The sequence below is a fragment of the Lacerta agilis genome, chromosome 7 (genome assembly GCF_009819535.1).
Source record: "Lacerta agilis isolate rLacAgi1 chromosome 7, rLacAgi1.pri, whole genome shotgun sequence".
NCBI lineage: Eukaryota > Metazoa > Chordata > Lepidosauria > Squamata > Lacertidae > Lacerta > Lacerta agilis.
Window position 1 is genome coordinate 18,652,288 of NC_046318.1, and position 72,089 is coordinate 18,724,376.

A 72,089-nucleotide genomic window follows, 5' to 3' on the forward strand; every position below is an offset into this window, starting at 1 on the left:
CGCTGGGCGAGAGCAGCAGCGTGCCCTTCCTCCTCGGCCTCCCCTCTCTTCTGGAGCACGGCGTTCGGATTCAACTGCCCCGCTTGAACTGCCAACGCTGCTCGCGCCCGGTCTCTCTCCATCCAATCCCTGTGTCCCTGGGGCACATGCGCAGTAGCGCAAACCCAGAGACACACGGACTGGACGCAGAGACACTTGCATTTTATATATATAGATACACACACACACACACACACCATTTACCATTATTTACTTTGCTTCAATTCTTACTACATGACAGCTTTCCAGCCAAGGAATTGCAAATTATAAGAGTTGTGTCTCCTCTAAACTAAACTAGCATGAGGTGATGGCTCAGCTGCAATTCGCCGTGTGTCACCTATCATAGAAGTGTTGAATATTTCAGGTCTTCAGGGGGAACGTCTGCATTATGCTTGGCAAATTGCAAGGTGTCAAGCAAGATAACGTGTAACAGCATAGATTACCATTTGGACAAAGTCAAGACACAAAAGATCCCGGAGCGTTGTTTCGACATAGTTAAAGTAATGGCGAAAAAAGAAAAGAAAGCAAGAATACGTCTGAGAAGTCCTCGTTCCAATTAAGTCAACAAAAATCCCACTGAAATCAAATCAAATGTATGTCAGCATAGGAAGGTAGAGGCAGGCAAATAACACGGGGGGGGGGGGGACAGGGATAATCCCATATGGCACAATGTAATATTTATTGGGAAATGTTGTGATGCGTTTTAAGTAAACAGTCATCTTCAGGGGAATAAGTGTCCAAATAGCAAATTTTATTACTCTCTAGAAAGAGAAATCCATCACAGGAATATAGGAAGCTCCTTTATATGGAGTCAAAGCACTGACCTATCTATTTCAATATTGTTACACTGACTGGCAGCAGCTCACCAGGGTTTTAGATCCAAGACAGATCTAGTCCTAAAAGGGGATGTCAGGGACTGACCCTTGGACCTTTTCCATGCATAGCTGTCAACTTTTCCCTTTTCTTGAGAGGAATCCTATTCGGAATAAGGGAATTTCCCTTAAAAAGGGGGGGGGGAGTTGACAGCTATGTTTGCATGCCAGGCAGGTGCTCTACCACTTTCCTATGGTCCTTACCTTCCAATTATCATTTTGGGGATAGCACTTCATTTGTATTTTGTTGGGGTGACTGTCCTACATTTCGGGGTGCTTGAGGAACTCAGAAACTGGCCTGATTCAGAATGGCAAAACAAGTTGCAAGAGCTTGCCGAAACGGCCCAGTTAACTAATAATTTGAGGGGGGGGATCAAAACAAAAATTTCAAGAAAATTGGGTCAGATATATATTATATGTTCAGAAATATAGCAAGGGTCGGATAGTCATGCCAGCATTTCAGTAGCCCAGGAAATAGAAGGAAGGAGATAGGTGAAAATAGGGTAATGGTTGAAAAGGTAGTGCAATAAAGATTTAATTGAGGATACGTGGATAGGTTGAAATACACTCATAAGTAAGAGTGATATATACGGTTAAGTTTGATAGGAAGTCGGGAAAGATTGGAAAATTTGTTGATACTGGTTTTCAATTTTGGGATGTGTTGGGGGGGGTTGATTCATTTTTCTTTTCATTTTTGTCTTTTCCTTTTTTATCCTTCTTTTCTATGATTAATGATAAGTTATTCCTGACCTATATTGTGTAAATTACTTTGGATTAATCTGTAGCAGTTTATAAATATACAGAAATGAACACTGTTTAGGGGTAACAACCAAAGAAGCAAATACAGCAGAAATTGTTTATGTTCATTTTTGTTTTTATTTGCATATGTAACAGTTATTGTACTATTTTGTACAATATTGCATATATGATAAATAAACAATTAAAAGTTAGAAAGAAAGAAAGAAAGAAAGAAAGAAAGAAAGAAAGAAAGAAAGAAAGAAAGAAACTGGCCTGATTCAACTTCCATGAAAGAAAATGGTGGGTTGATTGTCTCTCTGTCAACTCTCTGCTGGCAGAAGTTAATTATGCAGTGATTGCTGGTAATCAGGCTAAACATCTGGTTATCAATTTATTCTGGGATAAAGAGTGATCCAGGCAGTAACTTCAAATGCTCTGATCAAGGCTGTTCTGTTCTCTCTGCACCAGGGGGCTTAGACAGGGACTAAAATGAGCTTGTGAGCCCAAAGGACTGACAGCGTGTCCAAATACCACATAAGAAACTAGCCTGATTCGCGCCTTTTCAATTAATGTGTGGTTGGGCTATAACTATCAATCAGATTTTGCACTTCTCTCTCTCTCTCTCTCTCTCTCTCTCTCTCTCTCTCTTTAATTTCCTTTTTTTTAAAAAAAAATATTTATTTACACTTATACATCATACAAACAAGCATTGAATAAAACGAACCAATAATACAAAAACAAAAGAAAACACAAAAGCAAAATTGCAAGGATATAAACATAATAACACTTCTTCAAACACAGCTGTGACGTTCTCATTTTTGAAAATGTGAATTTTGACAGAAAATGCATTTAGATATGTTATAAGGAAGCACATTTATAGAAGCTTAAGATAATAGATAATCTCCATTCAAAAGTCTATATTTAAAATGCATTTACATAGATAGATGATAGATGGTAGGTAGGTAGGTAGGTAGGTAGGTAGGTAGATAGATAGATAGATAGATAGATAGATAGATAGATAGATAGATGCTGGGAAGAGCACAGAGAGAAGAAATGTCATGGTGCACATGCAGCAGCAAAGCCAGGTTCCTTCATCTGCCCCACCTGCAACAAAACATGTTTCTCCCTTATCAGTCTCTACAGCCATAGCAGGCACTGTAACTCTGCAATGGCTTTGACTTTTTCCTCATAGGCACATTCTTCCAATGTCTCATTAGAAAGCCAACAACAGCTTCATGGAGAAACAGGAAAGAACAGACTTAAAAGATAAAAGGCAACAGTCCATGCACAAGTGAGCATAGAGTTGTTGCTTTAAGAAGCTTTAAAAAACTACAACACACATGGTTAGTTAAACTATGAAATTCACTGCCACAGGAGGCAGTGATGATGACCAGCTTGCATGGCTTTTAAAAAGGATTAGACAAATTCGTGAAGGCAAAGGATGTCAGCGACTACTGTCTCTGAACTCTGAGTCTTTATGCTTTTGAATTCTTGACACTGGAAATCACAGGAGAGGAGAGAGCTTTTGTGGTTAGGTCCTACCTGTAGGCTTCCCATAGACATCTGGTTGACCACAGTGAGAAAAGGCTTCCTGACTTGAAGGGCCATTGGTCTAATCTAGCAGGACAATCCTTACATTGGAAGCAACCCCCAAACAATCTTTTTGGTGTAAAAATTCAGTACATTTCCCCCCATTTGCAATGAACAGTACATAAACATAGTTAATCATTCTTGACAACCATGCAAAATATTCTGGGGGGAAATGGATACTGAGTGTTAGTAAACACAATGTTGAAAAAGTTATCCCTAAGAAATACAAATCTAGGTGAAAATGGAAAGGGCATATTCTTGAAACAACATGTTAGTTAATTCTGTTACTTGCTCAAAAGAGAGACGATTACTAATTACTGTTTATTGCCAAGGTGGCTCCTAAGTGGTGTACAAAACATGAAAACCAAGGGTTGTCTCCAACTAAGTTTTACTCAGAGTATGCACATTGGAATTAATGGTCCTCAGTTAGTTACGTTCAATGATTTCAATAGGACTGTTCTGATAATCATAGCATTGGCTACCATCCCAACTGCACAACTTTGTTAAAAGGCAGAATAAGTAAAATTTGGCCATAATCAAAATACACAACGAAACAATCCCATTAAGACATTAAGATTTAAAAGCACATGATCCAAAGATGCAGTAAGACAATGACATTAAAAAACTGTGCAGTAATCAAAACTGGAGACTTGCTTAAAAAGATCAAGACAGTGCCTCTGTCAACAGAAGCATCTTCAAAAGCAGCCAAAATATCAATACTCTTGAGGCGAGGCATTGCTTATTTCAGCTGGGAGGATATTGCACTGTTGGCGCCAGTGCAAAAATTCGCATATGCATGCATCAAATGTAATAGGTTCCAAAATAATGAGTGGAGGGTGCACATCGACTTCACTGTTGTATCTCTAAGATGGCCGTTACATACAGAGGTTCCCTCTTCTACTCACCTGCATGTGACCAACCTCTTTGGGTGATGTTGCACACATTGTGCAGTGTGCATTTATGTATGTGCCACTGACGCTGTGAGTGTTTCACATCTGAATGGGCACACATGGTGTGGACCCACATAGGAAGTTGTGTTATGCAAAGCCATCTACGTAACTCATTCTTGATCCTGGCTCTCTATGGTTTCAGACATAGGTGGTTCCCAGCACTAGCCAGAGATGCCACAGATTAAATTTGGGATCTTCCAAATGCAATGCATCTCATCTTCCCAAGAACTATGGTTCTTCCGCGACACAACTGCATGCCAATAATTATTGAATATGTCTGCAGTATTTTCCCACCTATGCCGCTGCTGTGTGAGATACCACCACATATCTTCTGCAAAGCTCAAAATGTGTTTGAATCTGCATGCCTGATATGGTGGGATTTAGCAACCAACCTCTCCCCTCTTCTTCAAATCAGAGAAACAGGATGGCCACACTGACACAATTCTATTGCTTCTGCAGCTTTCACAGTATAAACCATGTGGCAGAGATTATAGCCAAACAATATTTCCTTTTGGGTAGTCAAATTCCTTCTCCTTCATAATTATTGGGTTTTCAGTTCTGTGTCAGGCTTAATCCATATCCTTTTTTTTTCATATTGTTTGAGCAAAAGGCTTGGTTTTCTTCACAGTTTTGAAAGAGAAGTATGGGCTTATTCCACTTCACGGTGCTTTTTTTTTTTTTTTCATGGGACTGACAGTAATGCTTCATGACCTGTCTAAGCCCCAATGTGTTCCTCTCCTCTTCTTGTTAAAGTACTGTACCTCTGGGTAGCCACAGACCCAAATTCCCTCTGGCTAAACACAGTGGGCTAAAATAGAAAGCAGCGGGGAATTGTAAATACACATCCATGCTTCAAACACGTCAGGAAAAAGACAACTTTTCTTCAGTATAAAATTTCAACCTCCTTGACCCAGTTCCTACATTTATTTATTTATAAACTATTGCTTCTACATCTCCATTTGGTTTTCTCGTGAGGGTTCTGGCCCCGCAGAAATGGTGAGCATGACCTCATGCTACAGAAGTGCAACAATGACTGCAGAACCAAGCAATTGAACTCATCACAAATCAGAGACAAAACCTTTGGAGCCTTCGCTCTCTGCCTCCTTCTTTCCGCAGATATATGAAAACTCAAGTACCAAAGTCTTGTACTAAGTCTTCACAACCAATTGCAGTCCAGCACTACAAAATGTTAAACAAACTCCAGTGCTGCATTTGGGGGGGAAAATAAGTCCCTGATTCAAATACATCTGAAAAATTAGGTGTGAATTTTCTGTCTCTCTGCCCGTCCCCTATGCCTCATATAATCTGCTCTGGAGGGTCAGGAGAAGAGCATAGGAGGAGAAAAGGGGTATCATTCCATCAAGCAGGCAGAAATTCTGGTGCCAATGGAACAATCAGAATAATGTGGCATTGAATTATTTCATATTACTTTACTATTTCCCTTTCTACTTTTAGACTCATCTTGGACATACCTGTTTCAGGTTGCTGCAGATGAATGTGGCTTGCTTTCCAGCCCCTTGGAATAGCCAGATTCCCATTAGTGTCCATTACCAATGTCAATGGATGCATCCATATCCTCTATTGTCCATAACACAAGAGCAACAGTTATCATCACAACAGGGTGTTGTTACACCAAGCATGCTAAAGGTTGTAAAACACATGGCACAGTGTGAAAAAGTCCTATGCTTCACAAAAAGGATGCTTTGAAAAATTCAGACTATCCTCTTTATATATTTGCCGTGATCAGGGTTGGCCCTGTCATTAGGAAGATGACAATGACTGCCTCAGGCGGCAGATGCTTGGTGGGGAGCAGTGACAACAGTCCCCTGGCTTTTCCTCCTGAGCCTTCCAGCTGTAGTTTCAGAAGAAAGTCAGTAATACATCACAAGATGTCAGTGAATTTATTTATTTATTTATTTATTTATTTATTTATTTATTTATTTATTTATTCAAAGAAACAAAACAGCTTAGGTCTAGTGAGCACAGCAACTCCTCCCAGTAGGTCTTGCCCCAATGAGGCAGTTGCAAGGACTGTGGACTTCCCAAAGAGCTGGATAAGTCTCCTCTGGGTCCTTCCCAAGCAACCGGAGACTTATCTACCTTGTCTGTCTTTGTTCCATCCTTTTCATACCTCTTTGGGTTCTGGAAACCAGTAGGGAGGGGAGCAGGTCACAGCAGGAGGGGGACTCCCTGGATTCTTCAGCATCCTGTCTGATTTCTGCCTCTGGGCCCCATTCCTCTCTAGCCTCTGATTCGGACTGCTCTCTGCCACAGCCTCTTCCTGCTCACTAAATCCTGTTAGCTCTTCAGCTTCCAACACCTCCTCCCCATAGTCAGCTCCCTCTTCTCCCTCTGACCACTCTACATCATCCCACCACCAATCCCTTGGCTCTGAGCCTTCTTTCCTTGGAGATTCCCAGCTGGTGCCTCCCACCATTCTTCTGCATCCAGCCAGTCCATAACATGTACCAATCTGTTGGAGGGCAGATCAGAGTGTGGCACGTGGCCTGCACTCTCAGTTGTAGTGGATGGATGAAGGAGATTTGAAAATAAGTAAATAGATGTGTTGATATGTGCTTCCAACCTCTCTCATCAACCATACATTCCCTTACTATTAGCAGCTTTCCTTGATTTTCTGTGATTACTCAGGATCTGCAAAACTCATCTTAGCTTTTTCTCTAATCCCCTTGGAACCATTTTGGTTTCCCTTGAAATCCCTCAGATATCTCACTCGAGCAGGAAACTTCAAATTTGCTTTCAGCTGAGCTTTAGGCAAAATATATGTGTCAAACCTAATAAGTGCAACAAGAGGGGATCAGCAGAGATGCCATAATTAAGCCTCCACCAATAACCTTTCTGCTGATGAAGAACGGCAGCCCCTTCAACCTCTGAAAGGTTCTCTAAGAGGAGAATTTGACTGTGATGCAGTGGAGGCATGTGGGATTGGGTGGAGGTCTCCTGACATTGCCATCACCACTGCTTACTTGCACCAAGCTAGGGTGGAGGTAAGATCGGCAGTGCCAGATTTATGTATAAGCTAAACAAGCAATAGCTTAGGGCCCCACTCTCTTCCCCAAAAAATTAAAGGGGAAAAAACTGGATGTACATTTCCAAAATATAAGATTAAAAAAAAAACCTACATACAGCAACAGTTTTGTGTTGTGTGGGCTCCTGTGATGTGCCTGCTAGCCTGCTCCCTGAAATATCACTGGTAAAATACAAATTTTGTTATGTGCAAATGGTTTTAGATACCTATTAGGTCCATCAATTGCCATATAGCATATGTTCAACACACACAGACACACACACACACCAAAAAAACAACACCCAGTGACAATGTGTTGTTGACAAAGGACAACTGGACATATAAAGGGCCCAATTACCTTCAGAAGCTTAAGGCCTCATCAAACCTAAATTGGGCACTGAAGATCAGGCTTATGCAAGTGCACCAATGGCTCCTAACTGTTGGGTTTACAGCCCCAATTTTTACAGCTTCACCAAGCTGCATGCTGAAAGCGAACATTTTCAGGCAGGATGAGTGCACAGTCCTCCTGCCTAGCAGTTTATTGTGTTCCCTCAGTTGAACATAGCTGTCAACTTTTCCCTTTTCTTGCGAGGAATCCTATTTGGAATAAGGGAATTTTCCTTTTTTTAAAAAAGGGAAAAGTTGACAGCTATGGAGTTGAACACAAACAGTGTTTAAATTCCTGCTCAGCTAGTGCAACTTCCTCAATGTCTGTGGGCCCAGGGCTAACACCTGCACACTAACCAAAATATTCCCTGGCATAATGAGTGGGCATGTGGACAAAAGGTAAAAAGGTAAGGGGCCCCTGGATGGTTAAGTCCAGTCAAAGGGGACTATGGGGTTGCCGCGCTAATCTCACTTTTCAGGCCAAGGGAACCGGCGTTTGTCCACAGAAAGCTTTCTGGGACATGTGGCCAGCATGACTAAACAGCTTCTGGTCCAACAGAACAACATGACAGAAGCCAGAGCACACGGAAACAATGTTTAACTTCCCACCACAGTGGTACCTATTTATCTACTTGCACTGGTGTGCTTTTGAACTGCTAGGTTGGCAGGAGCTGGGACAGAGCAATGGGAGCTCACCCTGTCATGGGGATTCGAACTGCTAACCTTCTGATTGGCAAGCCCAAGTGGTTTAGACCACAGTGCCACTCGCATGTGGATATGCACAGCCTGCAGCCCAAGGTAGTTTGAGAGGGAGAACATAATCTGCCCTGCCCCTGGAATGTCCTCTTGAAGACATCCCACTTTGTCAATCAATATAGAAAGTGATGTGTCTGAATCACAGATGAGGCACTGTTCAGTGTTAATCCTCCTTTGTAAAATATTTGAGCTTAATAAAAGGGGGGAGTGGATAGTCAGTGGTGTAGCTTAAAGCAACATTAGGAAAAGACGGACATGCCTGTTTAACCTCATTCAGAAGCCTACCTGTGTGCAGCCACACTTGACAATTTGAGCACTAACGCCAGTAACCTGACTTCACAGAGCAATATTTTTAGCTCCGATGTTTCCTCCCCATGCTTCAAAAGGCAAGGTCAATTGTATGATCCCCCTCATCTAGCTATTAAATTGGGTTACAAGCTGTGACCTTCGCAGCTGCTTTCATCCAAGATTGTGCACCCAACAAGTTTCCCTCTGTCTCGAGCTAACAGACCATAGCTTTTAAACTTCGCATTGTGGTTTTTCTTTTGCAGCCTTAAATCTTTGTTTCTGACCCTACCAATCTCTTTTTTCTTCCTTCCCTACACACAGGGGTAGTTTCAGAAACTTGAAAGGTGAGAGACATTGTTGCTCTGCTAAGAAGGTAGAATTTGGCTCGTATCCAGTGAGTTTTCCCAATCTTCCTCCTCTCTACAGATCAGTTACTTTCTGTTCTGTTCAACCCTGCTGACCTTTTCCTCTGTCATTACCACTTCCACAAGGTTTTCCCCCCTTTTCTTTTTTTTCCCTTTCTTTTTTACTTAATAATAATAAAAAAGTGCAAAAGTTTGTGCTAACAGCTAAGAACGACATCTTGGATAGGGATGGGGAAAATTCATTCTGTCCACATTTTCATGTGAATTGACTGCATTTGCACACTGTGAATCAATAGATTAACCACAGTGCAACCAGCCTTCAAAATTCACATTTCTCCGAGTTTTGTAATGCTTTTCTACATGAATCACATGCAAAAATGTGGGCATGGATGAGAAGAGTGTACAAGCAGCCGTTGTACTATGCGAAATTGCTTGCAAAAAAAATCCATATATTAGGCAAAAGTTATGTACAGAAATGTGTGCGATAGGGAAAATGTGTATGAAAAAGAATATGAATTTCTACAAGGACTTATTTTTTTAATAGATGGAGTGTATGTGATTGACATCATGAATATTCCTCAGCTGTAGAGGTTTTGTGAATTGGAGGAAACCGTTTATAAATGCACCACTAACTTTGGAATGGAATAGGTTTTGCATACAGTATGTTCCCTGACCAGTCTGTTTTGGGACAGGATTTGACAGAGGGATTGAAACCCATGGCTGTTTATTTATAGAAGTATTTAAATAAAATAAAACATTGATGCACTGCACACAATGTTTGCAAATACAAGAAAACACAAAATAATGTAAAACAATACAAAATGATCACAAAAATGACCAGTGCACCTGGTCATTAAAAAGCCTTCAAGAGATGTGAGAATATGTGTCGAATCTCAACTGGAAAAGGATTCCACCAGTGACACTAAATACATGATTTCTACTTGAGTCCACTTGAGCTTTTGAGACATGGGGGACAGCCAACAGTGTTACTCTGGATGGCCTTTGTGGTCAAGATATGTGGAATATAAGGGTTCGGGCAGTCCTTACAGTATTTTGAACCCAAGTTGTTCATGACTTTGATCCTGGCCTGGTAGCATACTGGCAGTGCAGGTAGAACATAGATAGTTCTTGGGTTCCATAGACAGACTGTAGATATTGGAAACTCTTATTGCTTTCATCCTCAGAATCAGTACAGTGGTACCTCAGGTTACATACACTTCAGGTTACAGACTCCGCTAACCCAGAAATAACATTTCAGGTTAAGAACTTTGCTTCAGGCTAAGAACAGAAATCATGCTCTGGTGGCACAGCATCAGCAGGAGGTCCCATTAGCCAAAGTGGTGCTTCAGGTTAACAACAGTTTCAGGTTAAGAACGGACCTCCAGAACAAATGAAGTTCTTAACCCGAGGTACCACTGCACTACTGAAATCATCACAGGGCTTTAAAAATGTGCCCTACAAAGTGTTAATGGTTAATTGGGTCTCTGGTCTTTATTTGAGCATCCAAGCAATTGATTGGTTGGTGTTGCAGAAGTCTTTGTTAACCTATTTCTTATTTGAATAATCATTCCATCCCAAAACAATTCTGAAATGACTTGTTAGGTTCCCAGAGATGACTGTTGGCTTGGAATGCCATGGCTTAAGGGAGTCCAATTGCTTCTTAATGCAATTTCTCTCCTAAGAGAACCGTAACATCTACATTCATATAGCACCTTCCCTCCCAGAGAAACCCAAAGCACTCTGCAGACATCAATAAATTATACATTCACAGGAATTACACTGACCACTTGTGAAAAGCAAGCCTGAAGCCTCTTAATGTCAAAGGGATATGGCATGTTTCATTTTCTTGTTCCATTCTCTCAGAGAGAAGGGGAAGTAGGGAGCGAGATGGAACAGATTCTTACCTCCAACTCTTCTCTCTCTCTCTCTCTCTCTCACTCAAAACACTCACATTGATATTTTCTTTTCCTTTCCGGAAGCATGCACATCCAGATTATTGTTTTTTTTCTACTGCCAGGAGTGTGAAAAGTTCTGTATAAGGGTGGGATAATCTGCCAGGCAAATAACAGGTTGCTAACACCCGAGAATAGGTGTGATTGTTAAGGGCACAGCACCAAGCGAAAGGATTTAAAACAAATCATTGTGGTAGAAGAAGTGCAACAGCTCTGAAACACTTGCAGAGATTGTCAGCTGATGAGTGAATTGGTGGGTGAGCCAAGTCAATAGCTGTGAGCTTGCATGAGACAGGGTGGAAGGCATGGAAATACATGTAATAGTAATTATTATTATTATTATTAATCTCCAGGCATTCTCTTCAATGCAAGAAGGATTAAACCGTGGACCCCCAAGGGCATACATGAGCCCCTAGTATCCCCAGATGTGTGGGTTACTCTTCAGACCTCTGTACAATTGGCAGAAAAGTCTGTGGAGGAGTTTTTTATTGTATTCAGTTGAACATGCTTATAAAAGTTCAGTACAGTTGGGAACCCTGATGAACTAGGCTTCCTGTTTGTGCGGAGTTTTCTGGGCACATTCAGCTGAATATGTTTGGAAACCATCTTCAGATTCCTGCACTAATCACAAAAAGATGTCAAGGGGCAGTTGGAGGTTGGGCTTGGTGGCTTGTGCATGATCCCTTGCACTCAATCTCTCCAGAGTTGAGACCTTGGAGTGTCCAGGTAAATTCTTGACTGGGGCTGGAGTTGGGGCTGCTGAAAATAAAAGGAATTTCATTGCAAGTCCTTCCTCTCCCTGGCAACGTCCATTAAAGTGGTACCTTGGTTCTCGAATGGCTTGGCTCCTACAAAAATTGGCTCCTGAATGCTGCAAACCCAGAAGTAAGTGTTCTGGTTTGCAAACATTTTTTGGAAGATGAACGTCCGGCGCTGCTTTCGCAGCTTCCGATTGACTTCAGTAAGCTCCTGCAGCCAATCAAAAGCTGACCCTTTGTTTTCGAACCATTTTGGGAGTCGATGGGACTCCCGGAATGGATTAAGTTTGAGAACCAAGGTACAATAAATTCCTACCAGCATCAGCACAAACAAGATCATTATAAATAGAGTGACAGGCAGGGTAGCAAACCCCTTAGAACAGTTGCTCCCTGCATCCTCAGGAGTGGTCAGGGTCAAGCATGCAAGCCCCAACCTCAACTTGCCATTTGGACCCTTTCTACTGTTAGGAGTGGTTTTGTGAAGAGGGGTTTTAAGTGTGTCCAACTGAATGAGACAGGAAACTCCCCCCATGCTGGAGGGTCTTCAAAAGGGGGCTGTTATCTTTGCACACCATATGGATCAATCCATTTTGTTTTGGAACTATTCAAAACAACTCCAGGAGAATGGAAACTCATTTTTCATTTGTCTATAACACTTATACCCTGCCTTTCTCAAAGTGGTTATGTAGGGGCCCTGGGTGGTCTCCTATCAGAGCATGGATCAGATCAGCTTCTGTGGGTTTTCTGTTGTTGTGGTTAATTTATTTATACCCCACATTTTTATCTGACATGGGTTCTGGGTGATTAGAAACATATAGATCTATTGAAAACATACAGATAATTTTTTAAAAAAATCACAATAAAGGCAGGACTGCACTAGCCATTTCATTAAAATCAGTCAGTTCCCCCAAAGCCTCTTGGAATAAGAAAGTGGAAACATAAGAAATGAAGCTGGTCTAACTTCTCCCTCACATGTCTTAGGTATATATTTTAAACTTGCATTGGTTTCCATGTGTTCCTAGTCAGCTGGATTCATATCTAATTTCTGGTGTTTATTTTGTTATAATCAATCCACACATTGAATAGGGGAAGTTGTGGAAGGCAAAATCAAAACTCATGTACACCATTATCCAGGAGCATAGACCTGTGTGGCTTCCACCCTCCTCCTTAGATTTCTTCTCTTATTTTGCAGAACATGATTGAATGTAATGTGCCAGATCTTCGGTGCCGTTTCCCTAGTAAGCATCCTTATTTTAATTTTAAATGGGCAAGCCGTAGAGATGGTTTGATTGCTTTAAACACGGAATGCCCTTCACATTTCTAATTTGAACCAGAGTGATTAGCAGTCTTTCAGAGCTGGGAAAAAAAATGAACTGTCAGTGGGAGCACTGAGGGCTTAACCCTATCCAGACCAGCCATTTCAAAGGAGAACCTCTGACCATAAGCTCTGGATGTTGGAGAGCCAGCGGTTTCACAACCATGCCCTAAACATTGCTGTAGATTAAATACAATTCTTTTATCCATTTCTTTCTTGTTATTTGCAAATCACATTATTCACCAGTGTTCCCCTATTTTATCTAATTTAAACTATCAAGAATGAATCTTATTTCTTTCTCTTATTCCCATTCCAATAATTTGAAGTCCAACAAACCAAAGAGCGTCAAAGCTGGAGGTTGCATTGAGTTTATGACTTCACCTCCCTCAATGCTACACCCTCAAGCACTAAGATGGATTAAATGATTCCTCATAAATTCCAAGGCTAGTAATGAAGTTGCCGAAAGTTGCAGAGGAGAGGACAGTTCAAGATCTTCGCTGAAAACAAGTACAGAAATTCTGCGGTGGGAAAGGTATTTCCTGGACGTGACCTTTAAAGCAACAGCTTGGGGGGGGGGGAGGAGGAGGAAAAAGTCCTAGCATGATACCATCCTGTGGATCAGCAGGCCAGTTGCGTTCATTTATCTCTCAGCTGGAAGTGTGTGTAGGAAAATGGCACTCCAGGTAGTGAGGAAGTTTATGAAGAGTGATCTGGGACCACACAGAAGATTGCTAGGGGAGGGGGAGCTGATGAACCAAAAGTCAGCTGACATTTTTTTATAAAAAAATGAAGCAAATCCTTATGAATTTGCACATTTTGGAGCCTCTGACTTACTGCAGCATGAGTAACTAAAGAAGATAAACAAGAGCAAAAAGATTGCAGCATGGAGTACTGCCTCCACTTACAGTTCAAACTTAAGACTGCTCAGTTTTCAGTAGGCTCTATTTGTGGGGGTACAGTCTGCTTCTTTGCTGGAGAGATTTTGTATTTTGCAAATGTTGGGGTTCCCCTGACTGGGCAAATACTTGCGTGTTAAGATCCCCAAGACCTTTCCCCAATAAATAAAGACACAATTGATGCAGAATTTAGGTTTAGGTTATTGGCATAATTTTGGCCACAACTTTATTGATTACAGATTGTGAGTGGTTTTCATAGGCATTGGTTCCGACTAACTGCACCTGCACCCTGGCAGGCCAGCACTGACCACTGGACTCTGGCAGAGGTCAGCAAGTGTAAACATCCTGGGGGAGCGTTGGTCTGGGAACATGACTCAAGCTCACCCCAAATGCTCCCAGGGTCTCTTGCGTGGCTCTAACCCCTGAAAGGGGATCAGACAAAAGCATGGCGAGCCCCTGGATTCCTTTAACGGAATATCCTAGCATTAGAGGGGTGGGCACATCCTATCCACATCCCACCTACAACCATTGAACCAACGCCTAACTACCAAACCTTACAAAGTTGTGACGGTTTGCTACGCAGCAGGTGAAACCCAAGTGGCACCAGCCAATCAGCCAAATGGGAAAATTCCTACTGGGCCCCTGCCCCCAAAACAGATGACCCACGATGGCACAGCAAGGTCATAGCAAGACCCTAAATATAGGGAGGGTGGGTGGGTGATCCGATGCACGAGGTGAAAAGAGGAAACTCAATGCAACGTGCAGCAGACTATAAAGGTCCCTCAGTTAATACACACAATTCCCCATTGGCCAGATTTGCCCAGCAACCGAGGGATCTCTAATTGGGTTGTTGTGGCTATCCAATTACTCCTACCCACACACCAGTGAGGTCAGACTTGACCTCTGGGAGGAGGACATGATTTCCCACTTTTGTGTGGGTGGCACATTGGCATTCATATCCTGAACATTAGCAACATAGAGAGTGATAAAATGTTCATGTAATTTTCACAGGTCATTTTTGCCACATAAGAGAATGGGATCAATATTAGTGCATATGATCTGGGCCAGTTCTGCAAATATGTCTGTCATTACCATGTATTTTTAATGAAGATAAGACATCTACCTTGTTTTCTCAAAGCAGAAATATGTAAGTCTGTGCTCCCTGGGTTTTAAAAGTTAAGAATGAGGTTGTGAATGTAGTAGAACAGGAATAGCCAGTTTGGGACCCTTTGCAAATTCTTGAACTACAACTCCCATCAGCATCAGCCACCATGGCCAATGGTCAGAGATGATGTACTTTAAACCTGCTGGAGGGTGACAGCTAGTCATTCCTGATCAAACCTGAAAGGACAAATGTGTGTGAGGAGGAAGTAGAATTATGAGGAGTCCTGTCTGAGCTGGGTTTGAGAATCATGAGCATGTTTTAACTGTCTGCACTAGAGAAAAGGTGGAGAAAAGAAGGAAAGGTATCTTTGGGTAGCTTCATGAACCATGTAGTGGTGACTTGCTTCTGGAGGCACCATGAGGGTGAATAGAAAAAGCCAGCCCTTCAGGTAGATGGAGTGAACCACTTCCTGCAGTGGAAGAAGCTGTCCCATTGCCGGAGTCCAAGTGGAACCCAACTTCTCATCCAGCTGGTTTCTGTATGTGGAATGTGGTGGTTATGGAGAGACGTGCCATCTTATCCTTCACTTTAGGGGGCCAAATGATTTAGGCTGGCCCTAGAAAGAAGACTTCTTAAAGCATTGGCTGTATCAGGCAGAGGGAGCCATTAAGCTCCACTTTAGGCAGGAAACAGACTTGGGCAAGTACCGATGAAGGCTGAAGTGACTGCAGTGCTACATTAGTGCTACATTAAGAAGCAAACAGCCTTCCTTTATTCAGGAAACTTTTAATCCAGACTGACCACTGGTCAGCCAGTGAAATTAAGGACACAGACTTGAAAGAACAATGTTGCCACCAGAACTTACCCTGATGTCCTGCTCTGCTTTCCGCACAGATAATTGCCTGCTTGTAAAAGTGACAAGGATAAATGTCATTAGTCTCAAGTTCTTAAGCATGTCAAGCTGAAGGATAATTTTAGCCAGGGCTGAAGATGTCTTTCCGCTGCCCTTGCCTTCTGGGATTTGTATGGAGGCAAGTGGGTCAACTATCACCAACAATCCATGGGATAACTTGAATAGTGTGATCTGCCAGGATTCCAGATGGAGTAAGAGCTCTCTTTGTGGGACATCCCTGGAAAAAGTAAGGTTTGTTAGCTATAGGAAGTATGAGGACAAATAGAACTTCCCCAATGCTGGTGAATCAAGGAGGAAGAGTGATACATGCTTCCAAAGCAATCTCTGCCATGACTGTAGCACATAGAGAACATCTGTCAGGAGTCACATTCACTAATGGATAATCCGGGCAAGCAAGATTCATTATCGGAGCTCAACGACCCATTCCATCCAGGCAAAAACATTCAGTGAGGATGTGAAGCAAGGCCAGGGGAAAGAGGGTGTGGTTGCACAGGGTGTGCATCCCAGGTAGAGGAGAGAGTCAGATAGTGATAACCACTCAGGTAGACATAGGCATGGGATGTATTTTGGTGGTACAGCACATGTGCTTTGCACACACAGACATTTTAGTTAGGATCCCTAGGTTCATGTAGGGCAGGGAAAGAATCCAGCATGGAACTGCTGCCAGTGACGAGATGAACCCATTGATTCACTCTTCTGTTTCTATGAGTGACAGATGTGCAATTTTATTTTTCAAGGTACACATCATTCTGTCTTCCCCCTACTTCTCAGTGCACCAGTGTACCCCGCCACGCAGCAACGATAATAAAAAAGGCACATACATCAACTTTCAGACTTCCAAAACAACTTTCCAGCCTCTAGAAGTCGCAAATTAACCAGCTTAATTTCCCTAAAAACTGCATAGTCATATCCATGAGTTTCATCCTGCTGCTTTGTAATAATGCAATAACCAGTACTGGCTGCCTCAGTCTCTAAGGCCTGGCAGCTTCATCTCTTGCTCAGCCTCTGTAGTATTAAAGCTACAATTCAGACTGAAAACCCAAAATGAAACACATGTGATTTAAAATCTGTGCTCGTGCTGGTTTGCCACCTGCTAGCCAATCTACTGCAGCAGCATCCTTTCCTCACTGGCAAGGTGATTTGTAAATGCAGGAGCTCCTTTCAATTATTTTTATCATTATTTGGTTCCTACTTCCATATGTACTTCCTTGGTAGAAGAGAGAGAGAAAAGAAATGTATCTATGAGCAGGAATGCTTGGCCTTGTCATAATGTGCTCACTGCACAAAGGATAACCTGTGGTCACTGCAATCTGGTATCTCATTTCTATTAGTATGCTGGTTCTCCTTTTCCTCCTCCCCTATTTTTTTCCAAAAATATATATATTAAAAATACAGAAGAGGTGGAGGGTTTCATTTTATGCAAATATTTTTAATTTTTTTATGACATAGTGCACCAGTATTCTTCCCCATTCTGTATAGAGTCCAATGCATCCATTGTGTCACTCTTTTGCATAACTGATGATATCATATTTGCCAAGATAAACACTTAGCAGTAGATGGGGGAAATTAATTGACTGCAAATGTCATACACTGGCTGAACAGTAGATAGAAAAGAAGCATGCACCATCTGCATAGAAGCCATCTCTTCTCCCTACCACCACCTGCTGCCCCACAGATGTAGCACAGGAGGGGGTTGGCATATGGCATAGGCTTCCATGGGGCCCTTTTTCATGTTTCCCTGTTGGTTCCTTACTATGTCCCTTACTATGTGTGCATGCATAGGCATGGATCTCAGTAATAATGGTAAATAATTTCAACAGAAGGGGTGTGTGTGTGCCAAGGGCTAGCTCAGTTACAGAGCCAACCCAGGCAATTGCTTTGGGTGCCACAGTTCTGAAGCAACCTATCTCTGCTATGGAAATAATCACTGTGTACAGTTTAACAGCTTGTTGGCTGGGTGATAGCCTTTGTATTCTGGTCAGCATGACTGAGACCATTCAAATCTCCATGAAGTGTCCAGACGTAAGCCCAGTTTGCATGCAATGCTAAGGCAAGTCATGATTTAGTATGGACACATAAGCATATGGGCTTGCAAGAGAGGAGGTCACAACCTTCATCTGGTCCTCCTGCTGCTGCATGGTGGCCTAACATGATGGCCTAACCTGGGCTCATGATTTGTCTCCTCCAAATAATATAAAGCCACAAGACAAACCTTGGCTGTAGCTTGTGGTTTATCTGGAGTGAGAGAATGATGTTTCCCCCAGGATGCGCTAGCATTGCATGTGAAAAGAGATTTCAACATAAGGACATACTCAAAGATGCAATCTATGGCATGTTTTTTTAGGTGGTGCCTTCTGTCTTCAGTATTGCCACAAAGCAGGCAGAGGGAATTTTGATTGATAAAGGGAAATTATGGGTGACCTTTGCTGTGGATGCAGCAAGACTGATACCTGTGGTAGACTAGCAAATGAAAGAGCCTATCCCTTTCTGGGAGCCCATATGCTCTCAGATGGAAGATGGAATAACATAAGGCCCAATGCTACAGGGTTGCAAGGGATCCCACTGGAAAAATGATGGGTGGAAAGGCCAGTAGCTGAGGGTTAGAATGGGGTGTGGGAGCAGCAAGCAATTTCAATCAGGTGCCAGAACTCTTTGAGAGAGAGGTCAAATCAGACCCCAAGTGTGAAGCAGCTGGTAAGTGTAGCCTGATGAATTAGAGGACCACGCAAGCTCCAAGTCCAGACAGGGTGACTGATGAGTGGCTTGTAATCACATACTGTACAGGATTTGAGTATGGCAAGCCAGTGTTGAGGAAAATACACCATACACATTCTTAAGAATACTTGGAGGAATAGCTGGGTTGTGTATTATATGAAGTGTGCATGAGACAAGGCAGTAACCTGCAGTTGCACTCATCAGGAAGCACAATTTGGTAACTTTTTTAATATTTATACTCTACCTTTACATTAAAAATGCTGACAGCAACTAACAACATCAAAATCCAGATAGATAGATAAGTACAGTGCTTTTTTGAGGGGGACGCAGGGGGACGTATAGCCCTAAACATTTTGTGAACATTTGTACTTTTGTCCATTTACTGTATTTATTTTCCCCAATTTGAACTATAAAATGGTGATTTTCTTGAGTTAAAATTAGAGTACCCATAAACTTTTTTTTAAGGAAAAAAAAGCACTCGATAAGTAGAGGGATAAAATATAGGACCAGGTAAATACAAACGTGTAAGCAAATTGTCTGTGTTTCCTCTTGTATAATCTATGAAATGACCCTAGGACTTCCCCCTAATACCCAACATAGGATATTGAAATTTAATGGAATGGGGACTGATTTTTGAGGGTGATTTTTCTGTTATTCCCTTTGCAAAAGTGTTAGGGCTGAGTGAAGATTAACCTTCTTCATGTCTCCGTTTGTAGTTTATGTATGCAGCAGCACATTTTGGCTGGGGAGTGGGGGGGAGGATGCATTATTTGGGAAGGAAGGCTCACCACAGCTCCCTCACAGCTCTGCTGGATTAATGGCCACCATCCTCCTCCCAGAATGCCCCTTGGAATGAAGAGTTATGGTGGCAATTGACCCAACAATTGGTATGTTTCATCAGGCCCTCCCCAAATGGCAAAAGAGAGGAAGGAGTTTTGGCCCCACTTTTGCCTTAACCTCCTCCCAAAATTAGAGACAAACTTTAGGAGGTCTGAAAGCTTGGCCCAAGCCCTAATATTCAGAGATACCACAGAATCTACATCAGGGATAGCCAATGTGGTGTCCTTCAGATGTTGTTGGACTACAAATCCCATCAGCCTCAGTTACCATGGCCAAGTTCAGGGATTATGGGAGTGGCAGTCCAAATGTATTTGGAGGGCACCATGTTGGCTACCTATTTGTATTCAGGTTTCCTTTGTGAGTGGGGGTTGCAACGTGTGAAATACACTATGGCTATATTTCTGTTGAATGTTGGGTGACTCCTCAATAGATTCACCTGTTACCCACCAACATCTGCTGCCCTGGGTACCTTATATCCCTCTAAGTGAACACCCAATAGCAGAATAGATACAGATAATCAACACCGAATATTGAAGTTGGGTCCTGCGATGGAGTGCTATAAAACACTGGCTCAAACCGAGTCCCTGTTTTCTGCATAAAACACTAAAGTTCCTCTCAATAACATAACACTTTCAAATATCTTCAGATTTAGAAGCCAATTAGAGTATGAGTGTGGTGATTGCTAATAGTGTATTAACATGCACCATTCAATCAAAACTGGATTTACATTTGCAAATGTACCATCAACACAAATGGATGGGAAAGAACAATGTTTGATGCTCTCATTCTCTCAGTTAATGAGGTGAGAAGAAAACACAGAGCAAACAACTGTGCATCATTTGGAAATATCCATTATATTATCTTGGTTTCTATGAATAAATCTATTGAATGCCCGGAATACAGCAGAGCAGGGCCACAGAAGTCATGATAGCCAGCTTGTTACTACTAATATCGACCTGATCCTGCATGAGGTTAATAAAGACCAAGGGTGGTGTCAGGCTGCAGCCCAGTGTATATTTAGGTTGCTATGTCTCATTGACTTAATTGGCTTTTAAGCAGCCTATATGTGGGATTCAAGCCAAAAGCATTTTTCACTCCCAACTTTGTTGCAATAACTTTGTTCCATTGGTGGTGAGCTATGGGGAACCAGGGGTTGGCTCCAGCTTTGTGAATGGTGTTAATGGCTTAGCACAATAGTCCACTTCAGCTGTTCTACTAATGTTCAAAACTGACACATGGATAAGGAAAGCAGGGGTGAATCTCAGTCTCCCATCAAAATTTCTTCATGAATCACAGGGCAAGTATCTGTTATTGGTATTTCCAGGGAGATCAGAGCAACTGGCATGCCCCCCAGTTGGCTCACTCACCACCGGTCGAAAACTGCCGGTCGAGTTCTGATCCCTGGAGCAGCAGAAATCAGGGGCCCAATCTTCAGAAAGAAGAAGAAGAAGAGAAGAGTTTGGATTTGATATCCCGATTTTCACTACCCGAAGGAGTCTCAAAGCGGCTAACATTCTCCCTTCCCTTCCTCCCCCACAACAAACACTCTGTGAGGTGAGTGGGGCTGAGAGACTTCAGAGAAGTGTGACTAGCCCAAGGTCACCCAGCAGCTGCCTGTGGAGGAGCGGAGACACGAACCCGGTTCCCCAGATTACGAGTCTACCACTCTTAAGCACTACACGACACTGGCTCTGAGCTAGGCACACCTTCAGATTCCATTTCACAGCAGAAGTGGCACAACAGAGGCTGTTATGAATGTTTCAACAAGCATTTATTAAGCAAACAGCAGGACAAAGAGATGAACACGTACAATCTCTTCCATGTCCTAAAGCGGAAGAGAAAGAGCTAACTTCTCCATGGAAGTTTCCAGAATATTACAACAGTATCTGTGGTGAGGAGTCTTTTGTACTTAATGGCTGCTCTCCATTTACAACCTTGAGCTCCTGGGTTCTGAATCATGTAGAGAGGCCTTCATGGCTCCAGAAGGATTCCAGCTTCATAGGTTTGTTCTCCAATTCATGGATGGTACATGGTGATGGAGGAAGAATTTAGGAAGTTCAGCCCTGTCCCACCCACTTGCAAGGGTTTGTTTGTTTCACCAATAAGTAGAGCAGATGAAGTGGGTTTATTTGCCTGGCAATGCTCAGTGACATAAACATTTCCCTAAAACAGACACTCCAAAGTGAAGTATTCCTTCTGCTTTTGTGAAACATCTGTAGGAAGTTCAAGAGAAGTTTTGTAATGGTTTTTTGTTATAGGGAGCAACCTCAGCTCCCTGGCAAAGCATATGCTCCACATACAGAAAGTTCCAGTTTAAGACCCTGATATATTTAGTTTTTGAGAAGGATGACATGAAAGACCTCTTCCTGAGACTGTGAAGAGCTACTATCAGAGTAGAAAATACTGGTCTAGATGGATTCATCGTCTGATCTGGTTCATTCGGCAGCTTCCTAAGATTTCCTAGGGTGTTGTTTTTTATCAGTACCTATAAGAGCATAAACCAGTAGTGGTTAGTGAAGTGATGCTGCTTACTTGACCTCCCATCATGGCAATCAGTGGTGCAGGTGAGGGGTAAGTTGGTGGCAAGGTTGGTGCAGTGCAAATGCACAAGCGGAGCCAATTCAGTGCTTGAGCTGGTGTGTTTGCATCATGCAAAGATTGCCACTGCTTTGCCCCTCCCTGATCACCACAGCTTGATCGGAGGTCAAGTCAGCACAGGCAGTTAATATTTGTTGTGAATTCATACAACATAACCGTTGGGAGATGTTATGCAATCATTTTCTAGGAAAAAGCCATGGGGCATTTTCATTAAACTGAATTGATTTTTTTTGTGTGTGTGGGGTGGGTGGGTGAGGAGAGATGCTTTGAGGCTGTAAGTGGGAGGGGAAATAAGTGAAAATGGCATTCCCTCCTCCTCCATTACTAGATGCCTCCTGCTGGTGCATCAGTACTAGAGAGACCAATTTGATTCCACTCAGAATAACACATCTTTTAGCATCTGATGGAACCGTGCAAAATTTGCTGGAGTTACATGGTTTCCTGAGGCATTCTGTGGCTGGCTCAGTTAAGAAGAATTGCTCAAAGGGCATTGTACAGCCCTACTGACAACAGAGGAAAATTAGTAATTATGTGTGTGGGGGGGGAAATGAGAGAGAAGAGAAACTGTCCTGTCATTGTTGGCTGGGGTTAACACAGAGCTACCAAAACATGTTAACTATGTCTGTTAAAATGACACTCTCTTGTCATGACATTGGATTTTATTTTATTTTTTTCATATTCTAATGCATTTTATTTGATGCCTTTAGAACGTTAATGGAATGAAAGCCTGAGTTGTGTGTGTGTGTGTGTGTGTGTGTGTTTAATAACAACATAGCTTTGATCTGTTCTTTTTGCCCAAGGAAATCAAAGCACTTTAAAATATTCATTCTGCCTCTCTCGACTCTTCTTTTGAAGACGGTTACCCAAATCCCTGAAGGCAGAGTACATGTCAAGGTAAATTCGGCTGGTATTTCTCTCTCTCTCTCTCCTTGTTGTTGTTGTTTTTCACTGGTATTCTAATGATTGATAATTAGGGGAGGAATCAGAGCTCATCATCTGAATGAGAACTGTGTAGTTGAAAGATGGATCTGAAGGCATGAGGGACCATCTGGCCATTAACACCACAGATGCCAGATTCTTCTCCAGCTGTGAAAGAGGATGGGCTTTCAGTCTGCCAACTGCTGGGAAGATTGCTACTGTGTCTCAGGCTAAGTTAAAATGGCAAATCATGGGTCTTGTGGCTATGCTGAACAATCACTGAAGTTGGGCTGAGCTTTCTTGGATTTGCCTCATTTCCCCCACCAACAGAACATGCTCACCCTCCCACACCATTCTTTGTTTGTCTTTCCCTGTCACCACTTCTTTTCTATCCCCCCCCCAACTGCTGCTGCTTCTACTGGATGCTCACCCAGTGGCTTCATCTTTCCTCCTCCTCCTTCTCCCTGCCTCACTCTCTTCCCCAGCCATTTCCTCAGTTAGAAGACATAGAGCAATGGTAGCCCACATACCAATTTCTACCAGTCTTAATGGGCTCCAGCCACTGCCCCACCAACCTCACTCTTCCCATTTTCCTACATGCAACCAATCAAAGGGATGGCACTCTCTATTGGCTTCCTTCTTCCTTGCCCTTGAAGAACGTAGCAGGGAGGGTGGTGACAAAACTAGAATTAGTTGCCTTAGCTTGTCCATGGTTCTGGCTCCACTTACTGTTTGTCTCCCTGCCTTCTGCCCTACCAGTCTTAATGGGCACCAGCCACCAATCCCTTCAGATGTTGTTGGATTAAAATTCCCACCACCCCCAGCTACTGGTCATGCTTCAGCTGACGTGTGAAAGGTTTCTACCCACATACTGATTCAGATGTATTACTGCTCCTTCATTTGAGGGTCCCTGGTTGATTCTGGGCACTGGAGGCATCGCCACATGATTCTTTCAATGTATTGGAGGTTCATCTGGACTGAATGCCATACTGGTTATTATCAACTATTGCTGGAAATATTTAGCATGGATATTAATTATGATTTAGATTTTCCTTTCTTTTAAAACTTAGTGTCATTTCTGGCCTCTACAGGTAATTGATGATGTTCTGAATAATTTTATTCCTGGTAGTTCTGGCCTGGATGGGCTTTATCCTGGAACTTGTGTTGTACTCCCAGAATCCTCATGACATGAGCCTTCTCAGAATTATTCAGAATGTGCATTTCCTTCCTCACATGATGCTGGTGGCAGCTACTGGCTGTATTTCTGTCTGAGCTTTTCAACATTATCTTTTCAACAAATGTGCATGGCTCCTGCTTTTATATAAGCTCTTAGCTACATCTCTGCAAAATCGGTTCATAGATTTTTACGTCCATTTCATTTTTACAGCAGTGGTGTTATGCATTCTGCATTTTCAAGAATGGGCAGCGTTTAAAAAACGTGAAAAAAAATTATGCTTGGAAACGGGATTTGGAGCTTTTCTGAGATGTTTAGTTCCTGCATTTTAAATGTGTGTGTTCAGGGGATTTCATCATAACAACTCCATCCAGCTTTATAATTCAACAAATCTAGAGTCTCCATATATGTTCATGTCAGTGGGTGTACCAACGTAGTTTCCCTTTTATATTAAATGATGAGGAGTAGAGTTAACTCATAAATGTATTTCTGGATATTATCAGTAAGTCTGATAAACAAGTTGAAGTTCCTTGAGGAAGAGAATTGCATTGGACTGGAGAGGATGCAAGGCTTAGAGACAAACTGTTTCTCATCAATAAGTCGGCAATCCCTTGCTAAGAAGCTTTGCTTTTGAAACCCTCTTGGGGTTTACTAAATGAACTTAAAGCAATACAGATACCTCCCAAATCCCACAACGGAATTCACAAGTAAGGCAAATAAGCTGGAAAAATTCTGTTAGTAGCAGAAGGCAAAGTAAAATTAATCAAAACTGGAGGGGAAACATGTGCCATGTATGTTCTCCTCAGTTGTATTTAACCAATTACTGGAAAGATCTGGAAATAAATATTGTTATAAATAGGCTTAGCTTCTGCCTCCCTTGTGAGCTAGGACTTCAAGTTCCCTTGTGCAATTTACACATGAGTGGTGTCATCACCACCTTATCAGTTTGAACACATGGAACTTCAACCCGTCTGTATCTTAAAGGAGAAAGAGGCCGTTTGAAGTTACATCCCTTTCTAGCAACTGAATACCATTAGCCAGAACAGAAGAGTTGGTGTGGGGGAGGTCGCTGAAGTCAAGGCTCATCACACTGCTCAAGGTTTCTAATTTAAGGAATTTATTAGAAATTGAAGAGGAAAGCAAGTGTGAGAAAGTGAAATTGTTCTGAAATAAAATAAATGGCATTTTCTAACTGACCCTTACACTTGATTTAAGAAAGCCTAAAATAAGTCCCAGTAACTCACATAGAAATGATGCACCTTTCAGTGTGCCAAGGACATGAACTCAGTTCTGGCAGGGAGAAGGCAGAGCTTTTTCTAGGACAAAGCAAGTTTTAAAAATTGCAATTTTCACGCTGTGTTTGAGCTTGGGTGGTAGGTTGGCATGGGAGAAAAGCAAGTGACCAATCAGATTTGTTCTTAGACTTTAGAGAATGCTCACTCAGGATGAGTGGCTGGGGCAACTGAGTCAGGTGGGCGAGGTGCAAATAAACAACAACAACAACAACAACAACAACAACAACAACATTAATTCATGGTACAAAGTAGAGCCAAAGGGGTGTGGCATGTGATGTGGTTTGGAGTTCTGAAGGCCAAATAGTCAGTCCTGGACTGATATAGTTTGTGGAAGTAAATTAAGAGGTGTACTTAAGGAGTTGTCTCATTACCTCCTTGAAGGTTAAGCAGAAAATATCACTTTGTGTTCTTTGAGGGGGTTGCTTTGTGGGTGACCGTCTGGATATGGAGACCTCCTGGGTATGGGTGGGTTTTCGTAACGGGATGGGAAGAGGTGTGGAGAGGGATGGCCACTGGGGGGTTTTGGGGGGGTGATGCAGGGGAACACATACTCCTAAACATTTTGTGAATCTAACAGAAGAAGAAACTATTATTATTTTTTTAAAATAGTTTCTTCTCTAGCACGGTGAATCATCAGTTCCTATCATGGTGTTTCCTGAGTCTCAGACGGAATGAGTATACCCCTAAACACAGAAGAAGAAGAAGAAGAAGAAGAAGAAGAAGAAGAAGAAGAAGAAGAAGAAGAAGAAGAAGAAGCAGAAGAAAGCACTGTGGATGGCTATTCTGTTACAACTACAGAAAGTGAAATCTAAGAATTGTTCCTCTTCTTCCTGCAATTCTTCATCTTCTACATCTAAACCACCAAATTATTCAGCCTTGAAAATATGAAGTGGGGTAGGAGAGCTGGGGGGGGATCACATCTGGCAACCAATGTGCCCCTTTGGTTTTAGATAGTACATGGGTAAAGGTAAAGGGTAAAGGGACCCCTGACCATTAGGTCCAGTTGTCTCCAACTCTGGGGTTACTGGCCGAGGGAGCCGGCGTACAGCTTCTGGGTCATGTGGCCAGCATGACTAAGCCGCTTCTGGTGAAACACAGTAGCGCACGGAAACACTGTTTACCTTCCCGCCAGAGCAGTACCTATTTATCTACTTGCACTTTGGCGTGCTTTCGAACTGCTAGGTGGTCAGGAGCAGGGACCGAGAAACAGGAGCTCACCCTGTTGTGGGGATTTGAACCGTGGACCTCCTGATCAGCAAGCCCTAGGCTCTGTTGTTTAACCCACAGCACCACCCGCTACCCGTACATGGGTGGACAAATCTAAAAAGCTGCTCATCCTGGCAGATTTTGCCATAAGATTTTCTTGCCCCTGCCCCCTGCTGATAGATGAAGATTGATGGTTGAAATTGAATTGGAATTAGTATGCTACAGAGCTGATTTGCAGGCCTATAAGGTGCTGGTGATGAAGACATCTTTCTTTTTTCATTAGTGAAATCCATGTCATAGCTCTTTCAGATAGTATATACAGGATTTCTAGGACACTATTAAAACAGTCTTATGAATGCTTCAGGGAAGGAAATGATAAGACTTAGGCTTTGGTGTTGGTCACTGTGATGTTTTATAAATGGCTAGTGGGATAAGTTTGTTTTTTAAAATAATAATAATAATAATAATAATAATAATAATAATAATAATAATAATAATAGTAACTAGCTGACCCGGCCACGCGTTGCTGTGGCTTATTGTGTGAAAGTTGGAAATGTGTTTCTTGTGTTTGGAAGGGTGCATCCTGTCATGTGGTTTTACGTTGATCTGGTGTTTCCTTGGTACGCATTTGAGTCATTCTTTGTCTTTGTTGTTCATTTCGTGATGAACGTTGTTCCTGAGTATGTTTTGTAATTGCACGTTGTGTTGCTTTTGTTGCATGAGTACGACGACCTATCTTTCAGGTATTAAAGGAGATTGATGAAGCTGAGAAAGGAGAAGGAAAGTAAAAAGAAGAAGGTGTGCATGCACACGAAAGATCATACCAAGAACAAACTTAGTTGGTCTCTAAGGTGCTACTGGAAGGATTTTTTTATTTTTTATTTTTTATTTTTATTTTTTTTTAAAGACATGGAAAAATGGCAAAGAGGGCGATATTAATTTTTTGCATAAAATCACATTTTTACCTGTGAAAGGTGTGCTATCTGTACAATGTAAGTAATTCAAGATGGCGCCCAGCACTCTCCCTCAGGCTTCCTTGCCACCGGCATCTTATCTCCTTGCAGACCATCTCCCTCCGACTCGGCCCCGGCCCTACTCGTCCCCTCTGCCCCGCGCCTTAGACCTACTCCCCGCACGCCTCGCACCACCTCACTACCTCTTCCCTTTCTGGAAGGTGAGCTGTGGCCGCCTAGGCCCCAGAGTAGGGCCTCACAGCCCACTTGTATAAGACGGAGGCTGGGGCCACGGGCTACTTGCGGCCTTCTCAGGGGCTGTACGTTGGCGGGTGTCAAAGCCTGGTCCCACATGGGATAAGGGGCTAGCTGGGAGCTGTCCCGTGGTGCTTACGTGGCAGGGTGGCGGCAGCCTCTGTGCAGCCTTTATGCGCATAGCTGGACCGATCTCGGTGGTAGAGCCATAGTGGCGGGGTGGCCTTTTTGGGGCCTCCACATCAGTGTGCGGTGAAGCCTGGTCCCGCGCGGGGTAAGGGTGTAGCTGGGGCCTCTCCTGTGTGGAACCGCTCAAGCTCCCCGGGCCGCCCCGCACTGCCATCAGCACGTGAAAGGCGGCGCTTCTGCTGCCTGAGCCACCTGCTCTTCACCCCAGGAACCGGGCCAGGCTGACCGGGCAGAGGAGGAGAAGGAACTGGGCGAAGTGGAAGGGCAGCGGGTCTCTGGCAGCCCTTCCCATTGCAGTTGCCGCTCCTGCCGCTGCCACCAACGCCCCCTTCGTTCGAGCTCCATGGTAAAATTGTGCTCCGGGCCGGGCCCAGACTTGCTCAACTCAGCACCAGGGAGTGGAGGGGTGGTGATGTAGGAGGAGGGGGGCGGAGGTGGGTGGGGTATGGAGGTAAAATGAGATGTGTGGTCTTTGACGTCCACTGGAGGGTGCTATATTTTTTTTGCACAAAATCACACTTTTACCCGTGAAAGGTGTGCCATCTGTACAATGTAAGCACGTACAAACCTCCCATATGGCCATAGAACGTTGTGTCCAAATTTCAATGGAATCGGTCAAGTGGTTACGGAGAAGATCGATCAGTCACAAACATCCACCTTTTACATTTTTATATATATAGATAGGGGTGCATTTATACAGAGCACCTTTCTACATGTCCTTGTTGACTGATTATGGCATGTGGAGAGGAGCATGAAAGGAATGCTCTTTAGGATTGCCATAAGACATAAATCTCCCCAAAGCATAAACAAAGCTTTTGCTATCACTGTCTGTTTACTCACATATTGAGTAGCGCATGGTTTTCTACATGGAAAATCTTGTGCTATCACTACATCACTTGTTTGCATGAAGGAGCTACTGCAGATTTGCTATCATAGATCATCCCCTGTTGTCACATTAGCTTATCGCCTAACAAGGCAAGGCTGTCTGGGATGTGATATGAACAATCTGTGACAGTGAATCCCTGATAATGTAACTGCACAAAGAAGTAAGCTCCTTGATGAATCGAAATCAACTGAATATCTTGTCAGCGGCATGAACCAGCCTTGTGCCTTAGTGAGCAAATCTTATGCTGCAAGGTTGGGAGGTTTCCAGCATCATTTAGAGGGGGGGGGGGAAAGAGTTAGACTTGGAACACATTGTGATGCATTCATTCACATTCACTGTTTGCAGTGAGAGGGAGGGAATGCAGTGGAGTGTCTGCCGTATAGATATGAAAAACTAGAAATAGGATAGGTTACTTGACACTGGGTGTGTGTATGGCTCTATGTATGAATATATAGATATATCTATCTATGGGTGGATCTACATACAGGGGGAAATTGCTATAAATAAATCAGAAATTAAATTAATAATAATAATAATAATAATAATAATAATAATAATAATAATAATAATTTTTATTTGTATCCTGCCCTCTCCGGCTAGAGCCAGGCTCAGAGTGGCTAACATCATATAAATAATACAATAATACAAAAGAAGAAAAAAACACTATGTAAAACCACATAGAAAATTTATTTGCTCTCCAGCACCATCTGGTGTTGCATGTTTATAACACATGCTGGGAGTCAGACAATGCCCAGGGGGTGCCATGTTAAGGAAGGCTGGCCTAGTTCAAAATTTGTTTAGCCCTGTGAGTCATGCTGTCCCTTGTGCCCTACCATTCCCAAATTGAGTATAAATAATGTCCACGGTGAGAATACTTCTATATGCATGGGGGAGGGGGAGATGAGAAAAGGGAGAATCTCAGGAATACTCTCAGGAAGAATGTTTTCTGAGAAATTTCGACTCAATTTGTGTAAAAAAAAAAGGAAGACAATGGAAGAGTGGTCTTGCTTCAGTGGCAAAGAAAAAAAGGCATTCTTCTGGCAGCCCACAATGTGTGTCAAAATGGAGGCTGCAATTTAAAAACACACACACACACACACACACACACACATATCCTCAGAATCAATATATATAGAAATTTCAAGTGAACATGGAAGAGGAAGAAGAAGAAGAAGAAGAGGAGGAGGAGGAGGAGGAGGAGGAGGAGTTTGGATTTGATATCCCGCTTTATCACAACCTGAAGGAGTCTCAAAGCGGCTAACATTCTCCTTTCCCTTCCTCCCCCACAACAAACACTCTGTGAGGTGAGTGGGGCTGAGAGACTTCAGAGAAGTGTGACTAGCCCAAGGTCACTCAGCAACTGCATGTGGAAGAGCAGGGACGCGAACCCGGTTCACCAGATTACAAGTCTACTGTTCTTAACCACTACACCACACTGGCTCTGGAAGGCTGAACAGGATCATTTTAAATGTCACTTAGACTAATGGTGGGTACTTCTCTCCTATAGAAAGAAAATTAGCAATCAGGAATCTAGGTCTAGGGCTCAACTGAGACCTCTCCAACTTTGTTGGCATGTGATGAAAGGAGGGGGATGTTGATCGTGTTTCAGAGGGGTACGGGTGATTTTTGTGGCTGAGGGTGAGAACTTACCTCGTGGATGTGTTTTCTCCTCCTAATTCTTTCTTTGAAAAGGTTTGTCCTGCCTTTCTGGTGCATACACATCACTTAAGTTGACTTACGTACATCGATTGAAAATACAATCTCACAAATAAACTCAACAGAGACAGACATGGTTGACAAAGCAACTTCTGAATTAAAAAAAAGTGAATTGGTGGCACAGGAAGCCTTGTTGTTTAACCATTAGGGGGCACAAGGGGGCAGCAAGTAAAGTTGTGTCCGGAACAGATATAAATTAGCTTGTTTTAAGGAATGCCATCATCTGAATTTAGCGTGTGCTTTGATTATTACCAACCCTTGAGGTCAACTGGCAAATTAGAGTAATGTGTTTAGTAATGGGTCCTGATATCTGAGTAGGAAGGTTAAGGTCTCTCAGCTAATATTCTTTACTGTCAATCTAAAGGAGAAAAGACTGATGTTGCACATCTCAACTGTCCTTGTAGATAGGTTATGTTTCAAGCGACAGCAGATCTGAGAATGCCCCAGAACTCTCACATCTCATTTGGAAATAGATGCTATTATGTGTATGCTATGTCAGGGTTGCATGTTTTATGGATGGGTGTTTTTTAAAATAAAATAAAATAAATAAAAATCTTGATGTGTTTGTTGATGACTGGGCCTTGCAACATGATGTATGGGGTTATTCCTCAATCAAGGTAATCTTGGAGGAGATAGAGAAGAATACCTCAGATGTTCATGTCACCTTACCAGTGGTCTCCAAAAAAAGTCTATAGTAACCCTCCCCTCGTGTCATTATTTATGATCTTATGTAGCAGAAGGGATAAAAAACAGCTCTTTTTAAAGAAAAAGGTGGTATGTGGTGTACATTATGAAAAAGTGATGCTAAAATTGTTTTTGATATAGAAAGAAATCATAATAGCAGATGAGTGGGGATTTTCATCAAGACCACAGAAGATGAGGAGAGGCAGTTCATCCCTTCCCTCCTCAGCTATATGATGATGAGAATATTATGCTATGCTTCTATTAGCTCCCTGCCATAAGAACCAACTCTTGGGGCCCGAGTTCCCTTCGGCTCCTCCAATAAAATATTTGAGGGGCCAGCCCTCATTGGACATTGTGATTCAAATGGTGTGCATGCACCATGTCTTCTGATCAATTATGTGGGGTGGGACTTATCTGTCCCCCCCCCCCAATATTTTGCACCCCTGTCCCCCACTAATCCAAGTTGGACCATTTTCATTAGGAACATGACTGGGGGAAGAAATAATTCAACCTCCCCTCCCCACATACCATGATCCAGACAAAAAGTGCTCCTTCTGCACCTGCTTTTCATGAAAAGAAGGGGGGCACTCCTGATATGCTTCACAGAGATGTGCGTAGTTTGGTCCTGAGACAAAATATCAGAAAATGAAGGAATGGTGAAATAATTAAAAATGTATTGTGCAGTGCTGTCAAGTATCCTGTTTTCCCCGGGAAACTCCCTTATTTCAAGCTGTTTCCCGCTGCCATCCCTTATTTTTTTATATCCCTTTAATTTCCCATTTTTCAAAGGAAGCAGCTCCTCCCCCTCCCCCTGCTGGCCAGGGACTGGGAAGACCTTGCCTCCTTGCAGCCTCAAAGCAAGCGGGAGCCATTTCCTGCGCTTACAGGGGCCGTATTTGGCCCCCTGCATCAGCCCCTATCAGCTGCCGCCAAGCCCCTCAGCTAGACAGTAAGGTTAGCTGGGGGGGGGTGGATTCTCACTGGCCTTGCTTCGCAGCCTGTGGTTTTCCCTGGTAGGAATGTGACCTTGAACTCTGATAATTAACGCCTCTTGCTTGAAGGCTTGGCAAACATGTCTGTATGTAGGAACTACTGTACTTGCACAATGTACAAATGTGGAGTTTACATTGCTGCTCCGCCCATGTTTGCTTCTGGCTCCACCCACCACTGCCATGTGACTGTCCCCGGGATAGGTGAGGCTGCTGATCCCTTATTTTCAAATCCGAAAGTTGACAGCTATGGTATTGTAGTCGGGAAAATTGCTTGGCGAAAATGTGCATATTATGAAACATTTGCGCTAAAATGCTGATGGACTCCCAAGAGGATTTTTTAAAATGCATAATAATATGTGGAAAAGTGAACTTAAGACTGGTAAAATTAGAAAGTGAGAGAACATGAAATGGGCAGATTCACCCTCCAGATGGGCTTGCATGCCTGTAAATTTCGTCCACTTCTGTCAAAAGAAAAAAATTACAGGCCTTTGATAAAATTCCCCATAGTAAAGGGAGAGGGAGATAAAACAGACTCAGACAGAACACAAGCTGAATCAGGTATATTATGAACTATCTCAGACTGAGCTGGGCCAGGTTTTTTGTAAGCACTAAATGAAAGTCTAAATCAAATATTGTGGTCAGTGCACACCCTTAATATCCCCAGTCCTGAAGTAGTTTTTCGGATCCCAGTCCCCAAAACCTTCTGCACGTTCACTCTCAGAATACTTCAAGTAAATTATCAATCACTGATAAGATATTGGGAAATCCCTCTTAATTAATTTATTTAATTTTTTTAAAAAGAGATACAGTTTCAGTTTATTATGCTATCTTGTGGACAGATTAAACATACATGAAATATAACATAATTTGCTGGGTATGTTTTATGATGTCCTAGGGAAGCATATGCAAGGCGAGGCTGTCTATTAGTATTGCTGCTCTGAATCCATCTATTAGCATTGCTGCTTTCCAAGGGCAAGAGTACAAAACAAGAACTTCCATCTTTCCGTTAAGAACGCTATCGAATTTCTTCATTCTGACAGGCAAGATAGGCTAGAATAAATGGATAGAGTATTTATATTATCCAAGCCCTTCTCGACGAAATCTAAAGCTCAAATAATTAATCTACACAGAGGTAATGGAATTGTAGGAGCATGTTAGGCCGATATGGACTTTGCAGCATTAATGTCAATTATGTATAGCATCGAAAATGCACCTTATCCTCGGTGCTAATGCATTTTTGTTAAATACCTCAGTAACTCTTGCTGCTTACAGGATCTTATCCATAGGCTGGAAAATGCTCCAAAGGAGGAGAGAATGATTGAAGCAGCTTTGTTAATCTCCACAGCACATGATTTATAATCCTGTCTGGTAATGTCAGAAGATTTCCCCAGGTCTGTACTATGGAAGGAATGCAACAATATTTTACTTTCCTTTTTTTGCATTTCATGGACCGATGTAGGGTAATCTTATCATTTCTTTTCTCTCTCTTTTTATATGCCTCAGAGTAGATGACAGTAAGATTCTACTATATATAATGACATAGTTTCACCACACAAAAAAATGTGCTACATCCTTAAGCAAAGACCCTCAACAATAAATGTGAGATTATTCCAGGAATGTCTTAAAAGCTTTGTGCATGAGGAGATTCTTCACATATTCTGAAACTAAACAACAACACAACATATTTGCAGTTTTTCCTTCTTTTTGTTTACTGACCCTGCTGCCGTGATTTTAACACAGAGACACATAAATTTCACAGGTGAAGCATTTCACCCCAGCATAAATTATGAGGGAAATTTCACTTGCTTAAAGTAGTGTGGTATTCTTACAGTCATAGGAGTGGAACCAGTAACAATGCTGGCAACTTAGCAGTGCACATTTTTGTCATTTACACCCACATAATTATGAAATGTGATAATGAGGGGAGTGACTACGTTGGGTACATATCAGTCAGCGCTAGCCTATTAGGCATAGCTGTCAACCTTCCTTTTTCTTGCATTGGGAAACGGCCATAGCTGTCAACCTTCTGCTTTTTTGCAGTGGGAAACAGCGCTGGAATAAGGGAATTTCCTGCAAAAAAGGGGGAAAGTTGACAGCTATGCTATTAGGTAGGATAAAATGGTGTGCTTCAGTAGCTTAGGGTACCATGAAAAGACATAAATTGTTCAATTATTCAATATTTTGTATGATTTTACCACCACAGTTTGATTTTCTGTTTCAGGCACTCAAATGTGTTGGGCTGTCTCTGCGTCTCTTTTCTCCTCAGTGCATCTTAAGCCAGGAATGTTATTCACAAAGTCCCATTGATTTAACTTTGTTTCATTGTGCCATTCGTCTATTTCTTCTGTGTGGGATTTTTCATGTATGTGTCTTGTCTGTGCAGCCACAGATAGCAATCAATTTAACTTCATTTTCATTATGATCAAGAAGAATATGATGTTCAAGAACCACTTGCATTTGAGCGGGACAGTGCTTGACATGGTCTCCTTCCGTTCTGTTGTCATCTGCATTCCTTCCGAGATGATTTTTTTTCTTGTGCACCTATGCGTGGTTACACACACACACAAATTAATATGGCTGTGTCTGTTCTCTTGCACATTTTCTACGCATTGGGCCTTTTTGAACACAATGGCAAACTATGGCTTAGTGTTACATGCTTCCGAATCTATTTTTTAAACTAGGACTCAGTTATAGAGCTGCAAGTAGAACATTCTAAGTGTGTTTTAAGTGCATTATACAAATGTGACACTAGATGGTGATTGTGAGCTAATGGCAAATCCTATCTATCATCTATCTATCTATCTATCTACCTACCTACCTACCTATCTGAGGGACGTGGGTGGCGCTGTGGGTTAAACCACAGAGCCTAGGCCTTGCTGGTCAGAAGGTCGGCGGTTCGAATCCCCGTGACAGGGTGAGCTCCCATTGCTCGATCCCAGCTCCTGCCCACCTAGCAGTTCGAAAGCACATCAAAGTGCAAGTAGATAAATAGGTACCGTTCCAGTGGGAAAGTAAACAGCATTTCCGTGTGCTGCTCTGGTTCATCAGAAGCAGCTTTGTCATGCTGGCCACATTACCCTGAAGCTGTATGCCGGCTTCCTCGGCCAGTAACGCGAGATGAGCTCCGCAACCCCATAGTCGGACACGACTGGACCTAATGGTCAGGGGTCCCTTTACCCTTAACCTCTATCTATCTGTCTGTCTATCTATCTATCTATCTATCTATCTATCAGCATTTCCAAGTGTTTTTTATGTGTCTAGATTCCACCCTAACCTGGTACCTTATTACATGTGAACTCACAGGAATTTGGTTCCCTGAGTTTGGCAGTTTACCGGTAAATTGCCAAAACCACAACAACTCACAAATGCCTCGATTAGGCTGTGCTTGCGTATGAAACTATCCCACACTACTGTATATTTCCCCTCTGAGTCTAACTGATGGCAATCCTTTCAGATATATAATATCCCTGGAAACAGCTGTCTAATTGTACTAATCAAATTTTAATCACTTTTCTTTCTGAAATGGCTCCCTGCATTTCATAGGCATATTGATAAACATCATATTTTCTGGTGTGGGTAATATAATGTGAACTTGGGGTGTGTGTGATTTCTGCTGGTCTGTTTTAAAATAAAAATCTTTCAATGCTTTATTTGTAAGGAAGAAGTTTATAAAGGCCTTCTAAAGCTTCCATTTTAGTTTGTCCTAGCAACACCGCTTACTTTGGTCACAGGTAACAACCGCACATCTGTAAATACAGTTAGGCATTTATATTTAGATGCAAGTTTCCAACTGTTGCAAATATTAGTTGTACCATAGAGAAAGTTGCTTCCCACTGGTGCAATTCTGGAAACTGAATGGATGTTTATCCTGCTTTGTGTAATGTCACAAATAATGCATTATACAATGCCCAGTATGAGATTATGATGTTAGTAATTTACATCAGTAAAGGGGCTAATTGAACCTTTGGTTGAATAGTTAAATTGGCTCCCACCAGCTAAAGCTTTCCCTTATTGTGACAATGGTAATCAGAAGGTCTTTGAGGACCATCTTTAGTAGTAGTTACTAATCACAGAGCCATTCACTGCACTGCTTGCATAGGGATTTTGTCAGCAATTACATTTACTTAGAATAGCTAGAGTCCCTTGGAAAGATTGTACACTAGAGGATCAAAAAATTCAGCCCAGCTTGCCAGAGCACTGGGCTAAAATAGTAGATAAGCATTTAATAGAAGCCTCACAGCTTTCTTTTTATTATTATTTGCAGACCTGTGACACAACGTCTTCATGCAAGGATGAGAGAAACTCAGTCAAAGATTTTTACAGGCATCTCTGGAACAGAATGACAACAAAAGTAGTTACTTATTCAGGAAGCAGTGCCTATCAGACTGGCTCACATATCACAAAGATCTCTGTACAATCATCCTAGGACCACTTGACACCATTATTGGAGCTTGTCGTTGTGCCATGTTTGCTTGAAGTTGCCATTTGAGTCAACTGGTGACTCAGAGGAGATTACAGGAGGGCTTCCCTAAGTGTGTGAACCAGCCCAAAATAAGACTAAATAATATCTGGACCATGTCATCTTTTCACCATGGAGTATTTGGTTCTCTTTCAATTGTAGCATGTGTTTATGATACCTGAATTAAGTTTTTCGGACAGACCTGCATTCCTGCAATGGAATTCCCTCACTAGGGACATCCGCCTGGCACCGAATCTGCTGACATTTTGCTGCAAGATGAAGTCCTACCTTAAGCTTTTAGAAGTTGCTAGCAAGGAGTTCTGTTTGCTCATAAGATTTTTATTTTTTAAAAAATAACTGATCTTTGTTGATTTTTGGTATCTTTTATCCGCTCTGTCTGTTTCTTAGCTTGTTTGCATTTTAATTGTTTCGAAACGCACCCCGGGATCTTAAGATGTAGGGCAGGATAAAGGCATACTAAATTAAACACATTAATAAATTAAACTATAACTCAACCCACCAACTCAACACAACAGTCCGGCAGACACAGAGGTCTTCTTAACAACTCTATCCACCCTTCAGTACCCAGAGATTTATTGCGCTCTCCCGGTGGCCTGCCATGCCTATGCTGCAGGTGGGGTGTATTTAGCTTCTCAGGTCACAAGTTGGGAATTTGTAATAGGATTGGTATTCGAAAAATTACCACAGTTGGATGGGAGTTTCTATAAGACACCACAGTAATGTATGCCTGTTAGTAATTGTTAACCGATTGCAACTATCTTTCCCAATAGGGCAGCAGAAAGTTGTAGAGCACACACCTGTGGTTTGGGAGATTTTATTGCACTCCAGCTTCCATTGGCAATGGCCAGTGGTCAGGAATGATGGGAACTGGTCTCCAGCAACATGTCATGTTTTAGAGAATGAGAATGGGTTGTCATTATATATTTTATTTCAGTTAAGTGCCCTTTTTCACCCTCACATTAAAAGGATGGAGTTTTATCAGCACGGCTGAATACTGGAGGGAATCTCTAAAGATCCACTCAAGTGATAATTATGGCTGTTGCTTGCTAACCCAAACATGTGAAAGTGCCATCATCAGTTATCATGTGATCAATCATCATGGATCATTTGCCTCAGGCAATTATTTCAAGCTAGGAGGTGATAAATCTATCTGGGTTAGCTATTACCCAACATGTATTAGCTATCATTCAACTGAATGTATCTGCTTACCTCTTTTAATTGCATCTCTTAAATTTATAGTGCCCCATGTTCTCTCTCTCTCCCTCCCTCTCTCTCTTTCACACACACACACTTCCGTGGAATTGAATACAATGCCAAGTCATTATAACTGAGTTCACTTCAAAAGATGTCACAGTGGCTATCAGACCCTACAGAACTATGCAAAACCATCATATATTTTGGTAGGAAGAGCTGAGGGAGAAGAGATCCTATGGAGTGTCATCACAGAAGAGGTCCAACTTGAGTTTTGCAAGGAGAATCGGAGCAATGCCACATTTATAGATCATGGAAAACTTAGGGATTAGTTGTATGACAGCTCTGTATGACGCAGTGTTATTGTACACTAGGGTAGAATCTACACACATATTTTAAAAATGCTGTGAAAAGGTGTTTTTTTAAAAAAAGTTTTGAAAAAGACATTGAATTTTGCATAGCTCACTGTCACCATCTAGTGTCACATTTGCGTATTGAACTTTACAATACGTTTAAAATGTTTTATTTGCAGCTGTATTTTAAAGTCCTATGTGTGAGGAACGTTTGGCCTGACAGAACTCTGATCAGCCCTAGAAAGCTGGCCCAACGTCCAGGGCACATAGGAGTTGTAGTTCAGCAAAATTTGGAGGGACGAAGGCTCCCCACACCTGACATTACACCCACCCACCCCTATGTGAGAGAGCCAGTGTGGTGTAGTGGTTAAGAGTGGTAGACTCGTAATCTGGGGGACCGGGTTTGTGTCTCTGCTCCTCCACATGCAGCTGCTGGGTGACCTTGGGTTGTCACACTTCTTTGAAGTCTCTCAGCCCCACTCACCTCACAGAGTGTTTGTTGTTGGGGAGGAAGAGAAGGGAGAATGTTAGCCGCTTAGAGACTCCTTCGGGTAGTGATAAAGCGGGATATCAAATCCAAACTCTTCTTCTCTTCTTCTTCTATGTATACATAGTTAGAACTCTAAGCTAAGACCTTCCAGTCAGGAGTGGTAGGCAGGGAGTGATGGTGCCATAGACTGTGATCCCAGTGTACCAGAAAGTGGGGAGGACAGGGCTGGGAAATGGGGGTGGTTTGGGTGCATCAGCAGGAGCACTGGATTGGCTCTGCCAGTGTGCCCAAACTCCCCCATCGCTCCACCCTGCCCTCTCACAGGCTTGGTTGAGGGCAGTAACAACACTGCTGAGAGCTCAGGTCTGCAGCATTGTCACTCCCCATTGCCTGCTCCTGATCCCAGGGAAGTGATTTGGAATACAAATCGTTAGCGTTTCTGCTTTTCATTCCGCTGGCAGTTTTCCTTTTAATTCCAACAAATCAAAAGTAAATTTAATCAAACCTTTGAACGTCTACTTTAGAATGATTAAAGGCAACACACTTTGATGGTTGCAATTTTTTTAAAAGTGCTTTTGTCATGGATATTGTGATTCAGAATGTTTTCCGACAATCCATTGAGATGGCTAGGTAATTTGTTTCTTTTAATTTGTAACCATAGAGATAGGACAAGATTGAAATATGAACTTCCAATAAAAGGGGGGAATAAATTATAAAGCCATCTACTTAAAAAAAAAAAAATATTGACCAGAAATACACAAGGGATGCATTAACCAGCATTTGGGGACATTGTATTTAAAGTAATTAGACCAGACATTATGCATGCTTATTTATGAATTTTTAAGGGTTGCTTTTCATCAAAAAATCAAAGTGGCATTTAAAATAATTAATAATTCATGCTGATGGAAATGGCAAAGTTGGCAAAGCTCTCCCTTGTCCTTTAATTGAAGCTAAATAAATAAGTGGCTTAGGAGAAGCTTGAATATCTTCCACTGCTAAGACAACGTAACATTGAACAGTAGGTCTTATATCATCGCTGAAATAAACACACTGAGCATTGCAATGGGAAAAAATGCAGTCAAAGATATATTTTAGCTAAGATTGTGTAGACGACAAATCCACACAAGCAAATATATACCTGGAAATGTCATGCCTATCAAAATCTTAGTAGTCAGAAAGTACACAGAGAAAACTTTGCAGTAGTCAGGAGTTGGGTTTTAGGGCCTTGAATTGCTCTGTGACTAGTAGAAAAGAAAATGAATAAGTCATGCATCATAGGAGAAATCCGGGGAAATTGCTTAGTCTGCATAATTTATGCAGGCTGCAGAATCCAGCTTTTCCTAGTTCAGAATGTAGAAAAATATAAATCCCATCAAGTTACCCTTGTTAGTGTATAGCAAAAATATGTGTCATGAATAATACAAATCCAGACACGGAGAACTGTATGGTGAGTTTTGTTTCAGAGTTCCTTAATTCTGACAGCAGCTGTATACATAGCTCACCCAACAAGTTCCCATCCACAGAGAGAGGGGGGTGGGGTGGGTGGGGGGAGATAACCATCAGGGAAGAACCCAGTGCCCTCTATTACAGTACAAGGATAAGCAGGAGCCTTATTCAGAGAAAGCAATATTGTGGTACCTCTAGTTACAAACTTAATTCGTTCCAGAGGTCCATTCTTAACCTGAAACTGTCCTTAACTAGAGATGTGCTTTCGCTAATGGGGCCCCTTGCTGCTGCTGTGCCACTGGCACATAATTTCCATTCTCATCCTGGGGCAAAGTTCTCAACTCGAGGTAACTCTTCCAGGTTAGCGGAGATTGTAACCTGAAGCGTTTGCAACCTGAGGCGTTTGTAACTCGAGGTACCACTGTATGTGTTTAGAGGACTGGCTGTGCACATGCCAGCTCCACCCCAAATATTGCCTGTGTGCCAGATATGATCCCTCCTCCCCTGACCTTCACATATTTAGTGCAAAGGTCTGAGGGGGCTTTAAATTGCCTTCAGCTGAATATTGTAGACACACCCAACCTACAGGGTGCCCTACTAAGCATATGGAGGTTGGTGGACCACAAGCTTAACACACGAGTCAACAGTGTGATGCAGCAGGAAAAAAAATCAAAAAATATAATGCTATTCTAGTGTCCAGATCTAGGGAAGTAATAGTACCAGCCTATTCTGCCTAGGTGAGACCACACCTGGAATACTGTGTCCAATTCTGGGCACCACAATTTAAGAAGGATGTTGACAAGCTGGAACGTATGCAGAGGAGGGCAACCAAGATGATCAAGGGTCTGGAAACTAAGCCTTGTGAGTAGCAGTTGAAGGAGCTGGGTATGTTTAGACTGGAAAAGAGGAGATATGAGAGGATATATGATAGCTATCTCAAGAGCCATCATATGCAAGAAAGAACAAGCTTGTTTCCTCCTGTCCTTCAGGGTAGGACTCGAACCAATGGCTTCAAGTTACAAGTAGAGAGATTCTGACTAAACATCAGGAAAAAAAACTTTCTGACAGTAAGAGCTGGTTGACAGTGGAACGGACACCCTTGGGAGGTCGTGGACTCTGCTTGATTGGAGGTTTTCAAGCAGAGGTTGGATGGCCAAATTGGCCATTTGTAATGGATGCTATAGATGAGGTTCCACTTGTTGTTCAGTCATTCAGTCGTGTCCGACTCTTCGTGACCCCATGGACCAGAACACGCCAGGCACGCCTATCTTTCACTGCCTCCCGCAGTTTGGCCAAACTCATGCTAGTCGCTTCAAGAACACTGTCCACATTACATGAGATTCCTGCATTGCAGGGGGTTGGACTAGATGGCCCTCGGGGTCCCTTCCAACTCTACAATTCTACGATTCTATGAGGAGAGAGCATCTTCAGCATACAGGTGTGCAATCTGTGCCGTTCATCTTCATAATGTTCCAGTTGTGAATGGAGAGCCAGGAAGTAACAAATCCTGCCCTTTTTCTAAGCTTGTTTTGGTGTCCTGTGTATCCCCACACAAGCTGCCCATGTTATGAATGGGATAGTGATACATTCATGTCAATGTTCCAAATAAAGTATACAAACAGCAGCTTAAGTGTGGGTTATGATCATTACTTAAACTGAGTAGTACAGGGGGTCAGAAACATCTGATAACTTACCTATTTAAACATTTGCTTTCGTCTATGGAACTGATAGCCTGGGGCTCTTTTCTTTTCCCTTTCAAAGCTAGGCTGGTTCGTCTCTGAGTAGAATTTCAATGGGTTTATAATTTGTTAGTGAATTTAATGCAGGGTTTGGTAGATGATGACACAAGGATAGTAGAGAAGTTAATCAGATTTTCCAGATTTATAAATTAGGGGGATAATGAACTGATAAATCAGTAATAAACTTATTCTATAGAGTAAGACACTTTTGGCTCTCTTCATTAAGATTTGTATCTCCTGAAGCCAGAGTGATTTTCTTAGAGCTAAGCCCTCTAGAAGTCATGGTGACCTAGTTTTGAGAACAAAATTCCCAAAGATAAAGTTTTTATTTGAAATTTGAAGGTACTGCAGGAGCAAAGAAAAAAAGAAAAAAAGTCACAGGCAGAATTAAATTTTGGGTAGATGCAGATACAGCATATTATCCGCTTATAAAAGGGGCTATGAAATGTCATTCTTCAGGCTTGAACTGTTGGTCCATGTAAAAAATGCTGAGCGAAATGAACGAATGGTCTGGATCAGGATATGTTCCCCGTGATCACAGTAACTCAGCTTCCTATGTTTCCTGTCATGCTGTGTTTTCATTTGTTGTACCAGTAAAATGATGGGTAGTAGGCAACCCAGTTTCAGCTCCAAGGTAGCTTCTGACATCTCAGTATAATTAGTCATTCTTCCAATGACTGGGTGATTCCATAAGGCCTTGGATCTTCTCTAGCAATGCTCATTGTTATGTATAAGTTCAACTGGCTCTCCTGTTCCTTAGCTGCATGTTCTAATATGAATATAAAAGCTGCTGTTCCCTTGCTTCCCCCCACAGCCTAATTTCCCCTCCATCATCTCCATTAACGGATGGGAAGGGGCACTTTCAAGTGCCCTTTAGGTTCATCTGGATCACTGCTAATAATGAATGGAAATGTGAAAGCTATAAGATTTAACACAGTTTCACTTCCTTCCCCTGAAAACTACACATTTCCATCATTATTAGCATGGCACCCATTAATTAGCTCATTAACTTGTCTGTCTCCACTTTTATCACTGTGGCTACAGTTAATGGGACTGTTATGTGGAACAGTCTCCTTCAAAGTGGCCTATTGCTCTTCGTCTCTCCCATTCCCAAATTCCTCCTCTTTCTTGCCTTTCCCACAGGCAAATCCAAGCTGTTCTTACTCATGCCAGTCCCCACTTTAGCTATGGCCCAGGTCTACCTCCAATATCTATTATTAAGTCATCCATTCAAGGTCTTCTGAGGGGAGAGAAAGAAAGACCAGCTCATCCTCTTCACAGAGGTCAATAAGATGTAACAGTCTCCTGTCAGCCATTTCCTCAGCAATTGTCCTCAGATTCTCTCCATGCCAGTATCACCTTACTAAGAATGCTGTCAACACCCAGACATTTTCTGTTCTGTAATATTCATACTTTTCTTTTTAAAATCTCTGGCTCGATAATTTTAGGAGAGCCTGCTATATTCTGAAATGGCTTTTCCATCATTTTTTATAGAGTTCATTCACCCCACCTTTTACACCAATTTCATGTTTGGATTTCTTTTCACACACAAAAAATGAACTTTTGTATGACTAAGGCTACAATCCTCTACTCATTTGGGAGTAAGTCACACCCTGCACTGTAGAACTTACCTCTGTGGAAACAGGGATATAACTGTGCAATGAGATTGCATCTGCATCTGGGTGAAAGGTAATTCCCAATCTTTAAATTTAGTTCTCCAAATTTCACAACAGGTTGTGTGTGGGTGGGTGTGTTTAAAATGTCCTTGTGAAAATTCGTTAGCCTTTATTGGTGAATTTCTCCTAATTGTATGCAATTTTGTTGTCTGAACTCTCACAAACTAATTTCCCCTAACAGAATGCATTCTTGTATGTTATCTTCACATTTTAATGCATATTCTACCCTAGTATATGCATCCTTGTACATATTATTTGTCTGGATAACAGCATTGCAAAATTCAGAGGTGTTCAAATTTCAAATTATGGCTTCTCCAGAATTCTTTGTGGGAAAGAATATGCTTTGAAGGTATAATATGTGCATAGCCATAGACCAGATAGCTATGCAATCTCTGAGTACCATCTAAAGAACTTCAAGGAGTACGGTTCAGTACAAGGTCCTAGGACTAAACAGCATTCCAGAGGCTAAATACCTAGCCCTCCTAATGATTATCATCCTAGGGCTGCCACTTCTGGAGACAATTTTTTTATTGGAAAGTGAAGGAAGGAAGGAAGGAAGGAAGGAAGGAAGGAAGGAAGGAAGGAAGGGAATTGAGGGGATGAACCTTAAGCTGTTCCTTTTCTTTTATGCAAGTGCTTTGTTTTGAAGTTTCGCTAAGGAACAATATCCAAAGTGGGCATTTGAAAGTTGTAATTAAAACAATTCGAACTTTGAGGACAACTCCCATAGACTCCCATAGACTGTGCTGTTGTAAATTATGCAAATTCTCTGTACAATGCATAACTTCGAACCCTAAGTCTATTTACATACTTAAATTCTCCATTCTCCACTTTAGTCCTTAAGGGAATTACAAGTCACAGTTGAAGCAGAAGAGAGCCAAGAAGAATTAAAGCAAGGGCTTTGGAAATGTAAACATCACAAGCATGCAAATTGTGTCATTTGGGAGTTTTCATTATTGTCAAAGCACTTTTCTTTAGGCGTTTGAAGTATCTGACAATGCAAATCTTCCCAACCCCCAGTAATAACCGCAGTGGTAGTGCTATCTTTGATGTATTACTTCCAAACAAAAGAAAGGGTGTCTATCTGAAACACTTTGGGAGAAAATGAAAATGTGTGATGCCATTTAAGAGCTATTAGTTTACAGATTGAGATATTAGATTCTACCACTAGGGGCTGGAACACATTAATCTGCCTTTAAAGAACCCAACTTGTTGGATGGATCTAGAACTCCAAGTCTCTAACAGTGTACAAGCCTGATACTGTATGGGCAGTGACATCACACTAAACAAAGAGTAAGGACTCATAATGATTCTCCTCTGATGCAGCCTACATTATAGAGGATAATTGGCACACAACCAGAAGTATCATTCTAATGGACTGGCTGAGTTGTCAAGGAGAGGCATGACTCAGAACAGGAGCAAGTATTAAGTAGACTATCTTACAACTGCTAGGACCTGAACCAATGGCTTCAAAATACAAGAAAGGTGATTCTGACTAAACATCAGGAAGAACTTCCTGAAAGTAAGAGCTGTTCAACAGTGGAACAGACTACCATGAGCCTTAGTCTGTCATCTCTAACTTAATGTAGAACTAGTTGGGCAATCTACACATAGTTTGAAAGACTTGCGGAATCTGAGAACCAGCATAGGATTTAAAAGAGGAGAACAATTATCTACCCATACTTCATCCGCTCTTATATAAAGCAATAATTAAAAAGTTGCTTAGGCATAGGAATAGGCTATAATTGGTGGCATCTGAACCACTGAAAGCTCCTGTTTCCCCAATAACTCTACTTAGACTCAGAACAAGACTACAGTCATCTAAAGTTGTGATAATAGGCAAGTCTAGTGATTGCAATATTGCTGTCCTGAAAAACAATAACATTTTCTGCTTCTGAATTTCATTGTCCAGTATTGGAAACTCTCTCTTGTTAGCTCTATTAGATCATATCACACTTTGAATCAGTCTACTAGATGGCTTGCCATTTGTCATGTAAGAATGTGCTATTGTTATGGCAAACTCTTTGTCTGCTATTCCCAGCCAGTACTATAAAATATTAAAAATAAACCTAGAACTGCCTGGGTACTGTAATGCTATGCACTTACATGGGAGCAAATCCCATTGAATTTATGTTATGGATTAGGACACGACTTTCTGTATATTTAAAGCCACAACTCCCAGAAACTAAAAATGGGTAATCACATCAAAAATATATCAATGCCTTAAAAAATAATTCAGAAAACAAACAAGAAGAAGGTGCGAGTGCAACTTCAATTTCAGTAATGAAAGAATCAATACTATATGGGCTTACTCTGAAGCATATCCCTCTTTCATTAAATGGGGCTTAGCCCTTCTTGTGGTTAGGATTTCAGCTTTAGTGATATTCATTCCCCAGCCCACCATTGTTTTCATCTTTATGAAGGAAAAATAAGCCTTTTTTGGTATGTTACCCATATAAATGTTAGGGGTGCACATAGTCCCTATGGTCCCCAGATCCAGGAGATTCACCCTGTCTCACCCCACCCTAGATCCATCCCTGGGTTTTTAATGCACATTTTAACATAAAGTAGGGGTTTAAAAAAGTTTAAGGTGCACAAACTTCCCCGCTTTCACGGGAAGTTGCTTGTGAAGGAGCAACAACTGCCCCCTACAGGATCTGATCCTCCCACTTAACACGTGACAAGTGTGAGGATCTGATCCTGTGCAGTGCTGCTCCTTCATGGGTGGCTTTCTTTCATGTGATAAAGCCACTCTAAAAGGTTGGTCCATTCAGGATTACGATCCTGTGTAATGCTGCTTTGCAAGCGGCTTTCATGAAATGAAGCAGAACCCCAGGGGCGGACTTTGCTAATATGGCACCCTGAGCGACGACAACATTTGGTCCCCCTCACAAATATTTATTATGTCATCATCATTATCCTCAGATTTTATTGGTCAACCAAATACAGGTTATTGCCAAGAACAAACAAACAAAAACAGGTCTCAAAAACATATTACAGTGGTATCTCCAGTTGCGGACGGGATCCGTTCCGGAGCTCCGGTCAGATCCTGAGGTTTCTGCAACCAGAGGGATTGCTTCTGCGCATGTGTGTGCAGCAAAAACCCAGAAATATACTTCCGAGTTTGCCGCTTATGTATCCCAAAGTTGACGTAACCAGAGGAATAGGTGAGCGGAGGTATGACTGTATAGCCCATATGATTAAAACATTACAAAACACTTCACAGATATACACAAATTTTGTTTCACAACCATTCTTTATTTATTAATATTTTGTGACCCCTCTGCTCAGTGTCCTGTGTGGCAGAACCACGCACAGTGTTATTAATCCAGCAATGAGCACCCACATCCCAGAGATGTTCAGTAGAGGTATTGATCATGCGGGGTGACAGGCAGGAAGGAGAGATGTGGTCCTTGGGCCTACATTCTCCTGGGAAGATGCAGCCACTTGACAGGCAATAGTTGGCCTTCTACCTGTGGTTTTCCTGTCCTGCTCACCTCTCCTTCCTCTGTGACATCATGCCTCCTGACAGCCATGGATAGCTCTGGACTCATCCAACTCAACTTGCAGCAATGTGTCTGTGTACCTAAATTGTCTGAGGCTCTTCAAATATTCCTGATTTGATCTGGAATATGGGCCTTGGCTGAATTTTGTGCACAGTGCTAATAAATATCCAGCTCTTGGATCAGATTTCAGCTTGTCATATCTATTTGCATGCATGATGTTCATGTAAACCTGCATTCATGTAAGTATAGATCCTGAGTGGACTTGAGCCTTTAAACTATATAATTCCAGGAAAGTCTGCATGTTTTACCCCCTAAAAATACCTATGGAAGAATGGTGTCTTAATTCACAGAGCATTCCTAATTTAAATCCTAGCAATATCTTTCTGATCCAAGTGGTATCTTTCTATTGCACACACATTTTCTCAGGCTTTAGTAACCAAAACAAAATCAGGCAGAGCATTCACATAAGAGAACAAAATATACAGCTTTCTGCTCTCTAACGTTATTGCATTCAAGTGAACATATATACAGAATGGGATTTTAATTAATGCATTATTTTTGTACTGCAGCCTGTTCCATAACTTATCTGGATTTTTCTCCTTTTTCTTTTGGAGAAACCTGTTTGATTTTTGAGTAGCCTGTAGTGGACAATTTCCAGTTTGCCGTGTCTACCGGTATGTGTTTAGGGAATACATTCATTATTATTTCACATATTTTGCTGTATGGAAGGCGAGCAGAGAAGGACAGCATTAGAATTTATGATTTCATCAGGGCCAGAGGGCCAGCCCTGTCCTTAGATAGAGTGATGCAGCTGCCTGGAGTGGCAGATGTTGAGAGACAGGGAGAAAACAAAGCTGTGTATATCGTAACACCTGCCCAGCACTGCTTAAGCTAGCCTGCTAGCATCAGGTGCAGTGGATACTGATGGCTTGCTGCTGATGTAGAATAAGATTCTGCTGCTAGTCTGGTCAGCTTTTGCACCTGGAATAGGGAAGGCACTATATTGGCCTTAACCTCAGTAGGCAATGGAAATGTCATGAAATGTCATGCTGTGGCTAATCCTCGGTGACACAAATTTTGCTCTGTTAGATTTGTGAAGGGGGAAGAATTCACTCACTTTTGGAGTAGAGTGAGCTAGGGTTGCCATATTTCAAAAAGTGAAAATCCGAAACCAAAAGTTGAGTTTTTGAGCTTTTTAAATGGAATTTGTCAAAATCTACACTACAGGGGCTGAATACCGGCTATGTCCGGGAAATTCCGGATGTATGGCAACCCTAAGTGAGCCAACCCAAGATTTCTTGAATTTGCCTGTGGATTAGAACACAGCTCCCAGCTGCATCACACACCTCTCCGGTTTTTGCAATGCAGTTTCGGTGCATGAAAGTGTTTACAAGAATGCTTGTTTTACACAAACGATGGGTACAAAATGCATATTTCCCAGATGAATGCATTGAAAAGCATTGGAAATTGAGTATTTTATGTAAAAGTATCACATTCTACCCCCCCAAAAAATGTGTGCATGAAACAGATATAATTTAAATGAAAACATTTCATGCATTCTTTTTTTTTTAAAAAAAAGGTCTGCACAGTTATTAATGTGCAATGTTCAATTAATGTGCACCGTTGGTATACATAATATCCAACTTATTCAAATCAACAGGTTTATACTTGTTCACACACTTGAGCATGTGTAGACACCACTTCTACTTGTACTCATTGTAACGTGTATACAGTAATATAGGATGTGTACAAATGATTGCAGCCATCTGAACTTTTGAGTGAACAATGGATGGCAATTCCAGATAAAAGTAGTAAGTCCTCACAAATCTGTTTTCTTCCAATTGCAATCAAAACCCTTCAAATGGAAAATTCTGAAATCATGTTTAATGTACACTGCTGCTTGGAGCTGATGAGGAGAAATTGAACTCAGTATTATCTTGCTGGGGAAATTAGTGCATAGATTAGATCTCAATCAAGTGATTAATACCATGGTACAGAAAGATCATTATATGTATTGCACAATTCTGTCCAATCAGAAAGCCACACTTATATACAATATCTACCAGCTGCCTGAAACTGCAGGAATTGCTGCTTGGTTTAGTGTGTCATAAGTTTGTGCAATCATATGCTAGTCTTAGCCAAATCTTTTTAACTTCCCTTGAAATGCTAACAGATGTTTTGCTGTACGAGGGCTTATTTCAAGGACGAAGTATTACATCATCAGGAAACATCTGTGGAAAGTTAATAGTGATGTGTCACTTGGAGCATATTACCAGAAGACACTTTTCACATGCCCTTATATGTTTAATAGTGAGCATTAAGTAGGGATGGGGGATACATTTGAATTAGTTCACGTTTAAAGGTGACCCTGCCCAATTTACACTTTCCAAAGTAATATGCAAACTGATTGATATGGAGATCTCTAACCAAGTAATGTGTACAAAAGGTAAAGTCTCTCTCTCTCTCTCTCTCTCTCTCTCTCTCTCTCTCTCTCTGACTTATACAACAGTAAATACTATTAAGGATCTATAGGATTCCCTTACTATTGTATAAGTAAGGCCAATCTAAAGTAGCTCTTTGTTGAAAATGCAATATGGACAATGCTTCTTTGAAACATGTGCTTTTACTGTGTCCCACACTAAGTTTTGGGAGAAAATACTAGACTACATAAACAAGACACTACTGAGGGGGGATTTCAGAGGTGAATTTTCATAGGTGAATATGTTCGTGAACTATATACCCATTGTATGGAAATAGACAACAGGACAGAGAAAATGGATTCTAGGTGCCTAATGATGACCAAGAGGCTGATACTGATGAATTGGAAAAAAATAGAGATACGATTCCCCTTAATTAATGTCTTGATAGCATGACAACATTGGCAACATAGGAACAAATAGCTTACAGAAGCAGACTTCCTTTGGATGAATACAATGATATTTGAAATGAGTTTACACAGAATATATTAGGTTACCGACAATTATATGTGTATTAGTATAATAAGAATATACACATATGTAAGTTAATGTATGGTAATGTAGAAGTATTTATTTTTCATTCTCATTCACTTTTTCTCATTCTATCTTTTTATAAATGCAATTCTCTTAATAAAATATTAATATAAAAATCTATCTCCCTTTATATATGTTCATTATGTTATGGGAAGATATTTGGGATGGAAATGTATATTAGGTAAAATTGCATGTGAAATTTTCAATTTTAGGAAATTTATAATTTACTGTGGGATTTTTTTATGAAAAAACGCACACTGCTGTGGAAATATGTGGAATGGAATGGAATAAAAATTGACAGATTAGTAATACAGTGAACACAACTGGATTTTCCCATAGCAAGCTACCCACTTTGAGGGTTGCAAGCCCCTGTAGCTGTGAATTTAACAGCAACTTGATATACAGCAATTAGCAAATGAAATTATTTTGACAAATGGTGATAGATGCCTACCAATTCTTGAGTATCAATTTGCTAATAGATGCAGAGCTGCAGAGGCTGGCTGGCCTCGCCTAGCTCTCTAATATTCATTCGATTCTATCCCTTACTGAATCGTCACCCTTCTCTGCCATCTGAGAAAGTGAGAGCGGGGGAAAAAAAACCCTGAATATATGAATATATGAATGTATATATATAGAAAAGTTGTAACGTTGCCAAGGGTTGAGCTAGGTGCCATATCATTTGTGGCATCATATGCCATATTATTTACTTATTTTATTTTAGGAGTTTATAACACACCAAGGGTGGCTAGAGGTTAAATGATGTCTACTTTCTGCACCTGCCACCAATAGAAGGAGAGGAGCAGTTGTCAGGATCCCTGCAAAGCAGTTAAGCTTTATCCATCTTCTCATGCTGCTTTTGCTACTGCTCACCCCTGAAGGCGGAGGAGACATGCTGGACTATCCCTGGAAGACCCTGGACCCACCCACCATTGATTGACATTGATTGATTGATTGAAATGGCTTGACGTGGTATAATGTCTTTGTGTATATTAGTCTTTAATGTAAGTTGCTTGGATACCTTTGGGTGACTAGTAAGTTTAATTCATAAATAAGTAAATTAATACAAATGTAGATTATTATTTTTCTGATGCAACTTTTCACAAATAAATTGATCAGAAAGACCTGCAGGATAAGCATTGATGGCTTATATTTATAGCCAGCCATTTCAATATGGTGTGCATGTGAATGGTGATTTCTCCCTCCTACCAGTTCCCCTTCTCTCCTTCTTTTGCCTACACAACTCTGGAGCTGGTAGTTCTTCAGAGAGCATGTAACACTGGGAAGCGACAAAACTCCCTCTCTCAAACTAAAAGGCTGAGTTTGACTACATAAATCGTGGGATGATTTAAACCCCGGCGTGATGCTATTTCATTCCCTTTTGCCTTGTGCCATGGTTCTCCCGCCCTCCCACCCCTTTTTTCAGGTTTCACTATTGGTTTTGCTTTGGATTTCATTCGGTCGCCTGTTTTGAAATGGGAGCCAGATAGGAATTTTTCCCATTTGGCAGACTGGCATTGGCCACTTGGTTTTCGCCTACCTCTCGGCAATTGCCACAACTTTGTAAGCTTTGGCGGTTAGGCATTGGAATAGTGGTGTGGGGGGGAGGGGAGATGCAGCCATCACCTGCCCCTCCATGGTCTAGTGTATTCTGTTAAAGGAATCTGGAGGTCTGGATCTTGTCCATAGCCAATGGAGGGGTTAGGGCCATGCCACGACCCCAGGGAACACAGGGGATGCTTGAGTCGGTTCATGTTGGCAGGGCTCCCCCTTTGGGGTTTACCCTTAGCAGACTTCCAGCAAAGTGGGCTGGAAGTCAGACATACCATAGTCTTGTTTGCCAATGCCTAAGCCAATACCGCTCACATTCTGTAATCAATAAAGTTGTAGCCTAAATTATGCCCATTAACATTAACCTTAATTACTGTGTCATCTTGTCTTTATTCTGGGGAGTGGGTTTGGGGGGCCTTGAGGTGCAAGTAGGCCCTAGGTTAGCAGACACCCCCAAGTGTCCCTATTTTCCAGGGTCAGTCCGAGATTTACAGAAGCCATTCCATTTTCTGAATTCTGGAATGTCTCATTTTCCTTAGGATGTCCTATTTTCATCAGAGAAATATTGGAGCATATGGAGTTATGTGACCTCCAAGCCAAGGAGATAAGTAACTATACAACCTTTAGAAGACATCTGAAGGCAGCCCTGTATAATTTTGTTTTTATATATGTTGGAAGCCACCCAGATTGGCTGGGGCAACCCAGTCAGATGGGCAGAGTATAAATAATAAAAATATGGTTTTTATTATGGAATAGGATGTTCCTATTTTCATTTGAGTGCCTGGCATGCTCTGGTCCATGGGGTCACGAAGAGTCGGACACGACTAAATGACTAAACAACAACAACTTTCATTTGAGAAATGTTGGAGGCTATGGCTTGGCAACTCTGTGTTCAAAATGCTGTGTTTTATCTGCTGTATTTTGCTTCTAATTTGCTCCAACATATTTCACAAGAGCTCAACATTTAGGCACAAGGAAATATGTTTATAGAGATATCCTCAAACATGCTCTATAATTTAACCCCATCTTCCCCCTGGGAAGGGGCTGTTGCCTGGGCTGATTCCCCTTGGACCTCCAAGCCCTTCCTTTCCCCACCTCTACCCCCACCCTTGGGCCCTGTCATCATTTATAATGACTAAAATGCCTTTAAACTTAGGATCATATAATCACATTGTGTGGATTTTATTGTGGAATTCCTTCTAAGAATTTGCCCAATTTCCAGGGCAACAGACATCCTTTGCAGCTGTGAGGAAATAAATGGCTGGTTCCTTAACCTCCCTGTCAAACTTGGCGAAAAGACGAAATGGTCCTTCTGTAAAGATTTAATGCTTTCTCTCCTTAAGGAAAATATTAAGTGTCACAATGAGCCTTTCCAAATGCAGAGCATGTAAGCAGCAGTCATGGAGGTTTAGAGGATTTGTAGCTTGTTAATGTAATCTTAGCTTTATAGCAATTCCCCGGATGTTAACCAGGAGGACACATGAATAAATTTCCCCTTTTAGCATCCGAGTAAAAACCTGTGAGGGGTGAGGGGTGGGAATGCACCACTCAATTAATTATGCATGCAAAGTTAGTTCCAACCAGAGTAACTTGTCAGGTACAGCTAATGGAAGTGACGCGTGACCTCGAGATGTTTTCTAGTCAATTCCTGTAAAAATAAAAAAGTGCTTTTTTAAAAAAAAAATATTTTTACTACAAAGGTCTTCAAGACTTCCCAGTTTGTCTGCAAACAGCATGTTTAAGAATGATGTCTTGGGCATGCAGTGAAGCTATGAGCTACTTGCCCTGTAGTACTAGGAAGCAGATTTCTTTCCATGTTTAGAGCAGGAATATGTGGGTCCTATGGGAATCCCCCCCCCATTGAAATTCTTTGGATGTTCCACTTGAAATGATATCTCCACCGGCACTTCTTGACAACCAGTATATTGAGCATTCATCCTGATTTAGTTTAAGGGAATTGGATGGCATTGGCTTTGCAGGGAGGCTAGACAATGTGTCAAAGCAAGTGTTATTCCACATTTCCTGCTGCATTTTCCTGTCACTTCCCTTATCACAAAAGTCTGAGGGGGTTTTTTTGGGGGGGGGAGGGAGGGGAAGCAGGTTTGCTACTGCAAGAGATCCAAATCTGCATTAATTGTGTAACCTGAATTCCCCTTGATGTGACTGACTCCCATTCAAAATCAGCAACATTTTGGAAGCACAAAGAATTTACCTTGATATTCCGCGTGTCTTCCAAGATAGATGGATGTCAACCATTCTATTTTAGGCAAAATTCAGTATCAACTTCTAGATATTCGGAAAGCTTCAGAAAATGTTGCTAGTCCTACAGAAACACTTTTGCTTTTCGTTATATTCTCCACGTATTCCTTCAGCAGGAACCCCCTGCTTTTTCTCAGAATGTCACTCTACATGATATTGGGTGGCAGCCAGAATTGTGCAGAAACCCCAGTGGAACTTCTAACAAAACTTTTCTTTTTTCTTTGCTTCACTTGGAATTTATCGGAAGCCTCCCTTGAACAGCAGCTTCCAACTTTCTATCTGCATTTTGCTTTAGACAAAATGTGGTGGCACCTGAAGCTTTAAGGCCGGTTATAAATAGGCATGGTGACTGCAGCATAATATGGCCTTCAACATACCTGTCTTTGTGTGGACAGCTGCACACAGTAGAAAAATAATAGCAATGCAACTGGAGAAATTCCGAGTGGGAGTGACAATTCGTGTTTTGGAGGAGCAAAGATGTTCTAGGGAAATAATATTTACATGATTCACAGCAATATGGATATGTTCAAGGCCAATTTGCAAATTGCAAAAAGATAGTGTTTTGTAAGTAAAAGAATATGTTGTGGTTGCCCTTTTAAACATAATAATAATCAGAGGTATATGTTATCCTGAAGATATGGTTTCTGCAAGCAGTTCCAGATGAACTTGTTCTTCCATTTGCAGCTCCCCTGCACCAGCTTATATATTTGGTTCAAAATGCTGGTTACTAGAGATTTAAATAGTCTGTGTCCTGCACATCCCATGGAGCATATCTTCCCATCTATAGTTCTCCATTCTTAAAGTCTTCTGAGGTTTCCTTGCAGCTGAAACCTAAAGCAGAGGTTTTCCAGCAGTGGGGCTGTCATTATTTAATGCTCCCCCTAGGGGTGGCTAGGGACACAAGTGGCGCTGTGGTCTAAACCATAGAGCCTAGAGCTTGCCAATCAGAAGGTTGGTGGTTTGAATCCCCGCGACGGGGTGAGCTCCCGTTGCTCGGTCCCTGCTCCTGCCCACCTAGCAGTTCGAAAGCACATCAAAGTGCAAGTAGATAAATAGGTACTGCTCCGGCGGGAAGGTAAAAGACATTTCTGAGCACTGCTCTGGTTCGCCAGAAGCAGCTTAGTCATGCTGGCCACATGAGCCGGAAGCTGTATGCCAGCTCCCTCGGTCAGTAAAGCGAGGTGAATGCCGCAACCCTAGAGTCCTCCGTGACTGGACCTAAAGGTTAGGGGTCCCTTTACATTTACCTTTAGGGGTGGCTAACTTGTGGCCCTGCAGATGTTGGACTAGAACGCCTAACAGAGGAGCAGAGGAAGGTGTCTTACATTGAGCTCAACCATAGGGCTACAGTATCTAGCTCATTATTTACACTGACTTTCGGTGGCTGTCCAGTGTTACAGATGGGACATTCCCCGCTCTATCTGGAGGTGCTGGAGATTGAACATTGCACCTTCTGTATGCAAAGCAGTGGTAACTGGGCTATGACATTTCCAGTTTCACCAAATCTTACCAGCTAGCATGGCCAATGATCAAGGTTGATGGGAACTGTTATCCTACAACATCTGATGGGCCACTGGTTAGTCACCCCTGCCTCAGAGAGAATTATATTACTATTTCAAATCAAATTCAAATCTGAATTTGATTTATTTCATTTAGATCTTAATTTGCTAGAGTAAATGTTTCTTCCCTAAAAAAAAAAAAAACCAACACCAAACCATGCCTATCTGTTTTATCAATGTTTCTGATACAAAGCATTTACGGTAATCTCTTTTTCCTCTGCTTAGTCTATTGAATGTACAAAATGGAGGAAGCTGTGTTCTCAGAGAAAATAATCTTGTACTGATCAAATATTTGTTTAAATTAATTCATGGGGGAAAGTCTATAACAGTGAATAAGTCTCCTTTGGAGAGTCTCCCCACCCCCACCCCATTGGATTAAAATAGCAGGGAGATTTTTTAAAAAAAATACCCATTCTGCTTGCCTTAATGTTTTTACTCCACAACAGATTTATTAAAACTAATCCTGGTCCAGTGGATGTAGATTTTGGATATGCAGTCTGACTGCCAACCTTCACATCAGCATTTCTTGCAAGCAAGAGCAGTGCGTAGTCACAGTATTTGATGATGCATTGATGTAATGATCTGTAACCTTATTGCAAGTTCATTTCCTCCTAATTCTGGAAATATAGGATTTGGCCAACAGAGATACAGGACTCTATGGGAATGTTGATGACATCATCAGGGTATACTGAAGCCCAGAGGTCTTTTCATCTTTCATGGCCCATGGATTGAGTTTACTCAACTTGGCTGATATAACTGACGTGTGAAGGCCAGGAGACCTCCAGATATCTGTCACGTAAATCTAGTCCACGGATGGCGCATTCCATTTTCCTGCCTGGGATGAAATTGAAAGGTGATCTTCCCCACTGTGATGTCCAAACCTCACTTACCAGGGTGACATGGGGGCTTCCAGTGAAATTTCACAATAACTGGTGGAACTCTCACAAGAATTTGTGAGATCTTTCCAGAAGAAGGTGCCACCACTACACAACCCCAGTGATGACAGAAGCAGGCAGGGTGCATGTGTGGGATTCCACAACCTAAGGCAGCTGCTTCAGTCCATCTCATGGGTGGGCCAGCCCTGAGTAAATCAGAATGGTTGAAATTTGGGGTTGTATGCTTTCAGCTTTTCATGCCAGATCTTCTAATGTTGTGAATGTCTCTGAGCTGGACCAGCAGCTGCCAAAGGTGAGGAAATCTTTATATGTGACCACTGGACTCAAGGGCATACAGTTTTGTTTTGTTTTGTTTTTTGAGGACAAAGAGAGCTTGGGCCAACTAGGATGTGTGCCAACAAGCAAGCAGGGCGAGTCTGTCTGCTGCACCTTTCACCTTTCCAGAAAATGCTGCAGTATGAGATAAGATTGGGTTCCCCATGAAAATTTAGATCCAGCATTCCAGATAATGGCAAATTAAAGGCTGTTGTTCTGCACTTCCAAAATGTGTGGCCTTGATCTCTCCCATCTTTATTAAGACTTCTGATCTTGTGGGTATTCAATTTTTAATTAAAGTTCTGCAGTAGAGCCACATGGCGATACTATGGCTACTATAAGTTGAAAAACTCATTACTCCACATAATACACAAAGATCTAGTGATGTGATACAGTTTCCATTTACATTCCCTTTTATTATCTTTGTTGCTGATGTCACCATAATTCACTAAAGAATTTACAAGGGCCAAAGTATTTTCTCACTTACTTAGAGTTGCTTTGTAATTCTCTCAAATAACATGGGGGGGGGGGGCTAGAGGAAGCCAGCTTGATGCTGTAATGAATGTGAACCTGGTTTAAGATCCTTGCTTTGTCATGAATCTCACAACATCCCTGTGATGCAGGTTGATGAACTTGCCTACCCATCCTGTCATGTTGCAGGACAGAATCACAAGTATTGATTCTGATTTGCCATTAATTTGTCCTATCTAAAAGACCTGGGATATCAAAAGAAATGTTTTCAGTATCTAATCAAACTGAAACAAAGCGATTTGGCCTAACCCACTCAGTGAGCTTCAGAGTTCATCAGGAATACGATATTATGTCTTCCAATAAACAGTTCATTTAAAAAGACAGGGACATGGAGTCTGTGGCCCTCCAGATATTGTTCCAGCTCCCAACATCCCTGACTATTAGCCATGTCGGTTGGGGATGATTGCAGCCAACAACTTTTGAAGGGACTCGGGTACTCAACTCTGTAATAAGGAGAACACTTATCAATTATATGTTTCCATCCATTGTCATGATTCTACCTATATGTATATATCAGGGGTGGCCAACTTCCAAGAGACTGCGATCTACTCACACAGTTAAAAACTGGCAGTGATCTACCCCCTTTCTGGGGGGTTCATGTAAAAGTTGTTGAGCTTCTTTGGGGAAGAAGAAAGTGACATTGAGCTGTACTTTTTAGGAAGGAAAGCCCTATTTTTGGTGGTTCAGGTCATTTTAGGGGTGCAGGGCAAAGATGTTGAGCTTTTTTTTAGGGGAGCCAACTTTTTTTAGCTTCTTTGGGGGCAGCCACTGATCTACCGGTGATCTACCACAGATGTCCAGTGATCTACTGGTAGATCACGATCTACCTGTTGGACATGCCTGGTATATATATATTGAATGTTTCTCATTTCAGATCCTTTAACTTAATTTAATTTTAGTGTAAACATTCACATAGCAGCACATCTAGGGAATTCCAGCACCTGGAATTACTGGGTAGTTGCCAGGGCCTGCTGTTGATGCCTGTCTTGCACCCTCCTTAATTGCCCCCCCATCCATCCTTCTTTTGTCTCAGCACTCTGAACAGCACTATCCAGCTGCATGTTTCCACCCTTTTAAACTTCCTGTGTTATCAGATTCTATCCTTAACCCAGAAGTAACTGCAAGGGTGGCTGAGTTTTTGTTAATAGTATCTCTTAGAGTGGTGAATGGCACTATTTAGCAGGAAGAAACTCCAATGAAAATCCTTGTTATTACATATTTGACATGGCTGTGTGTGTGTGTGTGTGTGTGTGTGTGTGTATCCTTTACCTTTACTATATTTGTGATGCCTAATAAAGGTTTAATGAAGTAAGTTAGTAAATTTCCTGTAATGCTCCCAGCTTAGCATCATTTTGAGTGCCTGGCATAGCTATCACCCAGCACTGCTTAGAGTACTCCCACCACACACAGATAATCTGTGAACCACACAATTCGAAGAAGAAGAAGAAGAAGAAGAAGAAGAAGAAGAAGAAGAAGAAGAAGAAGTCCACCAGACCCAGATAAGAAGTTGCTCACCAGAAGGCTCTCATCCTAAAAACCTCATAAGCCTGGAGCTGGGTTGTTTCCAATGTTAATCCTACTCAGAGTAGACCTGTTGAAATGAATGGGCACAAGGCAATCCTCTAGTCTCCTTCCAGAAATCAGGGCATACTTTCCATATCATTTTCTGGCAATATTACTCCTTGCCTTGAATTGCATGCTGGGACACGCAGTCTGTAAATACTCTTCTTGAAAAGATTCACTGTTGGGAGTTTATCATGCTAGATTAAGGTGGTTGCTGATTTTCTTATAAACACATTAATTTATTTATTTATTTATTTATTTAAAAAAGGTAATTCATTCCATTTTTGTCCTGGGCATGAAACTAAGTTCCCTGCGCAGTTTGCAAAAACATTTTTTAAAAATATGGTCTGCATAAGTGGCATAATGTTTTCATTTGTGTCTCAAATCAAGAAAATGTCCTGTTTGGATGTGGCCCAAAACACCTATCACCATAGCAGTCAGATTCTTTTCTTTTCCTCTTTGCAATTCATGAATATCTTGGCCTTTTAAGAACAAAATGCCAGAACCAAGTATCGAATCTTTACAGTTATGGATGCAACTGAAGCAATGAAATGATGATGTATCCCAAAGGCATATTAGTTGAAAATATGAAATGAAATCATGTGTGTTGTTTTGAAATTCCACGCTTTGTGACCCAGTGAAAGGCAGACTGGAGAACGATTCATGATAAGAGAAGTTGCCTTCCTTGAACTCAAGCTGCCATCCTTGCCTTGAGTATTTTTGCTGTCCCTTCTCAGCAGCAAAACAAACAAACACCAGATGATTTATTGGGTCCTATGCAGACCATTGCTGCTGCATGGAAGAAAGCAGCAACTGCTTTACAAGCATTAAATATAGACATAATAAGATTGTGTCAGGAAAGATTATTATTAGAACCAAACTATATCTAGTGCAGAGCGTGGTTGTACTGACACTGAACAGGGTGACAGAATGGGATCATCTAATACCAATCCTGAAAGTACTGCACAGAACGCAAGTCAAGGTGCTAACATTAGTATTTAAAGTCCTGAATGACCTTGGAACCATGCATTTCCAGAAATGCCTTCTCCATTACCAAGATTTGCTAGAGAGGCCCTGTTAATGGTCCTGGACATAGACCATTTGGCAGGTAGATGAACTCAGGCCTTCTCTGTGGTGAATCCGTGAATATGTTGTCCTTCAAAGAACTGTGTCTGTCCTCCACACCTTTTCACTGACGGCTAAAATTTATTTCTCTCTCTAGGCCTTCAGGGAATGGTGAGCTTCTGCTTCCTGGAAGGTACAGATTTTATTTTGTGCCTTAATGGTCCCCCCCATTATTATTTTATTTTTACTGCATTCCGATCACTTGGTAGGAAGGGTGGGGTGAGAAAAGGCAGCGAACTAACCCAGTACAACTGCCTTGAGTAGAAAGAATCACAATTATGACAATTTCAAGTTTGGTGTTGGCTCTGAACACATTGGCCATTTCTGGGGCACAGAACTAAAAGGGTGTCTTGTTGAAATGCAGTTCAGACTCCTTTTATCACAATTCATTATTTTGGATACCAAAAAACAAAATTAGATTTGTAATTTTGGACATGTAAGTAAGATGCTTGGGCATCTACTTATATGATGTGGTCATGGTCACTCTAATCTATATTTCTAATGTTTCCAACTGAAATCCCAGCCTTTTTGTTCAACCGTGACTCCATAATTAGGTTTGTGTCTCATTCAAATAAGTGGAAGGAGATTTCAGCATGCATTCACTAGCCAAGCATAGGGAGACTTAATTTCCTTCTTTAAATGGTGTCAGGCAATGACAATTTAAATTAAGTAATACTTTTTAAAAAATGGAGTAAGGGTTTTAACTGTCTCAATTTCCTTCCTGCTTGAATGAGGTACTTTAACATGAGACTTGAATTAGTTTCACTGTAAATGGGATATGGTTTGAGATGCCTCCAGTGGTTCTTGTCAGAATAGGTACTTCTATGGAGAAGTGTCAGGAGACTCTGATATTTCCTGCTTTAAGTAGAAAGATGTTCAAGATTATCTTTATACACACACAACACACACAAACAACTTTTCTTCTACTAACTTATGTGGCATTTGCAGTTCAAGCCAAATGGCAGATTATAGTTAATCTCTGATCTACCGGGGTCAACTAGTGATGATGCTGAAACTTGAAATTAGTTGGTTCATAAATTGAACCTAGTAGGTTTGCAATTCTTCAACGTGTTATGAGCTCTGACACTGATCTAGTAAACATTAATATTCTTTCTGTCATTCAAACTAATATTGATTATGGGCAGGACTGTGGAGAAATTCAGTTCAGTTCCCATTTAAAGGTGACTCTACCTAATTTTCACTTTCTGAAATGATATACATTTCAATATCCATTGATATTCACAGTTCTCTGAATTTTGCAGTGCAGTTCTCCAACCAAATGATATATGCAAAAATTAATATACTAGGGTATAATGTGCATAAAGATGTATATCTCAGTGGGAGGGGGAGTGCAAAAATGCCTTATATCAGGGAGCATTGTTTTTCCAAAAAACATGTACCAGTATATTAGGCAAAAATGCACGCAGATATGTTTATTAGGAGGTAATTTCACTGAAATGTTTATGAATTTTAATGAGGACCTTTTTAAAAATGCAAACTGATGTTGAAATGTGGGGAACTGAATTTAAGATTGGAAAAAAAATGTGAAAATGAAATTGACAGATTGTCCCATCCCTCATTATGACTTTGTTTCTATTTCCTGTACCTGCATAGCTGGCATGATGCTTAGTTGTTATGCTGCAACCTTTTACTTTTCAAAAAGAATTAAAAATATCACGGTTACAATGCACAAATATGCAGAATGATTTTCCTTTTTACTGTTCAGTCCTCTCCATAACCACATCGGTAACTTGTCTGTTTTTATGCTCCCCTGTCCCATCCCATGCACCTTGCAGCCACTTTCTCCCAAAGCAAATACACATGATAACCGCCAGTCAGAGAAGGGTGCATTTGGACTATAGAATGCACAGGGCAGAAAAGAACACACCATGGAAGGAAATGGTTTACGCATTCACACACAATTCATTTATTAGGATCCTCATATGCAGGATTTTGCTTTTGACTTCCATGGCCAACTTAGACCTTCCTTCTCTTGTGACATTTAATAAAGTTGATTTGCGTCTATTAAACTTACCCATCAGCATAACAAGTTACAGTAAATCATTCGCAGAACTCATACAAGGAGATTTAAACAGCTGGCCAGGACGAGAAATAACACCTTATATTGAAATGCCATTACCATTTTGTACTGCCTTTGAAAGGTGAAAGAAAACCAAATTCATACATTGGAGATCCTGAGCTGACAGATACTAATGGTGGTTCTTCCACGCCAACGGATAATTTAGTATCTCCAGCAAAGGATTTTCTATTGAATGTATAAGGTTCTTATTCATGAATGGATTGCAAAATATTGTGTTGCTATTTCCAGCTCTACTTCAATGCGTAATTTCTTTAACTGTACCTGACTGTAAGGCAGCAATCTCACATGCATCTATCCAGGAATAAGTCCCATTGAACTCATAGTTTCATCGAATTCATAAAACTGTCCTTATTTAGGGAAATATACAGCCAGATGTGGGGAAGCTTGTTATATGTGAAATCTTTAGTGCCTGAGGTAATTTCAGCTATTACCTCTCTGTGTACCCAGTGCACTCCATCCTGACACAACTGCTCTTATGATAACTGCCTTGTATTCTTTCAGCAATGACCTGCTCTCAGTGACGCACAGATCAACCTAGGTCCATTTTATTTTCACTGGCACTCAAACATAGGCCCATTTTGTTCAAATTTATTGACGTATACAGTGGTACCTCTGGGTAAGTACTTAATTCGTTCCGGAGGTCCGTTCTTAACCTGAAACTGTTCTTAACCTGAAGCACCACTTTAGCTAATGGGACCTCCCACTGATGCTGCGCCGCCAGAGCACGATTTCTGTTCTTATCCTGAAGCAAAGTTCTTAACCTGAAGCGTTATCTCTGGGTTAGCGGAGTTTGTAACCTGAAGTGTACTTAACGTGAAGCGTACTTAACCTGAGGTACCACTGTACATGAAAAGTCCATATTTTAATTACTATGTGCATTATCATATGCATTTAATATACTTTTCTGGAGAAGAGGGACTAGTTGCAATGAATGAGCTGAGTCCTCAGAGACCTCAGCCATGAGAACCTCAATTGTCTTCGATGCTCCAAAATGTATGTTGTCTACTGAGGAGGATCGCCACCAGGATCTGCATTATTCCAGTTCTGAGGTAGATATGGATAATCTATGTAAGCACAGAGATGTGGAAGAAAATCAACGGAAGAGATCATAATTTTCCACCATAATTTGTAAATTTATGTAGTCCTCAACTTAGCAGTCTCTGGTTGTCATCTTTCATGCACTTCAGAATAAAAAGCACATCTCAGTAAAGTCACAACTATGATACTGATTGTACTTGGTGAGGATTTCGTTTCCCACTGTCCACAGATAAAGATCAGCTTGTTGAAAGTTTGATTCCATCTTACTTTGAAAGCAAAACAGAAACCGTGTCTGTTGATACTGACTTTAACACACATTGGCCCTGAACCTGCACTGGCTCTTAAGTCCCCCCAGCCAGTTGGCTGCCCAGTTAGAAAAATAATTGTCAGGTCCCATTAACAGAACATTGTCATCTCTGAATCAAGTCACCATGTGTGGGACCAGATGGTGAGGGAAATGAGAATTCCCTTGGTACAAATGCCATCTGACGTGAAGAAACAAAGCCCACTAGTTATGGTGTGTGAAACAATGTTAACTTACGACAGATGAAGTTGTGTCTCTGTGTTTTGTTTTGAGGTCCAGGTGGACTTACGATTTCATCCTTGGATTTTATGAGGGTGATTAACTAATGCCCAAAGTGTACAGTTTGCCTAATGTATAAATGTTTGCTTTGCGAGGGGTTAATTAACTTATCAGTTCTTCTTAATGTTCTTCTTTTTGTGTGCAATATATCCATACTTTGTCAATTACTTTCCAAACTTTTATTCTTAACCCCACCCCCACAAAACCACATATAGAACCTCTCTAACATTAGCAATTGCTCAGAAGTTGTTAATAGCTCTCCTGAGAGCACTTGTCTCATCCAGTATCTCCCACCTTATCAAAAGGTCATGTTAATTAGAAGACCCTTGCTGGGAATGAATCAATGTGTCAATCACAAGGAACCCACAATGGTGCTTCACTTGGAATATAGAAACTTCAACAAAAATAATGATATAGGAGAGCAAAGACTAAGTCTATTTGGAAGAAGTTCAGCATGCCAAATAAACTCATAATGAACAGATGGACACATTCAAAGGAGATCTTTAAACTGCTCCTAATGCTTTGTCTTCGGTTCAGCCAAGAAGCTAATTGCACATCTTTTGTTCTGTTCATGTTTTACTGTCCTTACCGAAAGCAGAGTGATCATCTGGAAGTGATAGAAGACCTCTTCACTGGGGCAAGGGGCTGGGGACAGTAGGGATCTTTGCACAGATACAGTTTCTCTTTTTAAAATATTTTAGCATTTTTAGTGCCTATTTATGCCATAGCTTTTGTGAATACTGCAGTAGTTTTTCCAGATGGCACCTGACACTCTGAGAACACAAAGCCTCATTTTCTATGGCATCATGGACTATTCCTTGTTTTTGTTTTTTTAAAAAAAGCAAAAACAAACCCAAAACAAAACAAAACAAAAACAAAAACAAAACAGGTAATCATGTTCTTCTAAGCAGAGGATAATTGTGTTAATCTATACTGAGGAGGAGCATCAAAGGCTATCCAGAATGTTCACCAACTTTCTTGTGGACATCAAGATTTCGGAGTCCCAAAATAGTTCATAATAAAAGTTTTCACTGCTAAGAATATTTCTTTCAACCACCCCTCCTCTCCATGGAGATAGCTAAGTTTCCCAGTTCTCTTTGTTTTTCATGAGATGGGCAGAGAATTTTCTTTTCTAAAAAACCAAAAAACAAACAAACCTATTTCCTGTTTTTTTGTATTTCTCTCTCTGCTTGGTTCTTGGATAAAAGTACTTAAGTAGATTCTTGAAAAGGTTGAGTTCTTCAGCATTTGTACACAACCTCCTGGGCCACTCGGTCCTTAGCTCACTTAGCTTCATGGAATTCAAAACAAATTTTGTAGAAATGTCTGTCAATCTACAGAAGGCTAAACCACTAGCCTAAATTGCCTACTTCAGGGACTTCCGGCGGCTGACGCCATTACGGGTGGTCGCGGGTTGCTTCGGCTCCGAAGCACCCGGTCCATCCCGGGGGTTAGGAGCCCCGCTACCGCAAAGCGGGGCTCCGGTTGGGGTGCGGGAAGAGCGTCCCGCACCCTGGGCTCCCCGGCTGTGCCCGCTGTGGCCCCGAACCCTTCCCTCGCTCCCCCTGTAAAGGGGGAGTGGGGGTGAAGGGACTACGGAGCCGGGCTTTAGGGGACATGCCCCAACCGGGATGTAAGTGCGGCGACAGATCCCGAATTGAGCGTCGAAGTTCTACCTGTGATGTTTCGATCTGAAGAACCCGGTAGTTGTGAGTACTAGAATTGGACTTTATAGTATGTTTTTTGGACGACCCGGGGGAAAGAGAAAGGCAGCCTGCCTCCCTCCCCTCGGATGAAACAAGTTAACCAGTTTGAGTGACTGCTGCTACAGAACTGGCTACAAAGTATTTGAAGTTTGATGAGTGAGACTGTTAAAATTTCCCTCTGGGGAGCGGATTGGTGAAAGATATTTCCATTTAAAGTTTTAGTCTTTGTACTCTGGCTTCAGGAAAAAATGGCGACGAAAAGTTTGAACTGAGGTGAAAAACAACTCTTACAAAGGAGGAACATAGAGATAGGAACTGCAATTTGATACTTACTCCCACCCCCCTCCTCCGTCATGCTGAACTTTGTTTTCGAACTTGTCTTCAACCCTGGATTAACGGATGAACAAAGGATCATCGAGCTGAGAGTGGAACTTATTTATCGGAAGGTGAAAGCTTTGTGTGGGGAACTGAAAGAAGGTATACTTCCCACAGATGAGGCTTTTAAAAATTTTGACACTTTGGAAGGACACCTTTGCAAGGAGCTGAGGGGGCTGTTTGAAGGATGGGGAGAAGTGGAGGGGCTACTCCGGGAAAAATGTTCGTTTTTTGGAGGTGGCAGCCCCAAGACGACGATAGGTTTTGTTATATCCAGTCCCCGAGGTGTGAGCTCGGGGGCAAGGGACAAAGAATCAAGATATTTACAAGAAGAAGAAGAATGGTTTCAAGAAAAGGAGCAGCCGAAAGAAGATGAATTGGATACCCTGAAACTCGTTGCAAAGAGTGCTCTGAACTGTGCCTGGATCTGTGGTCACTTGGAAAAAGAGGACAATGGGGAACTTGGCTCTGGTGACACCAGGAAAAAGATAATGGATAGAGGGGGTGTGGGGTGAAGCACTAAGTAAAATACGGATTGATATGATGTGCTGGAATCGGAGTGGGAAGACCTATAGTTTTTTAGCTTTGTTTTTTATAAGAAAGGAGATATCTGAAGCTATATGTTATTAGCAGCAGACTAAAGGTCAAAGGAATAAGCTAAGAATTAGTTTAAATTTTTTATGATGATTTCTGAGGAGATGTTGTCAGTATATTTAGTATAGGATGAAGTATAGAACAAGTTGATTAAGACAATTGTTGTGTTTTTATAAATATAATTGTGTTATATTTTTAGAAGTAATGGTTAAAGAAATAGGGTAAGGTTATAAAACCGAAGGTGAAAAGGCAGGGGAAGTCACGGTCAAGATTCGGAAAAAGGAATTTTTTGATGAGAGGTTTAAATAAGAGGAAGAAGCTTGGCAATGTTTGTATTTGTTTTATAAGTTTATTTGTTTTGTATTTGTATAACTGTTGGTGGGGATTTGGGTTTAGGTGGTATAAGAAAAAATGCCAATAAATTTTTATAAAAAATAAATAAATAAATTGCCTACTTCAGAAAAAGGGAGTAAAAGAGGAAGAGGAGTTGGGGAGAAAGTTTCATTGCTAAAGGAGAAATCATTCTACTGATGGAACTTTCATGCTAGTGTTATGTTGAATTCCAACCTGTTAATTTTTCTTTCTATTAGACATATTTCCAGTGCTCTGCAGCCTCCCTAACTTCTTATGCTTTCCATAGTTTTGTTTTGTTTTGTTTTTTCTTATGCTTTCTGATCTTAAAAGTCCCATGACATCTTTCGCTGATCTGAAGACCCCAAGACCCCAAATAGAGGATACTGAGCACCTGAGAGTGGTGTCATCACTGTTTTCATTTTTAAAGAAAATCTTACCTTTTTCCTTTTTTATTAATATATCTTTGCATTAAAAAATGCTGAACAGGTGCAGTAGGCAGTGGTGGAGGTTCATGCTCTGGCACCGGGGGGGGCAGAGAGCAGGCGGAGTGGGGTTGGCATGCATCCTGGGGTCATAGTGCACCACCCACAGGGGTGTGGCACGCGTCCTCGGGGCATGGTGCGCTGCCTGAGGCGCCATGGAGCCCAGCGTGGGTTGGGGGGCAACCACAATGGCACTCCACCTGGATCACGCTGTCGGGGGCAGTGCACTCCCCCCGCACTCCTCTTCCTTTGCCAGTGGCAGTAGGCACAGTAGGCAACTTCTCTACCTTCGTCTGCTTACAGCTGAGGATGACATGGTTCCCCTAGTCCCAGGAAATTCTGGCACCAGGAAGGCTGCAGAGTGGAGACCACTTGAGAGATGACTTGAAAAACATAAGCATGGACACTGACACCTCAAAAGTAAGCTAAACAAAAACCCATCAGAATTCTGTCAAAATTTCTTTCCCCTTTTGAAAGTTTTTGAAAACAATTTCCCCATCCCCCACCCACAAAAATTTAATAGTTGGAAAAAATGCAGGGGAAATATTCCAGCAGATAACTGAAGCCCATAGAACACTGGTATCACGGCTGATAACATGCCATGAGAACCTTTATGCAATAGCTAAAAGGACATCTGACATCCTTTCCAGGGTTTATCTTTACTCCCCCCCCCACTTGCAATTAACAGTTAAAAGACCTTGATATTCAGTTGTAGTGTGTTGATTACAGAGATTTTGTGTCATGCCATAGATAAACATTCTTCTGTATGACTGTATTAATCACTTGATTACAAGAAGATCTGATTGAGGTCTAATTTATGTGCTAATTTCCCCAGCAAGTTAATGCACAGCTCAATTTCTTTTCATCAGCTCCAAGTTAGAGTGTACTGTAAACATGATTTAGGCATTTTCCTTTTTTACGGTGTTCGATTGCAGTGGAAAGAAACAGATTTTCAGATAATGTCTCTTGCTGCAGGCAACTGAATGCAACCGTGTTTAAGGTCCATTTCATCAGTGGAAAGGAGATATCTGCAGCTTTGATCTTGGTCTGCAGAACTAGTGATGCACCAAGCCAAATGCAGCTCAGCACTCATGGTCACCAGCTGCTTGACAACATCCCAAATTTTGCAGTTTGGGGCTGGTCACAGAAACAGGGTTTTTACTGAACACATGGTGGACATAGGCTTCTGTTAGGCTTTGAGGGTCAGAGATTATACAGGGTTTTCCACTTTCAGAATCCATCTAAGAGTTGTTTTCTGCTGCTCCAGAGAAGCGGACACGGAGCAATGGATTCAAACTACAAGAAAGAAGATTCCACCTAAACATTAGGAAGAACTTCCTGACAGTGAGAGCTGTTCGGCAGTGGAATTTGCTACCAAGGAGTGTGGTGGAGTCTCCTTCTTTGGAGGTCTTTAAGCAGAGGCTTGACAGCCATCTGTCAGGAATGCTTTGATGGTGTTTCCTGCTTGGCAGGGGGTTGGACTGGATGGCCCTTGTGGTCTCTTCCAACTCTATGATTCTATGATTCCCTATTCACATTAAGAAAGCAACAGTAGCTCCTGAGAATGCAGAGGATTCCACTGCAGGCATGTCCAACAGGTAGATCGTGATCTACAGGTAGATCGCAGGGGTGTTCCAGGTAGATTGCAGGATCTCCGGGGTGCTGCCGATCTATCCCCCAGAAAAGCTCAACAAATCTGGGTCACCCTCTCCCACAAAAGCTTAACAACCACCCCTTCCCCCGAAAAAGCTCACCAACTCTGATCAACCCCATGTGTATGTATGTATGTGTGTGTGTGTGTGTGTGTGTGTGTGTATATATATATATATATATATATATATATATATATATATATACACACACACACACACAATATATATATATATATATATATATATATATATATATATATATATATACACAACTCTTGGCAATGACAATGGGTAGATCACTGCCATTTTTTTATAGTGGGAGTAGATCGCAGTCTCTTGGGAGTTGGATGTACCTGCACTAAGGGATGCCGTATTAGTTGCTGACCAGATCTACTTTCCCCTCAGATGACCTGCACAAATGCATTGTGCTCTTGGACCTGCATCCTGACCTGTTGGGACATTACTCTGAAGGGAACCATGGCAGCCACTTTGCTGAAGCCAAGCAAGTCTGGTTCTGTTTAGTGCATGGATGTAGTAGATAAATCAATGTACATGTTCTGCCCAATTGTCTCTCTCGAGTTTTCAGTCTTGCCTTCGCTTGTGCTTCTTCATATCACAACATGGTTGTGCATTGCTTATTTTCCTGTTTCCTCTTCCATCAGCTTGGCCCAACTTTAATATGCAAAAACCACACGTTTCTCAACGGCTTCCCCACCCTACTAGTTATTCATTCTACAAATTCTCATGCCATCCTTTGATACAAATTCCCAGGGCATTCTAGGTAAGAAGCAAACACAAAAACAATTTGGATACAAAACAGTGCTGAGGCAAACAAGCATAATAGTAGGAATGAAATGGCCACTTTGTACCAACAGGACAACTAAATAAAGGGTAAGTGAACCACTTTGGGGAGAGCATTCCAGAAAATGTTAGTTTAATGCCTACGATTCTGAACTACTTTATTGTTAACTGATGTGCGTACTCTTTACTGAAACTTTATATATGGATAAAAATGCACTGACGCCTCATCACTATGACACACCCTCTAACTAGGACCCAGATTTTCCACCTAGCTGTTTTAAATGTCATGGCATATGTTAATGCAATCATTTCATTTGGCCAGAACTCATTTTCTAGTAGAATGTTAGCATGGATACGGGATACAGTTTAACATCGGAAATTGCATCTCGTTTAAGATTTGCATTTGAAAGGCTATGACTAGTCAGAGGAGATAAGTGAAATTAATACACACTTTAAAGCATTATTTTTCTTATATTTTGGTTAATTTGTGATGAGTTATTGTCGAAAGAAATCAATCAGTGTGGCTAATGAGGTATTCTTTTTTAATGATGACAATTTCCTAAGGAAAGAAATTTCTGTTCATATGTAAATTAAGGCTATGGTTAATGAATAAAGGCAGACTATCCATCTTGACTGGAAAGGCAAAAGAAAGGGGGGGGAGACAAAAAAAATTCTAAAGCTTTCAATGTTCCCTAATTGCCAAAAATAGTCTATCTCATTTTCCTGTTCTTTTTGGGAAATTAGATTTATAATAGGAGTTATTTAAAGTTGAACACAACATGAGAAAATATGAAAATATTGAAGGGCAGAAGGATAATATTCTGGTCAATACTATTTTCATTGTTTTTATTTTGAAAAGTAAAATAGCTATTTACAATCAATCTGATGTACATAAAACAGCCAACCACGTGTAACAACAAATGCTAAACTCCTCTGCTTGGATAATCAGACAGAGTATACAGATACCCAGTAAATGAAATGATTCTGCACTATCTTGTACCTTGGTGCACCAGCAATTTATAAATAAAAAACTCAATTATGCCTCAAAAAGATTTTCAGATCGTATATGTTCTCTAACTCTGGCCATATTTGTTAACTTTGCCTTTAATGTACACAGATTTAAAGGTAAAATAAGAACATATTGCCCCAAGGTGAAAATGGTGCATCCACTTTTGCATTGCAAGTGGAAAAACACATCCTTACACATATTCTGCAGTGCAGCAAGGAATCACATTAAACACCACTTCTGCAGGTGCGCACCACAGTTTGGGGGGGTGGGGAATGCCTGCCAATAGATTTTGCTAATCTTTCACATGCTCTTTTTGATTCCCTTTCATGTTCTTTAGATGGTTTGCTCAAGCTGAAACCTCCAAATTTGCATTGAAACTTCAACTAAGCTGAGATCCAGTGACAACGTAGTGATACTGAAATTTCCCCCCTACATCATCATCATTGGTCTTAGCAAACTTATACCTGTCCTTGCTTCCCTGGAATGGTATCAGATGTGCAAATGTGAAGCTCCTGCCTCAATAAATCGGTAGTGGCTTTGGCACCTCCGTATTTAGCAGGAACATATGGGTCCCAATCCAGTGAGGGGAGCTAGAAATGACAGCTTTCCTTTCATGAGGATTTCCTTTGCTGGCTTATAAAACTGAGCATGGAACTGGATGTTATGAGAGAGATGAAGGTGCTGAGGTCTCTTTCCCTCCTTCCAACAAATCCCTGTTTTAATATGATGTTACATTTTCACATTGTGTGTTGCCTGCCCCCCCCCATCATGTTCTAAACTGTCATTGGGAGAAGAGGGACACACATAATACTGACACTGACTTATCCCTTGTATTAAACTAGTGGTGGAAAATCTCTGGCCTTTGGGTCTAATTAGGCCTACCAGGCTGAGATCATATATGATATCAAACATGGGGAAGCTTGAGCTGCAGCCTGCAGCTTCAACCTCCAAGCCACAGCTAAAAGGAAATGCACTTTCAATTTTTCCTTTGCGGCTAAAAGGCTGCACTTTTTGAACATAGTGCCTTTGTATCGTCAGAGACAAAAAACGCACCACATTAAACAAAGCTGTGACTTTCAGCTGTGGAGGAAGAGTGGGGAATGTGTTTAGAGCATGCTCTCAGTTGGTCTTTTGCATTCCTCACCTTGAATTCAAGAAAACATCTTCCTTTGCAGACATAGCTTGAGCTGCACCTGCAAAAGAAGGCAGTTCTTTTCTCTCTTTTTTTGCAGCCTGGATTGAATTCAAACCAAGGCTATAAATGAGCAGCCGGGAGCACACTTATAGAGCTCTCCTGGTTCCTCCTCCAACGAGATTGTGCTGAAACGACATCACC